Below are 72089 nucleotides of genomic sequence, written 5' to 3' on the forward strand. Positions count from 1 at the left end.
AGGAATATAGAAAATCAAACCAAAAATTCATTTGCAAGCCCAAAAGAGTTTGAAGACCAAAGCAACTCTAGGCAGAAAGAATAATACTGAACTTACCACAACTTATTTCAAATTATGTCACCAGAGATTCATAGTAATAAAATCCATAAGCTATGTAAAACAAACAGTTTGATCAAGAGTATAGAGGGCCAGAACATGAAGCAGCAAGGCTATAGCTACCTAATTTTGATAAAAATATAAACAGAGAAAATGCCTCTTCACCAAATTGTCATTAAACACTGGATATTCACACAGAAAAGGAAACTACACTTCTGTCTTTCACCTGACCTCAAAAAGAAATAAAGTTCCTCATGTGGGGCCTAAGACACTAAAACGTACAGAAAAACACAAAAAAAATATTTAACATACCATTATAGACAATACATTTCTGAAAAGCACACTTGTAAATGATTGCATGTGCTGAAAACTGTTGCATTTGCTAAAAAGGCTTCTGCACAACAAATTGACTATCAGCAGCATAAAGGCAAACTAAACATCAGGTGTGGGTTAACATCTAACATCCGAAGATATTAAACATTCACAAAGCATTCATCTTCTTAAGACATGGGCTAATGTATTGAATAATTACTGTATAGATACTTCTCAGCTAAAAATGTGAAATTCAACAATACAGGCATGAAAAACATGTTCATCACCATTAGTCATCAGGCAAATGCAAATCAAAGCTATGTAGAACTTCCATCTCACCTGAATCAAATGACTATTATTAGAAAACAAACAACAAATACTAGTAAAGCTGAAGACTTCTATATGGCTCAAGGGAATGTAAATTGATGCAGTCACCATGAAAATAAGTATGAATATTACTCAGCAAATTCAAAACTACAACATGATCCAGCTCTTCAACTTCTGAATATATACTCAAGTGTGTCTAGGTCAGCATGCCACAGATACACCTCTACATCCATGTTTATTACAGCATTATTTACTAGTCTGAGCTGTAAAACCAGTCTAAATGGCAAATAGATAAAGTAAATGTATTATATTTACAAAGTGGAGATTTATTAGCCATGAGGATAAGTCATGTCATTTGCAGGAAAATTGATGTAGATGAAGATACACATGCTAAATAAGAAATACTCAAAAAGATAAATACTGCATATTCATTCACTCCATGCCCATGGTCTGTTTAATTGTGGCATAAAAAAGTAACCTGGGGGCTTTGTGTTGGGAAGAGAGTGCAGAGATGGTAAGACGGGTCGAAGAAAGACAACAAAGTAAATGCTTTCCTTCATACGTGCATCTAGATGTTGTGTAACATGTGTGTACATGTGGACGCAGAATAGATATTCTTATTCCGTTGAAGGAAAGAGCAAGGAAGAGCTATAAGTAGAGTGAGGGAATAATATGAATCACATGTAATAAAATGCACATAAAATATAATGAAAGCCAGTAGTTTTACACCAGCTAAAAATTTTATAAAGGTATATGATGATCATAGTCACAGCATCAGGGATGCAGTGAGTAAGCAATGTAACATGATGATGTCATGAAAATACTAAAATTAAACTAAATGTAATTCCCTACTTAACTCAAGGGAATGATTCTAGGTTCAATACGCAGAGATTCCTTATACATAATGGCATGGCATTTGTGCATAGTGGCCTACATATATTAAGTCACCCCTGAATATTTATAACATCTAGCATAATGTAAGTACTTTGTAAACAGTCGATATCTCAGGGTGTAATGACAGAAAGACTGCACAGAAAAAATTTTAATATTTACACTGAGCATTTAGTTGAATTTGATGATAGAGAAACTGTACATATAAAATTAGCTGTTCAATACACACACATACTTCAAATGTCAGGCAGGATTTAGAACAGATAGAACTCAGGTATGCTTTTTTGGTGAGTTTCCTACAACATTATAAAGAATTATTTTCTTCCTGCTCCTTCATGTTCTCCTCTCCCAACTCCATCTCCCCTCCCACTATGCTTCCCAATTATCTCAAGATACCCTGTCCCTTTCCCCTTCTCTGGGGGACCATAGATGACCCTTTTAGGGTCCTCCTAGCTTCTCTGGCATTGTGGATTGTAGGCTAGTAATCCTTTGTCTATGTCTAAAATCCATATATTTTAGACATAGTGAGTACATACCATGTTTGTCTTTTTGTGACTGGGCTAGGTAGGTTGGTTTCTTCTAGTTCCATCCATTTGCCTTTGAATTTCAAGATTTCATTGTTTTCTTCTGTTTTGTTTTCCACTGAGTAGTACTCCAATGTGTAAATGAAGCAGGAAGATTGATTCATGGGAAGAACAGAGGAGAGCAAGAAAAGAGATATCATAAGAGAGGGAGCCATTATAGATTTAAACAGAAATCTGGCACTAAGGAAATATCCAGAGATCTGCAAGGATGACCCCAATTAACAATCTAAGCAATAGTGGAGAAGTTACCTATATGTCCTTCCCCGATGAGATTGATGACTACCTTATATGCCATTCTAGATCATTCATCCAATAGCTGATGGAAGCAGAAGCAGACACCCACAGATAAAAACTTAGCTGAACTCCTGGAATTCCATTGCAGAGAGGGAGAAGTGATGAGCAAAGGGGTCAAGACCAAGTTGAAGAAACACATAGAAATAACTTACCTAAACAAGGAGGAGCTCATGAACCCCAGACTGATAGTTGGGAGACCAGCATAGGACTGATCCACAACCCCTGAACATGGGTTTCAGTTAGGAGGCCTGTGCAATCTATGGGACCTCTGGTAGTGGATCAATATTCAACCCTAGTATACCAATGGATTTTGAGAGCCCATACCACATAGAGGGCTACTCTCTCATGCTAGACACATGTAGGAGGGTCTAGGCCCTGCTCCAAATGATATGACAGACTTTGAAGATTCCCCATGGAAGGCCTTATCCTCCTTAGGGAGCAGAAAGGGGATGGGATAGGAAGTCAGTGGGGGGTAGGAAAATAGGGAAGGGAGAGGGAAATGGGATTGACATATAAAACAAGCTTGTTTCTAATTTAAATTCAAAACGAATTATTTTCTTAAAAACTTAATCATATTAAAGTTTCCTGCCTGTGCATTTACCTAAGAGAAGTTTCATTTCTACAGAGTCAAGTATTAGAATATCTGTAACAACTGTAAAATTCTTATCCCTTCTTCCTTTATTATCATTGCCATTCTGTCTCTATGTTTCTCTGTCTGGATGTGTGTGATATCACTGTGTGTGTGTGTGTGTGTGTGTGTGTGTGTGTGTGTGTGTGTGTGTGTGTGTGTGTGGTGTTTGTGTAGGTCAAAAGAGAAATGCAGGCATAGGTTCTTCCCTTCCTTCATAATGGTAACTACGGTCAAACTCAGACTACCTTACTTGCAATCAAGAACATTCACCTGATGAGCCATCTCACTTATCTACAACTTTATTCATAATTGTCACAATCTAATACTAGACATAACCAATGAATATTTACAATAGAATATATAAGTAATAGAGATGATAATGTTATCTTACTCAGAAATTATGTAAAAATGTCAAATAAATGAGATGGATCTTAAGAACTGAACAATGATAAAAAAATATTTTGGTTACATTTGGGTAAGATTTAGGTTAGACTTAGGGTTAGTGTTATGTTAGGACTAGGATTAGGCTAGAGTTAGGGTTAGGTTGATGTTAGGTGTGAGGGCAGGGTTAGACTGAACAAAAAAAAGTATTGCTTGCTTTTCTTATTGCCATGACAAAATAGCTATAAAAAGCAATGTGCAGAAATAAACATTCATTTTGGTTCACAATTTGTGGGCACATTCATCTTACCCTGTTTTCCATATTCTGAAGACAGTGGTCACAATGCATCCTCCATTGGAAGCAAAGACACTAATGCTGGCATTCAGCTTTCTTTTCCTTTCTTCCACTTTTACTTGGCCAGTAAAATGCTTTCTCCTACATTCATAGTGTGTCTTCCCTGATCAGTGAAAACTCTTTATCATAGACATACCCAGTGGTGTGGTCCCTAGTTTCTTCTAAATCCAGTTAGGTTAACAGTGATTAACCATCATATTGTATATAATATATTTTCCATTTGTATACAAATCTATATCAAAGGTGAGTCATGGTGGTAGAAATCAGAACACTGGTTGTACATTGTTGGAATGGTTAAAACAATTTGGAGGGACTTTTTATGTTGGGGAATGCCTTCTATCTTGACTAATATAGTGATTACAAGTTGGATATCTTTTTTAAAAATCACCATATTATATTCATAAAATATGTGCATTTTATGGTACTTTGTAGTGATATCTTGTTTGTATAACAAAGCTTGCCTGATGAATAGAGGTAGAGCTAGCCACTAGATAACCATAGAGGTCTGTACAGACAGATAGGAAGTGAGATGGCTGGGCAGAGAAGAGAAATATAGCTGGGAGGAGACAGAAGCTCAATCTGTTTTCAGTCTGAAGATTTTGTAGAGGTAAGAACTCTAGTGGATAGCTGCTCTGCTTCTCTGATATTTATTTCTGCTTTCACCCCCTAATATCTGACTCTAGGCATTTATTATTAAGACCCAAAGAACTCATGTTACAACTTTTTTTCTACCTCCACTTTACAGACTGAATCACGTGAAGTTGGTTGCGATGCCATCAGAAACTTAAGCAAATCTGCTTTTCCCCAGAAATCCCAAGGCAATTTTCTTCCCAAGCACAGAGAGCTTTAAAAATAAATGTACATTTCATCTTAGAATACAATTTGAGGTGAGCATCATTAATGTGTGACATAAAGGATGAAGCAGGGTGGATTACCAGGAAAACCAAAGTGTTCTGAGCACTGATTTGTTTGGCATTGTTCACTATATTTAAACAGAACAGTTAGTAACCTCACATGGCCAATGATTCATTCTTTGTCACTCACTGATGTCCTGCTAGGGACTTAGGCTGCAGAGATGAATCATACTTCTCTTCTGCCCTCAAACAGAATGATCAGAGTGACTTAGCTCATTATACAGGAACATTTGCATTCAAGCATCATTCAGACTTCAAGGTATCATTTTATACACTATGATTTGTAATTTATACATCTTCACTGATATGTATTCCATCAAAATGTAGTCATTATGAGTCAATAAGAAAGATTGGGACCAGCAAGAGAGCTCAGGGGTATCTTTCTGCTCAGCTGATGACCTGACTTTAATCTCTGGATCCCTGAAGTAGGTAGAAGGAGAGAATCAAATCCTGAAAGTTGTCTTCTGGTGTCCACATGCATGCCTTGGCATTCTCCCTTCCTTCCTCCTTCCTCCCTCCCTCTGTGTGTGTGTGTGTGCCTGCATGTGTGTGTGTGTGTGTGTGTGTGTGTGTGTGTGTGTGTGTGTATACATGCACACACACGCCTGCACGCCCACGTGTGCACATGCATGGGCATGAGTGCATTTCTGTCAATCTCTCTAATCAAATAAGTGTAGAAAATAAAAATAATTCTGTTCATTAAAGGATTTCAGAGCCGGGCGTTGGTGGCACAAGTCTTTAATCCCAACAACTCAGGAGGCAGAGGCAGGCAGATCTCTGTGAGTTCAAGGCCAGCCTGGTCTCCAGAACGAGTGCCAGGATAGGCTCCAAAGCTATACAGAGAAACCCTGTCTCGGAAAAAAAAATTCAGACTTCTAATTCACCACTCATGCAACCCTTTAGTACTTAAATGGTTCTTGGTATTCCAACTCCCCAACCCATTAAATTCATCTCTTCTTCTCAGACCCAGAAAGGAAGCATTAGGTTTGGCCTTTATTTAGCTGTGCAAATTGAGATTATAAATTTAGTTATGACAAATGAGAATCCTATTACATTTCCAACAGACTTGATGCCACAGAACAGTGTGTTCCTTTTGTTGTTTTTACCATACTCGATGTTGAAGGTACTGACAAGAGCAGGGCTCATCAGTATAGATCTGGAAAAGTCACCTTAGAATAACAAGAAGTTTGCTTCTCTGGAATATTTTTATCTCATAAAATAAATTGTTCACATTTCACTGTGAATATTGAAGCAATTTGAATTATATTGAAATGGAGGCATTACCAAGAATATGATTTATTTGCAAAATCTATTTTCAATTGTCTTCTAAAGTTGAAATTGGCATGCTTAAGTCTAAGTTTTGAAGTTAACAGAAAAGATAAACTTTCTCCAAGCAGCCTTTTAATCTTAGCTTAACATACCACAATTCACAAGTTTAACCTGGGTAAAGTAAGATATTGGTATTTTACAGGCAGTGTTGGTAAAATTTCAGATATTAAAAGTTACTACAGAAATAATAACAGATAGAGACTGAGAGCAGCAGGCTGACGACATTCGGGAGCAAAACTTACTAAGAATTGCGAGGTGAGTAATACTTTAATTTTGTCCATTTTTATATAAAATGTGATGTATAAATAGCCTCCAAATTGAAAAGATGAAAGACTATAAAATCTATCCTAAGGTCACAAAAATGAAAATAGTATTAAGGAAAGATTTAAATAATATTCAATAAAAACTAGTAGGTATCCCTATTATAAAACTTAATAAAATGATTATGCATTCAATTACTTATAAATATTTTAAGCTGGACTGAAAGAAAAACTGAGCAAAAGACAAGTTACTTTGCAGCCCTAATTTCTCCACTAATTAGATATATTTTCTTGGAAACCAGCACTTTGAATGAGATGAGCAGACCGTAACAATTGGAACAGTCTTTGTACTCACAGGGAGCAAGACTCATTGCCTCATGAAGCAGTTATTACTTCTATTTCTGATAAATTGCTTGAAGTTCCTTCAGGGTAAAGTGATAAACACATGTGCTGTATTTAATCATTCCCTGGTGACAAATAGTTAACTTGAAGGAACCTAACAGACATTACATATCCTGGGAATAGTGCACTGTGACTTTGAACGTAAGATTCATCAGAATCCCACCCTACATAATGATTGTTACAGCCAATTTAATTGCCTTAAATCTTTATCCTGGACCAGTGTTGGATAATAAGCTAGCTTTCCCAAAGGACTCTCTCTCTCCCTCTTCTCTCTCTCTCTCTCTCTCTCTCTCTCTCTCTGTGTGTGTGTGTGGGGGGGGGTTGTTAATTCTTAGATGATCTATAGTTATCACTTTTGCTTCTGCTTATAAGATATTCAATTTTTGGTTGGATGGACCCTTCAATATGATGATTGGCACTGAGGATTTAAGATCTCCATGCTGAGAAGCAAAATAACATAATTGTGCCGCTGGCATAATGTAGCATTTACCTCATGGAATTTCCTCATTTTAGTTCACTGTAGAGTGCCAAAAAGAACAAAGAAACATCAGTGAGTTTGCAGGTTGAATGCCTGATCTGTGTGAACTTGATATTAAACATTTCTTGGTAATATTTGCAGGCAATGTCCTTTATTTAACATACTACATACTACAAGTTTCTGGAAGCTATAGATGTCTATAGCTTCTGAACTATGTTTAGGTAAGTTTGCAACAACAACTCTCTCTGGTTCTGTTTTTATGAAATTTACAAATAGCATGTATTAATTTGTAAGGAAGATACACAATTTTAAGTAGACCTGAGCATGTATTATGCCTTCTGATGAACACATGACCCTGCTGGATCCCCACTTCCCTTGGGAAATCTTCTTTATAGTGAGCTGACAGCAGCTTCTTAAAAGTTCCATACATTTCTCACAGCATTTGCCCTCAAGGCCAAATGTATAAGCTGCCTGCCTACAACCTAATCCCTCATAGACAAGGCTAAGTTTTTAATATAAACTTAAAGTGGGAGAGCTAGGACATGACTCCATCTCTCCATTTGGTCTGTGTTTCACTTACAAGAACACTGTAATTCAGTCCCATTCACTTCACATGCCTCCACCTCTAAGTTGTGCGAAAACCCTGGAGGCTAAGTAAAAGTTAGACCATTCAGATTTTCCTTTCTGGTCGTCAGTTAATATTTGTCCCTTTGAGCTACTCATTATTCAATTCCAACTGATCTCTTGCATTATGACACTCTAGCACCAAATGAGGACCCTGGAGTTTGTAATGGGGTCCACAGACTTAGCATGTAATAAGAAAGGGTGTCTAGCTGTACCATATTGCTACTCAAACATCATACTTCTAGACAGCATTAGGAATCCCTATAATCAACAGGGTCAAATCAAGGGGTTTTCTCTACTGCCAGGGAAATACCCTCCACTCAAGAAATTTCTGCCTTCCCTACAAAAAAAAAATTAGCCTTAGATACAGTCATGTAATTTGTGATCTTCACTGTAAATTATTGATCATGTGGCTTCCAACAGTCTCCACAAATGTTTACCACAATCCTGTCTTTATTTTTGTAAACACAGATTAGTTTTACTGTTTCAATATTTGCTTAACTAGAACTGAACAATATGTGTCACTTGCTCATTTAAACGTCCTCATCTCAGTAATGTAATATTGGGACTCAACTCTGTTATTTGCATCAGGTATTGATTTTAATGCACCTACAATGATATTTGAATATATGCACATCATCCTTTTGGAAATTCCATATTAATGGACAATTAGATTATTACATCCTCACTTAAATTGAGTTACACACTACAATGCCACTTGTAGCTGCCATTGTCAACCTGTCTAACCATTCTATTTAGTATATATAGTAACACTCAGTTATGTTTAATGTCCTAATTGATATGTAAACCTTTGTGTTTTATATTATTATGTTTCTAATAACTCTAATAACTCTTATAAGAGCCATATAAACACAATAAATTTGTTAAAAGCAAAGTTAAAAACCACAAACAGAGGGATTCATACATATCAAAATAAGAAATTAGGATAACTATACCATCCAAATGGTTACAAAATGTAAACTTAACTAAAGAGAAGAAATAGATCTACATAAAAACTTCATCACATTGAAACAGGCGAGTTCGGCGGTGGCGGGTTCTGAACACCGAACACCTAGAGGCAGCCCAGCCTCCATCCGCCGGCCCAGGTGGGCCAGGAACTGTTTCTGGTTCATGGAAAAGAACTAGTAGAAGTCATGGCGCAATTGGACTTAACAGCTATCTATACAACATTCCACCAAAATACAAAACAATTTACTTCTTCTCAGCGCCACATGGAACCTTCTCTAAAATCGACCACATACTTGGCAACATAGCAAACCTCAACAAATACAAAAAAATTGAAATAACCCCCTGTGTTTTATCAGATCATGATGCTTTAAAATTAGAATTCAACAACAACAAGAACTACAGAAAACTACAAACTCATGGATATTAAGTAAAACCGAATTGCACAATTCATGGGTCCAGGAAGAAATAAAAAAAGAAATTAAAGATTTCCTAGAATTCGATGAGAATGCGGACACAACATAGTATCCAAACCTATGGGATACTCTGAAAGCAGTGCTAAGAGGAATGTTCATAGCGCTAAATGCCCACATGAAGAAACAGGAGAATATCACACTAGAGAATTAACAGCACAACTGAAAGCTTTAGAAAACAAAGAAGCCAATACACCGTGGAGGAGCAGATGCTAGGAAATAATCAAATTGAGGGCTGAAATCAATAAAATGGAAACTAGGAGAACAATACAAAGAATCAATATAACAAAAAGGTTGTTCTTCGAGAAAAATCAACATGATAGACAAACCTTTACCCATACTTACCAAACAACAAAGAATGAACATGCAAATTAATAAAATCAGGAATGAAAAGGGGGTCATAACAACAGACACAGAGGAAATCCAGAGAATCATCAGGTCATACTTTGAAAACCTATATTCCTCAAAATTTGAAAATCTAAAGGAAATGGACAATTTTCTGGACAAATTTCACTTTCCAAAATTAAATCAAGAACAGATAAGCAAGTTAAATAGACCTAAAACCTCTAATGAAATTGAAGCAGTCATTAGAAGGCCCCCAACCCAAAAAAGCCCAGGGCCAGAAGGCTTCAGTGCAGAATTTTACCAGGAATTTAAAGTATAGCTAATACTAATTCTGCTCAAAGTATTCCACACAATAGCAGCAGAAGGGTCATTACCAAACTCTTTTAATGAGGCCACAATAACCTTGATTGCCAAGCCACACAAAGAAACAACTAAGAAAGAGAACTACAGACCAATATCCCTCATGAACATTGATGCAAAAATTCTAAATAAAATATTGGCAAATCTAATCTAAGAACACATCAGAGAAATCATCCAACCCAATCAAGTAGGCTTCATCCCAGGGATGCAAGGACGGTTCAACATACGAAAATCCATCAATGTAATCCACCATATAAACAGACTGAGGAAAAAAAATCACATGATCATCTCACTAGATACAAAAAAAGCCTTTGACAAAATCCAACATCCCTTCATGATAAAGGTCTTGGAGAAATCAGGGATAACAGGAACATACCTCAACATAATAAAAGCAATATACAGCAAGCCAACAGCCAACAGCCAACATCAAATTAAATGGAGAGAAACTCAATGCAATTCCTCTAAAATCAGGTATAAGACAAGGCTGTCCACTCTCTCCATACTCCTTCAATATTGTCCTTGAAGTTCTAACTAGAGCAATAAGACAACAAAAGGAGATCAAGGAAATACAAATCAGAAAGGAAGGAGTCAAACTCTCACTATTTGCATTATATGATAGTCTACATTAGTGACCCAGAAAACTAAACCAGGGAAATCCTACAGCTGATAAACACCTTCAGCAAAGTGGCAGGATACAAGATTAACTCAAAAAAATCAGTAGCCCTACTATGCACCGATGACACATTAGTAGAGAAAGAAATCAGGGAAGCATCACCCTTTACAATTGCCACAAACAACATAAAATACCTTGGAGTAACACTAACCAAAAAAGTGAAAGACCTGTACCGTAAGAATTTTGAGTCTCTAAAGAAAGAAATTAAAGAAGATACCCATAAATGGAAAGATCTCCCATGCTCTTGGATAGGCAGGATCAACATAGTAAAAATGGCAATCTTGCCAAAAGCAATCTACAAATTCAATGCAATCCCCATCAAAATCCCAACACATTTCTTCACTGACCTTGAAAGAACAATTCTCATCTTTATATGGAGAAACAAAAGACCCAGGATAGCCAAAACATCCCTATACAATAGAGGAACTTCTGGAGGCATCATCATTCCTAACTTTAAGCTCTATTACAGAGTTGTAGTCCTGAAAACATCTTGTTCTTGGCACAAAAATAGACAGGTAGACAAATGGAATAGAGTTGAAAACCCCGAAATTAACCCACAAACCTATGAACACCTGATTTTTGACAAACAATCCAAATATATATACTGGAACAAAGAGAACATCTTCAAAAGATGGTGCTGGCATAACTGGATGAAAACATGTAGAAGACTACAGATAGACCCAAGCCTTTTGCCCTGCACAAAACTTAAGTCAAAATGGATCAAAGACCTCAACATAAACCCAGCCACACTGAACCTACTAGAAGATAAAGTGGGAAATATCCTTGAATTAATCGGTACAGGAGATCACTTCTTGAACATAACACAAGTAGCACAGGCATTGAGATCAACAATTGATAAAATGGGACTTTCTGAAACTGAGAAACGTCTGTAAGGCAAAGGAGACAGTCAGCAAGACAAAACGACAGCCCACAGACTGGGAAAAGATATTCACCAACCCCACATATGACAAAGGCTGGTCTCCAAAATATACAAAGAACTCAAGAAACTGTTCTCGAAAACACCAAACAATCCAATTAAAAAATGGGGTACAGAACTAAATAGACAATTCTCAATAGAGGAATCTAAAATGGCTGAAAGACACATAAGAAAGTGTTCAACATCCTTATCCATCAGGGAAATACAAATCAAAACAACTCTGAGATACCATCTTATTCCTGTTCAGAATGGCTAAAATCAAACATACCGATGACAGTTTATGCTGGAGAGGATGCAGAGAAAGAGGAACACTCCTCCACTGCTGGTGGGAGTGCCAACTTGTACAGCAACTTTGGAAATCAGTATGGTGACTCCTCCATAAAATGGGAATGAGTCTACCATAAGATCCAACAATTCCACTCCTAGGCATATGCCCAAAAGAAGCACATTCATATAACAAGGACATCTGTTCAACCATGTTCATAGCAGCATTATTTGTAATAGCCAGAAATTGGAAGCAGCCTAGATGCCCCTCAACTGAAGAATGCATACAGAAAATGTGGTAATTTACACAATGTAGTACTACTCAGCAGAAAAAAAACAATGGAATCTTGAAATTTGCAGGAAAATGGATGGAACTCGAAGAAACCATTCTGAGCAAGGTAACCCAATCACAAAAAGACAAACATGATATGTAGTCACTCATATGTGGACCTGCTTTATGATACATAGTAGTGACCATGCTTTATCAGAGCTGTTTTTAATGATGTTGCTCAGAATGGTTTCCTTCCAGATGATGGTTGAGAAGCTAATTTAAAAAAAAAATGGTGCCAGGTACCACAAGAGTAACAGAACTGTGCTGTTTTTCTGGGATTTTGTTTTTTACTTTTTTTTTAAATGGAGAGTGCTGGATGTCTCTACAATTTTGTTCAAATGACTGCAGAACATGGAAAAGCTGTTGCTGCTATTGATGCATAACATACTGCCATTATTGGTCTTTTTATATAAATATAAATATATAAACATATCTATATCTATATCTATATCTATATATTTATAGATATATAATTTGAACTTTTGGAAACTTCAGATGTGCTGTTAACTTTGGAAAAAAGTATCCCAGTTTACCGTGTTGAGTTGGCATTGTACAAAAAATTAACAACCATATTGGTCTAGAAATGTTGAACTTAATTTTTTCCATTTGTACAGGGGTAATGCACTGTATTAACTATGTAAGTTCTTTTTTTAAAAAAAGAAGGGATTTTGAGAGCCCATCCCTTGTGAAGGGATGCTCTCTTGACCTGGACACATGGGGAAGGGCCTCGGCCTGGCCTAGGATGATGTGGTAGACTTAGGGGAGCCCATTTTGAGGGCCTTACTCTGCTTGGGGAATGGAGGAGGCATGGCTATGGGCAGGTGGGATGTTTGGGGGAGGGGAGGGAGAGAGAGAAGTGATTGACATCTGAAGCAAGCTTGTTCCTAATTTGAACTAATAAAAGAAAAGCAAAAAGAAAAGAAAAAAAAGAAAAGAAAAGAAAAAGGCAATTAAAGAAGGTACTTCATAGGAAAGATCCCCCCATGCATATGAATTCTTGGATTGTTTTTTCTGGACCTATGAGATGTTACATCAGAAATTTTATAGGTATTACAATAAAATGTAATTAATTTTAATAGTTAACCCATTTTAATAATATTAATTCTGCCAATCCAGGATCTTGGAAGATCCTTCCACTATCTATCTTGACATATCACTTCACCTCAGTCAGAACTGCTACCAAGAAAACTTCAAATATTGGAGAGGGTGTGGAGAGAAAGGAACCCTTTATTCACTGTTGGTGGTGGCAGAGATCTGAATGAGAAAGACTCCTATAAGTTAATAGGTTTGAATGTTTTGTCTTCAGTTGGTAAAATTGCTTGGGAAGGATTAGGAGGTGTGGTCTTGGATCAGGTTTGTCAATAAGAGAGAGTTTGAGATTTCATAAAACCAGGCTACTCCCACTTATCTCTTTATACTTTTTGCTTTGAATCAAGATGTGAACTCACACCTATATAGGGACAGCCAGCCTGAGTGTTCTGATACCCAATATCATCCAAGTACTAGCTTCAACTCAGTTGCCAGAAGGTTGCCTCATACACATCTGTGTAGAGAGCTGAACCAACCATCCATCAAGCCTTATTACTGCATTTGACTTCTGATTCATACTCTCTATGTAAAGAAGTAAACATGCTGTACAAACCAGGGTCAAACAGGTGGTATGAAGAGTTCTAGGAATATAAGTATGGCCTAGAGCAGGAAATGTGGAGTTCACATATATGTCTTTTGAGTTTCATCCAGTCTACTCTTGGAGACATGTAGCGGTTCAGTTGGACAATTCTTTTATTAATCTAAGGACACTATGTTTGTGAGCTGAGGCACACCATTTCGTGTGCTACAGCAGCTTCATCTCACCACCTGTCTCAATGATACCAATTTCTTGCTGGACCAGCAATGGTGCAGTACAGTCAGTACCTAAGGAAAGCATTCATTTTTTAGCCACCTCAGCCTTCCCCCAATATGTAGCTGAGATTAGGGTAATGTTTCCACAAGGAAGTAAGGAAGGGATTTACTAAATTAGTAGTAACTCTAAAAGAATAGAAATGAATGTTGTCTTATCTGAGAGAACATTTTATGGCTAATCTCTAACAATGTATTTTTACAATAAGAAAATAAAAAGAACAAAAGAAAAAGTCAATATACTGCATAAACATGCAAATACACATGGAATGGATGTACACACACACACATACACACACACACACACACACACACACACACACACACACACACCCTATGAAGGTATTTCTATTACCTAGAAAGTCTTTGTTAATAATAATTCATTTTACTGAACACCATTTAGGAGTTTTGCATGAGGCTCTCATTTCTTCTTCACATGCTAGCAACATCTCCATTAAACAGTTGTATAAAATGAGGCACAGAAAGGCTATGTTAAAATGATGTTTCGGTTCACTTGCTCAGAAAGTGCCCAGGCAGTGTTCAGATCCAGAGTGTCTGGCCAAGGAGTCTACAGTGGGTTGATCCGGCAACAGTGGGTAGGTCTACTATGTGTTAGGCAGTTTATGGGGTGTTTTATATAGATTAGCTAATTCAGGCTGTGACATAGGTATAATTATCTCTGCTTGACAGATGAGAAAACAGAGGCTAACTAATTTGCCAAAATTATAAAGCTAGTAAGTGGTTGAGCTGGATTTTAGTAACTTGCCAAAGTCAAATAACTAGTAAGTGAGAAAGCTCAGTTTCAAACTTGATTAAATTGTGTTCGGGACACATTGCCTAGAAAAGCAATATGCAATATTTTAAGTATGCTTAATTTTTTATAATTTTAACTTATGCAGGAGGTATAAGGATTCAAGTATCTGGACATTTCTCTTCCATGGCATGCCTCAGCCTTTAACAATGCCTGATAAATGAGGCATCACTATACCCCACTATACACTGGGGACACGTGATTGGATTTCCAGTGCTGCAGCTGAAACCGAACCAGGGGTTTGAAAGGTGGCTTACAATTGGTGTTGGCTGCATTCAGTTTTTTCCTAGGATGAAAAAGTTTCTTAGACAAAGAGGGCAATCTTTCCACTAAGTAGAAAACACTTCATTTCTGAATAAATCTGTGGATAAGATAACTTAGTGATTTCATATTTCCCTGTGAATGCAATAAAATCTGAAGAAAATTGAAGAAAAAAAGTATCCACAGCAAATCATTTGACAGGCATTCCTCAGAACATTCCAGAGCTGGAGCACACACAGAGAAGTATGGAAAAATGACTGCCTGGGCACTCCAACTTAAAAAAATTGGATTTTCCTTTTGAGCCTTTAGTGTGAGCATAGATGCTATGTTCATCATGGGTTTTCAACATACCAGGGAATGAAGCATGTGCTTTTTAATGTAAGGGTGATTAATACTAGAAGAGGTTCTGAAGGGAAGCAACCAATCTCTGTCCCTGGTTAGAGACATATCTGCACATGAGTGTAAATCAGAGTAAGTTTTTACACGCATGCTCACAGTGCAGCACTTTCGTGCATTTTACACTATTGCAATAAACACTGTTACTTATTTATTCTGATTAAATTATGCTACTTTATGTTCACAAATTAATAAAAAAATACTAGAAGGTTTGAGGAAACATTCCCTCCACAAATGGAGTCCCCAGTAGATTTTATGACATAGTTGTTACAAAAAGAAAGTGGATAGAACCTTGGATTTGTTTGTTGTGTTTGTTTTGTTTCAGTTTTGTTTTGGTACTTTTAAAATACTACTTCATGAGCTAAAGAGATAGCCCAGTCAGTAAGATGTTTGCCCTGCAGATCTGCCAATCTGAGTTCAATCTTCAACATGCACATAGTAAGTGAATCATGGTAGTCCATGCTTATAATCCCAGTGCTAAGGAGGGGGACATAGGCAGATCCCTGGATGTTGATGACTATCCATCCTAATCCATTTTACAAGGTCAAAGCTAGTGAAAATCCATGTCTCTAAATTAAGATATGTGGCACCTATGTAAATTGAAATTGTCCTCTGACCTCTACATGCACATACACCGGCAAGCACATAAACATGCCATCTGTACACAAATGTATCCCTGCATATAGAAGAACATGCAAAATTGCACACAAAAAATCATGTCAATTTGAGTCTGTGCTCAACCTAATGGCATTTGTTGTAGGCGCTGTGTAACCATTAGCAAGTACACTCTACTTTCCCCAATTCTCCTCATGAGCTTGCAAATATATGTTGTAAGGGAATGTATCTATGCTGTTTACTAGCTTTTGAAGGCTTTCCATGACTTTCCAAGAACATTTTCAGCAATGAGATGGGATGCCTAGTTCCTTGACCATGGACCCCCATACAGCCTATTCTGGCACCTGTGCCACCTGGCCATAGCCCACACCTAGTAGGAAGTTACTCTTACATATTTGGCAGTTCTGCAGAGGCACAAAGCCATGGGCAACCTGGCTGCCCCAAATTCTTTCTTCAAAGAGAGGGTCTCCTTGAAGAAATTGGAGACAGCAATGACTGGTGGCAAGACTGAGAAAAGACACGTGGAGCGGAAAGAGAGGAAAAGAAAAACAAGCAGGCTAGGATCTCCTTGCCAGCACCAACAGTGGGTGGGAAAATCTGTGGTTTGGAAGGAGTGACCTTCAAGGTGAAGAATATTTTCCTTTAGTTCAGTGTTTGAACTCTGTGCTGTTTTGATTTGTGATTTATAATTCACTGTGGGTTTTTTATTGTTGTTGTTTGTGCCTTTTTCTTAAATATATGAAGTCAAATCTAATAATAGAAAGTAACAAGTGGTTATTCTCCCGATCATAATAAAGCTGTGCACAACAGTGCTTTTGCAATCAACTTTGAAAAGTTTTATAGGACAAAATAAAGGTCTAAGCATCAGCTTTATGTTGCATGGGGTATTGAGTCCTTCACACACAGTTGTTCATTTGGAAGCTCATAATTGTGTTTATAGAGAAATTATATTCTCTGCTCTGTTGATGTGGAATTTATGGTGCTGTAAAGTGAACTGACTTGTCTGGGATTATGCAATGCAAACCTGCTGTGTGGCTCTACCTTTGTGCAACATAGATGTCTTTGGTTTGTCACTGCAAAGGGATGTAAATGCATTTGTCCTTGTTAATCTCTTTTATACAATTATGTCACTAATAATATTTATACCATATACAAATTTATATATTTTCAGACATTTCAAATCAATTTCTTTTTTTATTTCTTTACCTTTAACTTTTAAATACATTTATGCAACTTCTAATGATTTTTACATTTTGACCCAGTCTTGGTTCAAATATTCAATTTTAGCAACAATTATATGGGACTATGTTTCCAACATCAATGGTTACAGAAAAATCAAATATTATTAGACAGAATAAAAAACTAAATATAAATTTATCTCAAAATATATACTCCTTCATTGTCCATTATATTCATTGGCTTCATGCAACATTTTAAATTTAATAAAATTGACTTTAAGTTTCAGTTTTCACATGTAAGGTAACTGGAATTATCATTTGCCATATTAAGTGGACTACAGATTTAAAAATCAACAAATTAGCCCAACTATGGAAAGAACATAGAAGAAACTGTGGCCCAAGTATAGAAAGACAGAGAAACACAAGAAATTACAGCTTACCATAGCAAATGTCATAGGAAAAGTCACCACAGGACCAATGCTGTGGTCAGGAAATAAACTATAATTAAATTGCTGGAAGTTCAGTGTGCACAACTATGAGAAATAAATGCTTAAGGGGACCCAGTCATAACACATTACCATCACTTTGTAAGATTTAACAGCAGCATCTCAACCAGACTGCTAATGTTAGCATCAGAGAAAAGCCTTTCAGGTTTCCTGTAGGAAGAACCAAAAGCCACCACTCAAGTATATGGCAGAGGACTCTGACAAGGATGCTGAGGACAAAGACTCTAGCTCACTTCTGAAGAAGCACTAGTGGTAAAGTCACTTAGGAAGACAGTATGAACATCCCCTCACTTTGTAACATGTGGCCTGATACATACAACCTGTGCTACTTTCCATGTGGTCCAGCACTCATACCCTTTGGTACATATCATATTAACCACTTTCCACACAGTTCGATATTAACCATGTTATCCAGTATTCATACTCCTTGGTGTTTGCCTTATGATCCCAAACTCTGACCCCTGGCAACACACTATATACATATACATATATACATACATGGTGTGTGTGTGTGTGTGTGTGTGTGTGTGTGTGTGTGTGTGTGTGTGTACTCTCACCAATTGGGACTTACCATGTGATCCAATTCTCACACTGTCTGTTCTTTATCATGCTATCCAGTACTCAATCTCTTCAGTTTTTACCACATGTTAGTATTTTCTGAATGATCTAATACTTTAAAAGGAGGTTTCTCTGTCCTGGCCCATCCCACAGCCACTATTAAATAATCACTCAGAGTCTTAATATTAATTTAAAAATGTTTGGTAAACAGTTCAGGCTTATTACTAACTAGCTCTTTTTTTTTTTTTTTTAATTTAGGACAAGGTTTCTCTGTGGCTTTGAAGGCTGTCCTGGAACTAGCTCTTATAGACTAGGCTGGTCTCAAACTCACAGAGATCTGCCTGCCTCTGCCTCCTGAGTGCTGGGATTAAATACGTGCACCACCACCGCCCAGCTAGCTCTTACTTTTAAATTAACCCATTTTTATTAATCTACGTTTTGCCACATGTCTCATGACTTTCCTAAGCTCTAATACATCTTCCTGTGTGGTTGGTTGGCATCTCCTTCAGCTCCACCTTCTTTCTCGATGTATTCAATTTGGCTCTCCATGTAGCTTCATTCTGCCTTGCTATAGGCCCCAGCATCGTCTGTATTAACCAATGAGAGGAATACATATTCATAACTTACAGGAGGATTATCCCACAACAAATACTCATATCCCTTTTTTTAGCTTGTGTTCTGATACTCCCACTCCTTGCTATTCTCTGTGTGATCCAGCACTTATGCCTCTTATTGTTTACTATATGATTCAGGACTCATAGGTCTTGTTACTTACTGTAGACTCATAGGTGTTGGTACTTACCCAAAGGAGTCAAAACCTACTACCCACAGAAATGTCTGTACATATATGCTGATAGCAGCTTTATGAATAGCCTCCTAGACTTTAAAATTAATATGATATTCCATGGTTAATAAATGGTTAACTGAGGTATATCAGACAATTGAATATTATTACTCAATGCTAAAAAGACATTATCTATGAAGGTATGAAAAGTTATGTAGGAAGCTTAATCAGAAAATGTTATGCTATCCTTCATTATATTTCTGTAGTATCCTGAAACATATATATATATATATATAAATATACATATATTTATATATATATATATATATATATATATATATATATATATATATAAGATCAGTGGTTCCATGGGTTGCTGCATGAAGGAATGGAGAACAATGAATAGAATTTCTAGGGCAGTGAACTTACTTTGCATGGTGTTATAATAATGTCATTGCACAACTTCCCAATCACATAGAATGCCCAACTCTAAGAATGGATCCTAAAAGTATGGGTTTTAGTTAATTATGGTATGCGAGCGTTGGGGTGTCATATGTACAAAATGTGGCTCTCCCATAGATGTTGTCAATAGGATAAACAATGCTTGCACAGTAACAGGAAGTATATGCTAATTTTCTGCACTTCTATTTCAATTTTACTGTGAATCTAAAACTTCTCTAAAAACAAAATCCTTCAAAAATTAATTCAAATGAAGTGAACCGAGAAAAAGAAAATTTCATAGATAGTTCATGTTACTTGTGGCACACTGCTTCTGACATGGATGAGAGTAATCAACTACTTTAGTCATTGCAAAAAGTTCCACCTGATTGTGCTGCACTGGTAGCCACTGCTCACATTCCAGGTTAAAGAAGCAGATACTTGGAGAGTACCTGACTACACTGCAGATAAGTCTGCTGTTAAACTTATCTGTATATTTATGGAGGGCCATATTAGATACATGTGCATATGACCTAATTTTTAAAGCAGATGAAGAATGTCTATCTCATCAAACATTTGTCATTCCTTTAAAAGTAAGATAGTCTAGATCCTTTCTGCTATCTATCTTATGAAAACACTATGATTCACATAGTTGATCTACTGTGCAAGCAAACTCATCTGTCCTGTGCAAATGATGCTACCTATTTGTTTTGTGTGATTAAAAAAAAATCCTGAAAGCAGATATTTAATTAAATAACAGGCTTTTGGAAATTAATTTCTTTATGACAAAGTCATCAGGAATTGATTCTTTCTGTTATAGAATCTTATTTATTTATTTATTTTTTTGAGACAAGGTTTGTCTGTGTAGCTTTGTAGACCAGGCTGGCCTCAAAATCAGAGATGTGTTTGCCTCTTCCTCCCGAGTGCTGTGATTAAAGGCAGGCAACACCACCACCCAGCTTTCTGTTGCAGAATCTTAATGTAAGCTATAAGAATGACACTTAAAAGACTATTCCTCTCTGTAAATAGCATGTTTCTGATTAAGCCTATTCATAACATTGACAGGACAAAATGTTACTATGAAACTCTGATGAACAACTGCATTTTTCAATTATTTTAAAAGTCACACCATTTAATATGGATCTGTTAGTTAAGACTTTCTGTCACTGCTATCATTATCTCTTCAGAGCAGTTTGAAGGAGAAAAGGTTTGTTTGGCTCGTGGTTTCAGAGATTTCAGCCCATAGACATTTGGATCTCTCGTTTCTGGGCCAGTAGTGAGGCAGAGCGTCAGAGGAAGCATGTGGGAAAACAAAGGTCCTCATCTCAGGGCAGCTCTCAAGAAGAGAGAAATAGAGGGGCCCAGGTGGGAAAGAGCTTCCAAAGGCACGATCCAGTGACCTATTTCCTGCAACCAGGCCCCATTTCCTAATAGCTCCACCAGACTGTGGATGCTTCAGAGTCTGGAACACTTGAGTAGGTCAGAGTCCTCCACAAGCTGGAGCCCAAGTCTCCACCCACTAGAACTTGGGAAACACTTTATGTTCAAACCGTAATATGATTCATTTCTTGACAAAACAGTAATCCACTTACTTATACTGAATATTAAAAACAGTACATTTGTTTAGGAAATATCTTTTAAATGTTTTAAACTTCAATTTTCATATTATTTGGAAGTTGTAATTTCTTCATACTTTCATAAGTATAGCATAGAATATATAATTTTAGCATATAAATTATGAGAGTATAAACATAACCAAATAGTTATTTTTCTCAGTCCTAGTTTAATGCATGGGATCATGTGACTTCCTATCTTCCCCACAGTAAAGCTGTTGATGGAAAATATTCTGCTTGGTCGCTGTAAATGTGCAGTACTATTGCATTAGACTTTATACTGTTCTATCACTAATGTTTCCACACACCTTTCTTGGTGTAGGGTTCTTGATTATATAAGAGTGGAGAAAGCTAGCTGAATGGTAAGCACACATATATTCATTTCTCTCTGGTTTACTTTTGGGTTGATGTGAGTAACTATTATGAGTGGCTGACACTTTGACTTCTTTGAAATAATGTACTACTATAACCTGAAATTTTGAGATAAAGTACTTTCCCCCTGGTTGCTTTTGTTTAGGGTAGTTTATTACAGCAACAGAAAGGAAGATAGAATACTGACCTTAGGTCAGATTCTCTGTAGAATTCATTCCTCAAGAGGCATTTCTTCTTTTATCTATATTTGAGACATCAATTCTCTTGAGAACACATCACTACTAAGATAAAATTAATGCTAAATTCCAGGTCCATATGCTTCTACTAACATCAGGATATATGGGATACTTACCATAAAATACTGGAGTTTTGTCCAATTATTATAAAAAATAACTATTTCTATTGTTTAGAAATGCCTCAACGTATTTTTTGTGGATAAAAGTTCTGAGTTCTCTTTGTGCTCTGCTCAGCAACAGAGGGGTATAATAAAAGTTCTTTCGTGGTCAAACACAACATTGTACTTCAGCTACTGACTCCTCACACCCTCCATAAAAAGTTTATGTAACACAGATCATAAAGAATACAACTGAAGACAGGGACTGGCAGATCACTGTTGACGTAATCTGTGCTCTGCAAACACACTTCCTATGCAATGTCTGTGGAAAAGCACATGACTTCACAGACATCTGTTTCTGAGGTTACAGAACTTTATCATCTACAGATTTCCAATAGCTTAAACAAAATCTATTGTATTGTAAACTAACATCAGTCAGGATACATTATGATTAATCAACCTCTCTTTCCATATTTTATGAATCATAACAACTCTACTATTAATTAGTCCAAAACCAAGTTATTTACTGCATTTGATAGTAACTTTTAAAGTTAATATACCATTATATATCCAACTGGATTGCATATTTTTACCCCTCACAATTCTGAGCTTTGATAACAATCAGGATAAAAGCTTTTGAAGATGGTCCAGGGTCCTACCTCAGAATAGACTGAGCTGGGAAACTGGTTCTCTGGGTGAGGAAGCTCCTGCTTACACTGTGGCCTGCTCACAGATGGGTCAATGGACAAGACAGGTAAGTGATCAATTACAAAACACACAATAAGCTGGATTTTGATCTTGAACCAAGAAACTAATTTGTACCTGCTCAGTGATCTTTCAGACAATTACTATCTTCCATCCCATGTGATTTGCTTGAGGTACTCAACCACAGAGCTCTGTGAATCACTGGAACAGAGCTGGAATATGTCAAATAACTAGGCCATCTAAATACTCCTTGCTTTGACTCAAGTGTCTATAAGTCTTGACAGACATGCTGGCCAAAGTCCTTTCTCAAGAATCAAGAGCTACAAGGTTGGGCTATCAGTTGGTGTTCTTCTGGGGAAGCTGTCCTGGAAGACAAGCCAAACAAAAGTAAAAGATGGGAGAGACAAAGTTCTAACAGCCAAGTCTGGAGCTCTAAATTCAGCTTTGGCCAGTTACAGAGGATAATGGGTCCTTTGCCTTGGGCTCAACTGGTTAAAATTGAGTTTGTGTCACTTGGCATAGAAAGTGGCATGGCCATCAGCTTTTTATTCTGAAAGAAACAATTCCATCTGATCTCCATCAAGTCCACCCATATGTCTTAAAGACATATTTTTTCAAAGCTAAACATGTATTATATGCCCCCTTGTCTGTTGGAAAACAACAACAACAACAAACCTACCATTTCCTCTGATAGGCCACTTCCTTGAATACTGCCATCCTTTCTCACAAGCATTCTTGAACTGATCTGTGTCTCTGTTCTTCTAGTGTGACTGCTCCATAATCTCAATAGTTTGAGGCTAAATCATGACAATAAATGGAGTGTTCTCCCTTCCCTCCACATTTGTCCTCTGACAAATCATACTTTTTTTTTAATTTTATTTTATTTTATTAGTTCTAGTTAGGGAACAAGCTTATTTCAGGTCCCTTCTCCCTCTCCCTCCCCTCACCCCCAAACTTTCTCCCCCACCCCCAGCCCATCCCCCCAACCCCATCCACCCACTACTCCCCAGGCAGGGTAGGGCCCTCAACGGGAGCTCAGCAAAGTCCACCAAGTCTTCCTATGCTGATCCTGGGCCCTTCCCCATGTGTCCAGGGCCAGAGTGTAACCCTTCATATGGGATGGGCTCTCAAAGTCCCTTTTTGCACCAGGGAAAAATACTAATCCACTACCAGAGGCTCCCTGGAGTGCAGAGGCCTCCTTATTGACATCTATGTTCTGGGGTCTGGATCAGTCTTGTACAGGCCTCCTGGACAGCATCTGGGGTCGATGTGCTCTCCCTTGTTCAGGCCAACAGTTCCTGTGGGTTTCTCCATCCTAGTACAGACCCCTTCGTTCTTCATTCCTCCCTCTCTTCAACTAAATTCCCGATTTCGGCTCATTGTATATCTGTGGATGTCTGTCTCTGTTTCCATCAGCCACTGGGTGAGGGCTCTAGGATGGCATAAAGAGAAGTCATCAATCTCATTTTAGGGGGAGGGTTTTTAGGTTATCCTCTCCACCATTGCCTGGATTGTCAAATCGTGTCATCCTTGTAGGTCTCTGGAGATCTCCCTGGTTCCTGATCCCTTCTCGGGCCTACAGTGGCTCCCTCTGATATCGTTTCTCTCATCTTGCTCTCTTTCCTCTATTCTTCCCCCAACTCAATGTTTCTGCCCCTCCATTTCCTCTCCTCTTCTCCTCTTCTCTTGCTCTTATTGTAGCAGCTCCTTCCCCCCCCCACCCTCATGCCCCCAATTAGTTCGGGAGTTCATGCCATTTCCATTCCTGGGGACCATTTAACCCTTAGAGTCCTTCATGTTTCCTAGTTTCTTTGGTGAAGAGCATTATATACTGGTAGTCTTTTGTTCTATGTCTAAAATTCATATATCAGTGAGTACATACCTTGCTTGTCTTTTTGTGACTGGGTTACCTCACTCAGGATGGTTTCCTCTAGTTCCATCCATTTGCCTGCGAATTTCAAGATTCCATTGCTTTTTTCTGCTGAGTAGTACTCCATTGTATAAATGTACCACATTTTCTCAATCCATTCTTCAATAGAGGGGCATCTAGGTTGTTTCCAGGTTCTGGCTATTACAAACAATGCTGCTATGAACATGGTTGAACATATGTCCTTGTTGTAAGTACATGCCCTATTTGGGTATATACCCAAGAGAGGAATGGCTGGATCTTGAGGTACACTGATTCCCATTTTTCTGAGCAACCACCATACTGATTTCCAGAGTGGTCTTACAAGATCGTACTCCCACCAGCAATGGAGGAGTGTTCCTTTTTCTCCACATCCTCTCCAGCATAGATTGTCATTGGTGTTTTTTATTTTAGCCATTCTGACAGGCGTGAGATGGTATCTCAGAGTTGTTTTGAGTTGCATTTCTCTGATGGCCAATGATTTTGAGCACTTTTTTAAGTGTCTTTCAGCCATTTCAGATTCCTCTGTTGAGAATTCCCTATTTAGTTCTGCACCCCACTTTTTAATTTCGTTGTTTGGTGTTTTGGTGGCTAGCTTCTTGAGCTCCTTATATATTTTGGAAATCAGTCCTCTGTCAGATGTGGGATCGGTGAAGATCTTTTCCCATTCTGTGGGTGGTCGTTTTATCCTACTGACTGTTTCCTTTGCCTTGCAGAAGCTTCTCAGTTTCAGTAGGTCCCATTTATTAATTGCAGACCTCAATGTCTGTGCTTCTGGCGTAATGTTCAGGAAGTGGTCTCCTGTGCCAATTTGTTCAAGGGTTGTTCCCACTTTCTCTTCTAGAAGATTCAGTGTGGTTGGATTTATGCTGAGATCTTTGATCCATTTGCACTTAAGTTTTGTGCATGGTGACAGGTATGGATCTATCTGTAATTTTCTGCATGTCCGAATCCAATTGTACCAGCACCATTTGTTGAAGATGCTGTCTTTTTTCCATTGTATAGATTTAGCACCTTTGTCAAAAATAAGGTATCCATAGGTGCGTGGGTCGATATCAGGGTTTTCAATTCGATTCCATTGGTCTATCAGTCTATTTTTGTGCCAATACCAAGCTGTTTTCAGAACTATGGCTCTATAGTAGAGCTTGAAGTCGGGGATGGTGATGCCTCCAGAAGATCCTTTATTGTAAAGAGTTGTTTTGGCTATCCTGGGCTTTTTATTTTTCCATATAAAGTTGAGTATTGTTCTTTCAATGTCTGTGAAAAACTGTGTTGGGATTTTGATGGGGATTGCATTGAATCTGTAGATTGCTTTTGGCAGGATTGCCATTTTTACTATGTTAATTCTACCTATCCATGAGCATGGGAGATCTTTCCATTTTCTGGTATCTTCTTTAATTTCTTTCTTTAAAGTCTCAAAGTTCTTATTGTACAGGTCTTTCACTTTTTTGGTTAGTGTTACCCCCAGGTATTTTATGTTGCTTGTGGATATTGTGAAAGGTGATGTTTCCCTGATTTCTTTCTCATTGGATTTATCATCTGTGTATAGTAGGGCTACTGATTTTTTTGAGTTAATTTTGTATCCTGCTACCTTGCTGAAGGTGTTTATCAGCCGTAGGAGTTCCCTGGTAGAGTTTTTCGGGTCACTAATGTAGACTATCATGTCGTCTGCAAATAGTGAAAGTTTTACTTCATCCTTTCCAATTTGTATCCCTTTGATCCCCTTTTCTTGTCTTATTGCTATAGCCAGAACTTCAAGTACAATATTGAAGAGATATGGAGAGAGTGGACAGCCTTGTCTTGTTCCTGATTTTAGAGGAAACGCTTTGAGTTTCTCTCCATTTACTTTGATGTTGGCTATTGGTTTGGTATATATTGCCTTGATCATGTTTAGATATGTTCCTGTTATTCCTGTTCTCTCCAAGATCTTTATCATGAAGGGATGTTGGATTTTGTCAAAGGCTTTTTCAGCATCTAGTGAGATGATCATGTGGTTTTTCTTTTTAAGTTTGTTTATATAGTGGATTACATTGATGGATTTTCGTATGTTGAACCATCCTTGCATCCCTGGGATAAAGCCTACTTGATCATGGTGGATGATTTTTCTGATATGTTCTTGTATTCGGTTGGCCAATATTTTGTTGAGTATTTTAGCATCGATGTTCATGAGGGATATCGGTCTGTAGTTCTCTTTCTTAGTCATATCTTTGTGAGGCTTGGGTATCAAAGTGATTGTAGCCTCATAGAAAGAGTTTGGCAATATCCCATCTGCTTCTATTGTGTGGAACAGTTTGAGGAGTACTGGAATTAGCTCTTGTTTGAATTTCTGGTAGAATTCTGCAGTGAAGCCATCTGGCCCTGGGCTTTTTTTGGTTGGGAGGCTTTTGATTACTGCTTCTATCTCATTAGGGGTTATAGTTCGATTTAAACTGTCTATCTGATCTTGATTTAATTTTGGTAAGTGATATTTATCCAGAAAGTTGTCCATTTCCTTTAGGTTTTCCAATTTTGTGGAATACAGGTTTTCAAAGTATGACCTAAAGATTCTCTGGATTTCCTCAGTGTCCGTTGTTATGTCTCCCTTTTCATTTCTGATTTTGTTAATTAGCATGCTCTCTCTCTGCCTTTTGGTTAGTTTGGCTAGAGGCTTGTCTATCTTGTTGATCTTCTCAAAGAACCAACTCTTTGTTTCATTGATTCTTTGTACTGTTTTCCTAGTTTCTACTTTGTTGATTTCGGCTCTCAGGTTGATTATTTCCTGGCGTCTACTCCTCCTTGGTGAGTTTGCTTCCTCTTGCTCTAAAGCTTTCAGTTGTTCTGTCAATTCTCTAATGTGACTTTCCTCCAGTTTCTTCATGTGAGCACTTAGTGCTATGAACTTCCCTCTTAGCACTGCTTTCAGGGTGTCCCATAAGTTCGGGTATGTTGTGTCTACATTCTCATTAAATTCTAGAAAGTCTTTGATTTCTTTTTTTATTTCTTCCTCAACCAAGGAATGGTGCAATTGGGAGTTATTCATTTTCCACGTAAATGTAGGTTTTCTGCAATTCGTATTGCTGTTGAATTCTAGCTTTAATGCATGGTGGTCTGATAAGATACAGGGGGTTATTTCAATACTTTTGTACCTGTGGAGGTTTGCTTTGCTGCCAACTATGTGGTCAATTTTTGAGAAGGTTCCATGTGGCGCTGAGAAGAAGGTATATTCTTTTGTGTTTGGATGGAATGTTCTATAGATATCTGTTAAACCCAGTTGTGTCATAACTTCTTTCAGATCCTTTGTTTCTTTGTTAAGTTTCTGTCTAGTAGTTCTGTCCAGTGGTATAAGGGGGGTGTTGAAGTCTCCTACTATAAGTGTGTGTGGTTTTATGTGTGGTTTGAGCTTTAGTAATGTTTCTTTTACAAAAGTGGATGCTTTTGTATTAGGGGCATAGATGTTCAGGATTGAGACTTCGTCTTGATGGACTTTTCCTGTGATGAGTATGAAATGCCCTTCTTTATCTCTTTTGATTGCTTTCAGTTTAAAGTCTAATTTGTTAGATATTAGTATTGCTACCCCAGCTTGTTTCTTGAGCCCATTTGATTGGAAAATCTTTTCCCATCCTTTTACTCTGAGGTATCGCCTGTCTTTGAATTTGAGGTGTGTTTCTTGTAAACAGCAGAAGGATGGATTCTGTCTTCGTATCCATTCTGTTAGCCTGTATCTTTTTATGGGTAAGTTAAGACCATTGACATTCAGGGATATTAACGTCCATTGTTCATTGGTTCTTCTTAGTTTTGGATTTATTGTTGGTGGTATCATTGCGTGTGGATTTTGCCCTTCTGTTTCTTTTTGTGTTTGGTGAAATTCGATTAACTACTGACAGTGTTTTTGTGAGTGTAGTTATGTTCGTTGGGTTGGAGTTTTCCTTCCAGAGCCTTCTGTAGTGCTGGATTTGTTGATATGTATTGTTTAAATCTGTTTTTGTCGTGGAATATCTTGTTTTCTCCATCTATAGTGATTGAAAGTTTTGCTGGGTACAGTAGTCTGGGTTGACATCCATGCTCCCTTAGTGCTTGTAGGGTATCTATCCAAGACCTTCTGGCTTTCAGAGTTTCCATTGAGAAGTCGGGTGTGATTCTGATTGGTTTGCCTTTATATGTTACTTGGCCTTTTTCCTTTGCTGCTCTTAATATTTTCTCTTTATTCTGTAGATTTGGTGTTTTGATTATTATGTGTCGGGGGACTTCTTTTTGTGGTCCAGTCTGTTTGGTGTCCTGTAAGCTTCTTGTACTTTCATAGGCATATCCTTCTGTAGGTTGGGGAAGTTTTCTTCTATGATTTTGTTGAATATGTTTTCTGTACCTTTGAGCAGTATTTCTTCACCTTCTTCTACACCTATTATTCTTAGGTTTGGCCTTTTTACGGTGTCCCATATTTCCTGGATATTTTGTGTTAGGGTTTTGTTGGACTTGAGGTTCTCTTTGGTGGATGAATGTATATCCTCTAGCGAGTCTTCAGTGGCTGAGATTCTCTCTTCCATCTCTTGAATCCTGTTGGATACACTTACATCTTTAGTTCCTGATCGTTTATCCAACCTTTCCATTTCCAACATGGTCTCATTCTGTGTTTTCTTTATTGTGTGTATTTCAGCTTTCATGTTTTGAACTATTTCAAGAGCTTCCTTCACTTGCTTGGATGTTTTTTCTTGGCTTTCTTTGGATTCTTTAAGAGATTTATTTATTTCTTGAATTTTTTGGTTTGTCTTTTCCTCCAATTCATTTAATTTTTTGTTTGTTTTCTCTTCTATTTCTTTAAGGGATTTTCTTGTTTCCTCTTTAAAGGTCTCTATCAACTTGCTGAGATAATTTTTGAGGTCCATCTCATCTTCATGCTCTGTGTTGGGCTTTTCAGCTCTTGCCGGAGTGGAGTCCCTAGGTTCTGGTGGTGTCATGTTGGTCTTTGTGTTGTTGAGTGAAATCTTATTCTGTCTTCTCCCCATATCCTTTTAGTGGGTGCGGGTGGGTTCTCTCTATCTCCTCTTGTGGCCCAGTGGTGTGTGGGGGCTAGGAATTCGATGTCCACAACTCTAGATGATCTCGACGCTCCTGGTGGTCTCCTCGCTAGTTCCTAGTTTCTTGGTCGTTCGGCGGAATGGAAGAGTGGGGTGCTACCAGATTTGGGGCACAGGGAGCTCCTCCCTGCCTGGGCTTGTCTGGCCCAAGCCGGCAGGCTCAGGAGGGGGTGGTGGGATGGGGGTGGTGGGGTGTTCTGGCCTGGAGTCGGGAGCGGGCAGGAGCTCACTCACCTAGTTCCAGGTCAGTCTTCGGCGGCGGAATGTAAGAATGGAGTGCTAGCAGATTGGTGGGGCAGAGGGCTCCTCCCTCTCTGGGCGTGTCTGGCCCAAGCCGGCAGGCTCAGGAGGGGGTGGTGGGATGGGGGTGGTGGGGTGTTCTGGCCTGGAGTCGGGAGCGGGCAGGAGCTCACTCACCTAGTTCCAGGTCAGTCTGCGGCGGCGAATGTAAGAATGGGGTGCTAGCAGATTGGTGGGGCAGGGGGCTCCTCCCTCTCTGGGCGTGTCTGGCCCAAGCCGGCAGGCTCAGGAGGGGGTGGTGGGATGGGGGTGGTGGGGTGTTCTGGCCTGGGGTCGGGAGCGGGCAGGAGCTCACTCACCTAGTTCCAGGTCAGTCTGCGGCGGCGGAATGTAAGAATGGAGTGCTAGCAGATTGGTGGGGCAGAGGGCTCCTCCCTCTCTGGGCGTGTCTGGCCCAAGCCGGCAGGCTCAGGAGGGGGTGGTGGGATGGGGGTGGTGGGGTGTTCTGGCCTGGAGTCGGGAGCGGGCAGGAGCTCACTCACCTAGTTCCAGGTCAGTCTTCGGCGGCGGAATGTAAGAATGGAGTGCTAGCAGATTGGTGGGGCAGAGGGCTCCTCCCTCTCTGGGCGTGTCTGGCCCAAGCCGGCAGGCTCAGGAGGGGGTGGTGGGATGGGGGTGGTGGGGTGTTCTGGTCTGGGGTCGGGAGCGGGCAGGAGCTCACTCACCTAGTTCCAGGCCAGTCTGCGGCGGCGGAATGTAAGAATGGAGTGCTAGCAGATTGGTGGGGCAGAGGGCTCCTCCCTCTCTGGGCGTGTCCGGCCCAAGCCGGCAGGCTCAGGAAGGGGTGGTGGGATGGGGGTGGTGGGGTGTTCTGGCCTGGAGTCGGGAGCGGGCAGGAGCTCACTCACCTAGTTCCAGGTCAGTCTTCGGCGGCCCAAATCATACTTTTTGTTTTACCAAAGTGCACCTTCCCAATTCATCCATGTGTATCCATGTAATTCAGTTGTCATCATGCAAAGCTGAAGTTCTAAAGCATGAATTTATTAGCTCCTATGTAATCTGGCCTAAGACTCAGCATTTTGTCAATATCTCCTATCACTACCCTGCATATGGTCTGTGTCCACCACTGGTAAAGTTCTTATGATTCTTGGATATAATAACCTCTTTATGCAAATATTTATTCATTATCAGTGGTACTGCGGTCAACATTTGCCCCCGTCTGAGCATGACTATGTAGCTCTAGAGAACCAGTCAAGTCCTCCTGCCTTCTTTAGATTTGGATTTTCAAAGTTTTTATATAATACAGAAATCCCAAATCCTTTTACTTCTTAAACTCAAAGCTTTGTGTTCTTCATTCTTAGTTTTTACAAAAGAGCAGGCCATGGTAGAATTAACACCCAAGACCCTTGCTACAAAGAGACCACATTTATCATTTCTTATTGTGGAAGCCAAGGTAAGATTTATACCACTTGATCCTGTGGTATTCATCTTCACTAATATATTAGTTGTGATTTGCTTCAGATTTCTTCTTGAATTTAATGAAATCAAAGGCTTTGTGCTATATTGGTCCTCTCTGCTTTCCTTGAAGCCAGCAGTAGCTTTAGCCATAAACTTATGATTTCTTTTTTTTATTTTATTTTATTAGTTCAAGTTGGGAATTAGCTTGCTTCACATGTTAATCCCTTCTCCTTCTCCCTGCCTTCCCCCCAACCTCTTATTAGCCTCCCACCCTTTCCCCCTTGCTCCCCAGAGAGGGTAGAAGGGGGAAGAATAGAGGAGAGCAGGATGAGAGATACCATAACAGAGGGAGCCATTATAGGTCCAAGGAGAGATCTGACACTAGAGAGATTTCCAGAGATCTACAAGGATGACACCAACTGACAATCTAGGCAATGCTGGAGAGGCTCCCCTAAATGCCCTTCCCCTATAATGAGACTGATGGATACTTCATCTGGCATCCTAGAGCCCTCATCTAGTGGCTGATGGAAGCAGAGGCAGACACCTACAGCTATACACTGAACTGATCTCTGGAACCCAGTTGCAGAGACAGAGGAATGAAGATCAAAGGGTCTGGACCAGGCTGGTGAATCCCACAGAAACAGCTGGCCTGAACAAGGGAGGCGGCACATGGATCCCAGACTGCTGTCTGGGAGGCCAGTACGGGACTGATACAGACCCCTCAACATGAATGTCAATGAGGAGACCTCTGCACTCTAGGGGGCCCCTGGTAGTGTTTCAGTATTTTTCCCTGGTGTAAGAAGGGACTTTGAGAGCCCATCCCATGTGAAAGGATGCTCTCTCAGCCTGGATAAATGGGCAAGGGCCTAAGTGGTGGACTTTGGGGAACCCCGTGGAGGAAACTTATAATTTCTAATTTTCTGATTTCCATCAAATTCTCGATTTAGGCCTTTACTGAGGGTCAATTACCTGCATTGCTTTTGTTGCTCTCCCTTCTCATGCTTTATATTTCTTTATTAAAACAAAGAAAATTTCTAATCGTATTTATTAATATTATGGTCTACTATACTCATTTCTTCCTTATACATATAATATATATCCACATACTTTCAATTTCACACTGCATTCAAAATTTTCCTATATAACTGATGTGACCAATCATAGTACTCTGGGCAGCATTGATGATTACACCGTATTATACCACAATACCACATCTTAATACTGACTAGAGTGTGGTGATGTCTTTATTGCACAAATAAAGCCTGTCTAGGGGTCAGAGAATGGAGCTTGCCACTAGCTAACCAGCTCACATTACAGTAGAGCCTCATTCTAAGTTCATTTAGCAGGAAATGGGATGTTGGCTTAGCCAAGAACACAATTTAAAGGCCCAACAGTAACCAAGAAACTCAGTCAGATTGTTTTCTTCAGTTACTTAGCATTCCTCCCTAAGTCTTGTGTTTTTAGGTTGTAAATGGAAGGAAGCAAAAGTTCCTGTTTATTTCTCTAAAGTGCCTGCCTGCAACACTAATTCATTCATTTTTGGATCAGGAACTAGCTGAAGCTAGCAATACTGTGACTCTTTCATTTGCAATGAAAATTACAGTTTATATTCTCAACCTTGCCCAAGGAAGCTTCCCAAGGCAGTAGAGTCTGGGTAAAGGGAGTTTAGTATTAATTCTTAAATCACAGAATGTTAAGTGCTGGAATTATTGGAGTGGTAGGTGTGCTAAGAAATCCTCAAAGCCCAGACAAGACATGCTGGGTATAGTGTATGCATTCTGGTAAATACATTAAGGTAATAATTACTTCCATATTTGCCCCCTTTAAATACACAGTTTTTACTCAGGGCCAGGTTGCCCTAACACACGCAATGTATTTTAGATTTCTGGATAATTTAAAGAAAAAGTGTTGCTGAGGTGAGCCAATTTCACATATGAGCTCTTTGTGTAAGCTATTTTGGAGCTACAAAGCCTGCGTCTCCTTGCTTATACGCAGTTTGTTTCCTCAGGATGGCTTTCTGCCATCAATTGGAGCTGCATTCTTACAGTGCCCCAGATCCCAATATGAAAAGAGTTTACCATTTTATTATATTTTTAAAGAAAGTGTTTTTATGTAAGTTCTTAAGACTAGAGGACTGGTTTGCATTTTCAATACCCTCGATCTGGACACAGTAAAAGAGGTGATACATTGGGGGAAGTAGTGAATTGTAATGCCAGCGGAAAGAATGAGCTCGTTCTCTTTGGAAGCAACAGAGAACATACACGATGCTTTTGCTCCTTGGAAAAAGAGACCAAGAATATTATGACACACTTCCAGAAGACAAAGCAAATGGAACAAAATCTTCTTTGTGAAGCAAAACTAATTTCTATTATTTATGAATGGAGTAGGTCCTATTGTGTTGGTTTTTATTCTGACATACAATAGAATTCATAAATGTAGATATTATCATAGCACCTCCCAATCGTCCTTATGTCTATGGACTTTATCACCAATTATACTGCTTTCCCATTAATCTGATGATGTCATTTCAGATTGGCAAGGTCTGTCCTCGAGAATTAACATCTGAGAATGACCTTTTAAAAACTTCTCATTTTTTAGTGCTGTTTTGAGAAAGGATGTTGCAATGTCTGCTAGACTGACCATACTCCACCATTTAATCCTCTTACCTTAGCCTTCCAACTGTGGGGACTTTAGGCATCTGTTCCCACACTATGCAAGAATGGCTTTGATATTCCTTTAGTAATACCCATTCCATAGAGAATTCATTTCCCCAGCTGTAACAGTTTCTTTCAATAATATTTGATTTAAAATTGTTTTGGAGTTGAGTTTCTTAAAGGTGAGTTTTCTTTGTGTATTATTTTCAGAATATCCAAAGCCAGTCAACAGTGTATTGAGGAATCATTAAATTCTCCTGGGCTTTTTAACTTTTGTCTATGCTTTCTATTCAAATACTACTTTAAAGTGGAACAATGTTTTATCTATGACTTTGAAACCAACAAAGGTAATGTGCATCCTTTAAATGAAATATGTGTCTATTCAGAAACAATCAAAGAGAAAAGGCAATTGAAAACTCAAGACCAATGTTGTTATGTTTTATTGAAGAGTATTTAAAATAATAAAAAAACACAGAAATTATTGTGCCAAATATATCACTGTTATGGTTAACTCCTTGGCATGCTGTCATTATGAAGATCATGCATCTGGAATAGAATGATGGATAAAATAAAGGTCACAGTTTTGATCTTACAACTTCAGCCTGTGCAAAAGGTCTGCTCCAGCTCTACCTGGTCTACCCAGTGAAGAGCTGTCTGCTCAAAAGCATCCTTCTAGAATGTGGAGTAGCTTCTCCCCAGGGAACCAAAGAGGATTTTTTTAAAAGCAGTTTGAATCAAGTTTTAAACTATAAGTGAAAAGACTTATATGTGCTCAACTAGCTCCCACCAAACTGCAGTCTCAGACCTGCCTGCACCCATCTTGAGACTCATCAGAGTATCAGACCCTATTGCACCCACTGGAAGATAACCTTGGACCCAGACACACCAGGAAAGGAAGAAACACCACCTGAACTCACTGGAAGAAGAGATGGGAACATGACAATATAAGAACACATCCAACAATAGAAAAACCAATATGATGCCACCAGAGACTAGGGAAACAATGCTAGAAAGACCTGAACATCCAAACACAAATGAAGCAGAAGAGAGGAACCATAGATAAAACAACTTCATGCAGATGACAGAGACCCTAAGAGAGGAAATGAGAAAATCCTTTAGAGAAATGGAAGGAAAGACAAACTAAAAGATGCAAGAAATCAACAAATCTTTTAAGGAAAGCCAAAAAATACAATCAAACAACTAAAGGAAACAATTAAGACAGTTTAAGAACTGAAAACTGAAATAGAGACAATAAAGAAAACACAAACTTAGGGAATGCTGTAAATGGAAAAGATGAGGAAACAATCAGGAACCACAGATGCAAGAATAACCAACAGAATACAAGAGATGGAAGACAGAATCTCAGATGCTAAAGATAAACTAGAGGAAATAGATTCATCACCCAAAGAAAATCTTAAGTCCAAAAAATCCTTAACACAAAATCTCCAGGAAATATGTGACACCATGAAAAGACCAAACCTAAGGATAATAGGTATAGAAGAAGGTGAAAAAAACCAACTCAAAGGTGCAGAAACCATATTCAACAAAATCATAGAAGAAAAGTTTACCAACAAAAAGAAAGACATGCCAATGAAAGTACAAGAAGCCCACAGAACAACAAATAGAGTAGACCACAAAAAAGTCCCCTTGTCACATAATAATTAAAACAACAAACATACAGAATAAAGAAAGAATATTAAGAACAACAAAGGAAAAAGTCCAAGTAACATATAAAGGCAAACCTATCAGAATTACACCAGACTTCTCCATGGAAACTCTGAAAGCCAGAAGGACCTGGATAGATATTGTAATAACTCTAAGAGAACACAGATGCCAGCCCAGACTACCATAACCAGGACAGCTTTATATCACTATAGATAGAGAAAACAAGATATTCCACAATAAACCAGATTTAAACACTACATAACCATTAATCCAAACCTATAGAAAGTACTGGCAGGAAAACTTCAAACTAAGGAAGTTAACTATAGTCACAAAAACATAGGTAATATATAATTCCACTTTACCAAAAGCCAAAAGAAAAAGCAGGGTAAATCCACACGCAATAACACTACCAACAGCAAGTCAAAAACAAACAAGAATGAGCACTCAATAGTCCTTAATTTTCCTCAATATTAATGGTCTTATCTCACCTATAAAAAGAAACAGGCTAACAGAATGGATATGAAGACAGAATCCATCCTTCTGCTGCATACAAGAAACACACCTCAAATTCAAAGACAGACATTACCTCAGAGTAAATGGTTGGGATAAGATATTCCAATCAAATGGACCCAAGAAAGGAGCTGGGGTTGCTATCCTAGTATCTAACAAATTAGACTTCAAACCAAAATCAATCAAAAGAGATGAAGAAGGTCATTTCATATTCATCAAAAGAAAAATCCATCAGGAAGAAGTCTCAATTCTAAAATCTATGCCCTGAATATAAAGGCACCAACATTTGTAAAAAGATACGTTATTAAAACTCCAATCACAAATAAGACCTCACACAGTTATAGTGGGAGACTTCAAAATCCTATTCTCACCACTGCACATGAACACCAGACAGAAACTTAACAAAGAGACAAAGGAGCTAACAGAAGTTATGACCCAATTGGGATTAACAGACATCTATAGAACATTCCATACAAATACAGAAGAATATACCTTCTTTTCAGCACCACATGGAACCTATTCTAAAATCGACCACATACTTGGCAACATAGCTAACCTCAACAGGTACCAAATAACTGTAATAACCCCTATGACTTATGAGACCACTATGCTTTAAAGTTGGAATTAAAGAACAACACAAATTGCAGAAAACCTACCAACTCATGGAAACAGAACAACACACAATTGCACCATTCCTGGGTCAATGAAGAAATAAAGCAAGAAACTAAAGACTTCATAGAATTCAATGAAAATAAAGACACAACATACCCAAACTTATGGGATACGTTGAAAGTAGTACTAAGAGTAAAGTTCATAACTCTAAGTGCTCACACAAAGAAACTAGAGAAGAGTCAAACCAGAGAGTTGACATCACAGCTGAAAGCTCTAGAACAAATAGAAGCAAATTCACCCAGAAGGAATAGACACCAGGAAATAATCAAACTGAGGACAAAAAACAATAAAGTCGAAAAAAGGAAACCAATTCAAAGAATCAATGTAACAAAGAGTTCTTTCTTCCAGAAAATCAATAAGATAGACAAATCTTCATCCAAACTAACCAAAAGGCAGAGAGAGAGCATGCAAATTAACAAAATCAGAAATGCAAAGGGGGACATAACAACACACACTGAGGAAATCCAGAGAATCTTCAGGTCATATTTTGAAAACCTGTACTCCACAAAATTGGAAAATGTAAAGGAAATAGACAATTTTTGGACAGATATCACTTAGAAAAGTTTAATCAAGAACAGATAAGCAACCTAAACAGATCTATAACCCCTAAGAAATAGAAGCAGACATCAAAAGTCTCCCAACCACCAATGCCCAGGGCCAGATGGCTTTATTGCAGAATTCTACCAGAAATTCAGAGAAGAGATAATACCAGTATTCCTCAAATTGTTCCAAACAATAGCAGAAGAAGGGACATTGCCCAAGCCACACATAAACAAAACTAAGAAAGTAAACTACAGAACAATATCCCTCATTAACATTGATGCAAAAATACTCAATAAAATACTGGCAAACCAAATCCAAGAACATATCTGAAAAATCATCCACCATGATCAAGTAGGCTTCATCCCCAAGATGCAGGGTTGGTTCAACATATGAAAATCCATCAATGTGATCCACCATATAAACAAACTGAAAAAGAAAAACTACATGATCATCTCACTAGAAGCAGAAAAAACCTTTGACAAAATCCAACATCCCTTCATGATAAAGGTCCTGGAGAGATCAGGGATAACAGGAAGATACCTGAACATGATAAAAACAATATACAGTAAACCATCAGCCAAAATCAAACTAAATGTAGAGAAATTCTTCGTGATTCCAACTAAAATCAGGAACAAGTCAAGGCTATCCACTCTCTCCATATCTCTTCAATATTCTGCTTAAAATGCTAGCTATAGCAATAAGACAACAAAAGGAGATCAAGGGGATACAAATTGGAAAGGAAGAAGTCAAACTTTCACTATTTGCAGATGATATTATAATCTACATAAGTGGCCCAAAAAAACTCTACCAAGGAGCACCTACAGCTGATAAACACATTTAGCAATGTGGCAGGATACAAGATTAACTCAATAAAATATATAATAAAATATAGTAGCCCTACTATAGACAGACTATAAGAGGCATGAGAAAATAATCAGAGAAACATCACCCTTTAAAACAGTCTCAAAAACCATAAAATATCTTGGGGTAACACTAACTAAACAAGTGAAAGACCTGTATGACAAGAACTTTGAGTCTTTAAAGAAAGAAATTAAAGAAGATAACAGAAAATGGAAAGATCTCCCATGCTCTTGGATAGGTAGGATCAACATAGTAAAAAAATGGCAATTTTTTACCAGAAGCAATCTACAGATTCAATGCAATCCCCATCAAAATACTGGCACAATTCTTCACAAACCTTCAAAGAACAATACTCAAATTTATATGGAGAAACAAAAGACCCAGGATAGCTATAACAACCCTGTACAATAAAGGAACTTCCAGAGGCATCACCATTCCTGACTTCAAGCTCTATTATAGAGCTATAGTCCTGAAAACAGCTTGGTACTGGAACAAAAACAGAGAGGTAGACCAATGGAATCAAATTGAAAACCCTGATATTAACCCACACACTAAAGAATAGCTGATTTTTGGCAAATAAGCTAAAGATATACAATGGAATAAAGAAAGAATCTCCAACAAATGGTGCTGGCATAACTGGAGGCAGACACGTAGAAGACTGCATATAGATCCATGTCTATCACCACACACAAAACTTAAGTCCAAATGGATCAAAGATCTTAACATAAATGCAGCCATACTGAACCTCTTAGAAGAGAAAGTGGGAATTACCCTTGAAGGAATTGACACAGGAGAGAGCTTTCTGATCATTACACCTGTAACAAAGATACTGAAATCGACAATTAATAAATGGGACCTCCTGAAACTGAGAAGTTTCTGTAAGGCAATGGACACAGTCAGCAAGACAAAAACAGCAGCCCACAGAATGGGAAAAATATTCACAAACCCCATGTCTGACAAAGGGCTGATCTCTAAAATTAACAGAGAACTCAAGAAGATAGTTTCCAAAACACCAAATAATCCAATTAAAAAGTGGTGCACAGAACTAAATAGAGAATTCTCATTACAGGAATCTAAAATGACTGAAAGACACATAAGAAAGTGCTCAACATATTAGCCATCAGGGAAATGTAAATCAAAACAACTCTGAGATACCATCTTACTCCAGTCAGAATTGCTAAAATCAAAAACATTAATGATAACTTATGCTGGAGAGGATGTGGAGAAAGGGGAACACTCCTCCACTGCTGGTGGGAGTGCCAACTCTTACAGCAACTTTTGAAATCAGTATAGCGATTCCTTAGGAAAATGGGAATCAATCTACCACAAGAACCAGCAATTCCACTCTTAGGCATATACCCAAAAGAATCACATTCATATAACAAGGGCATCTGTTCAATCATGTTAATAGCAGCATTATTTGTAATAGCCAGAACCTGGAAGCAACCTAGATGACCCTCAACTGAAGAACAGATAAAGAAAATGTGGTACATTTATACAATGGAGCAATACTCAGAGGAAAAACACAATGGAATATTGAAATTCACAGACAAATGGATGCAAATAGAAGAAACCTTTTTGAGCAAAGTAACCCAGTCACAATAACACAAACATGGTATGCACTCACTCATATATGGATTTTACACTTAGAGCAAAGGATTAACAGCCTACAATCCACACCACAAGAGATGCTAAGCAACAAGGAAGACTCTAAGAGAGACATACCTGGTCCCCTGGAAAAGAGGAAAGGGGCAAGATCTCCTGAGCAAATTGGGAACATGGCAGGGAGGAGAGAGGGAGCTAGGAAAATGAGAAGGAGAGAAGAGGAGGGGTAAGGCAGACATAAGGGAGCAGGAAGGCTGTGTAGTGGGAAGAATAGAGGAGAGTGAAATAAGAGATACCATAAGAGAGGGAGCCAGTATAGGTTTAATGAGAAATAAGGCAGTAGGAAAATGTCCAGAAATCTACAAGGATGACAGCAACTATCCATATAAGCAATAGTGGAGAGGCTACCTTAAATGCCCTCCCCTGATAATGAGATTGATGACAATTTATATACCATCCTAGAGCCTTCATCCAGCAGGTGACAGAAGTAGAAGCAGATTCCCACAGCTAAACACTGAAATGAACTAGAGTCCAGCTGCAGAAAAGGAGGAGTGATGAGCAAAGGGGTAAAGACCAGACTGGTGCAACCCACAGAAACAGCTGACCTGAACAAGGGGGAGGTCTTGGTCCCCAGACTGATGACTGGGAAACCAGCATGGAACTGATCCAGACCCCCTGAATGTTGGAGTCAGTGAGGAGGCCTTGGAAATCTATGGGGCCACTTGTAGTTAATCAGTACTTATCCCTAGCATAGGAATGGACTTTGGGAGCTCCTTTCACATAGAGGGATACTCCCTCAGTCTAGATACAAATGGGAGGGCCTAGGCCCTATCTCAAAGTATATGACAGACTCTGAAGAGGCCCCTTGGAAGGCTTCACTCTCCCAGGGGAGCAGAAGGGGCATGGGATAGTTAGGGTGTTAGTGAGGGGCAAGGGAAGAGAGGAGGAAGAGGTAACTAGGATTGACATGTAAAACAATCTTGTTTCTAATTTAAATAAAAATTGGGGAGAAAAACAAAAAAGAAAAAAGAGTACAAAATGAAATGAAATGCAAAGTCAAAAGCAGTGGGAATGGAAATAATTTGAAGTAAGACACTGAACTATCAGAATTAGCTATGGTGATATTTTAGGAGAGTAAGCAAGACAGGGAATGTGGCAGTTGCTGTAATCTAGGTATGTGTAGTATGCTTGATGGTAAAGAGGTTGAGCCACTGTGGGTCACCTTGACATTTATTGTCCTAGCATACATTAAGTTTGCATTCCTTACCAAGCAATCATATAAAATAAATAATATACTTTAATGGGTCCCTTTTCTTAATATAAAATAATGACTACAGATTATGAATTAAATATAAAATATGGCTTAGTTTTATCATATACCAATTCATACACATGCATATATGTACATATATATATATATATGTAAAAGATAAATTGAATGTTTACACAATGGGTTGGATTGATTGGTAAGTGATTATGTAAATGTTTCTTTTTGTGAAATATTCCTGTAAATTTTTGTTATATGGATTTCTTTTATAATAAGAAAATTGTATATCTCTAGTACATCTTTCTATTTGAAGAATGACTCTGTAAAATACATAGGCACTCTGTCATTAAAGTCACATGAGACTAAATATAGCAAAAAAAAACCTTATACACTGATATTGGGGTTCAAATTTCAAGCTGAAGATCAGAAAAGCAAAGCAGCCAGCCACTAGCTCTTACAACTACTTCAGATTGAAGGTGATCCTGGCTCCTCAGACTGCAAGCCCAGTTATAATCTCCTCAATGAGGCTGGAGAATCCTGCTACTGACTCCTGAAGTCCCTGCTCTTATCCTGTATATCTCTCTAGTGCTAGGATTAAAGGCGTGAGCTTTGGTAGTCTTTTAGACTGATTCAATCTCCTGTAGCGCTGGGTGGCCTTGAACTCAGAGATCCATCTGCCTTTGTCTCCTGAGACCTAGGATTAAAGGTATGTACCACCACTGCCTGATCTCTATATATTGAGGCTGACTTTGTTTTCTGAATCCTCAGGCAAACTTTAATAAATCATAAATAATATATCACCACAACTGAGTTATAACAAAAACAAAATATACCAAAAGCACTGTGCAGTATGTACCTTGATGTCCTTCCTGAACAACATGTGAAGGGGTATCTTGCTGTGTATCAAATGCCTCTTAGAGCCTTTTATGACTTTTCTCCCCCATTGTATTCCTTAGAATTGGCAACATCTTTGTCCTTCTTTCAACCAGTGCCACCAAGACTGACATGGAATGAGAAACTGACATTGCTTATAAAAATAAATTCTTTTCCATCTGCACACATGCTACTACCGAGGCACTGTCAGCAATGCACGCACTTAGAATGATGTTCTCGCAAGTGTGTGTCAGGGGTTGAGTCACCCACTCGGTCACCTGATCCCCTTTTGATTAGCAGCAAGCATATGCATGACAGCTGGCTGGAATCATAGTTGGCTACAGCATAGGCATAACACTGGGTTTTGTTTTCATGTATGAAACTGAGGAAATAAATACCACCACCTTGGCATCATTAGCAGGTAGCCTATGTAACCAGGACACTGCATGTACATATCTGCATTCACACTGGCATACTAATCTCAATGGAAATTCACATGTGATGAAAAACTAAAATGAGAATTTCTTGGTGTACTACATATCCAAGATCTATGGGGACTAGAACTAATGACAAAGCAAAGACATGGAAGCTCTAGGCTTACATGAGCCATCTTTCATTGGATTTAAAATCTCCTTTGTCCTTTATTTAGGTATCTTCAAAATCAAAGACTGAGGTAGTATCTCTCTGTAGTCTAGACTTACTCATTTCTGGCAAGCTCACAAGTTTCATGTAGTGAAGCAGTTCTCCTTTTCTGTACCTTGATATCCAGGTGTCACTGAGGCGGCAAATCCTCCAAACACTGGATCCAATAAGAAAAATTTGTTAAGGATCAATTGGGCACATTTGTCTTCCCCTCTCTCCACTTCAGAATGTTGGGCTATCATATTATTATTGACACATTTACCTGTGTGTCTATTGAGGATTTACCAAATGCATGAACCTGAGATATGTGTTTAATTCCTTAAAGTTAACATGATTTTACTTTAATTGCATAACTAAATCAATAAATGTAGATTTTGTAAGAAACATTGCACACAGAAACTAACAAATAGAACATATAAGTCTTTATTTTTTAAAGGCATGTTCCATAAAGCTAAATAAATAAAACTAGCTAACTGGAAAAGTTCTATTTCACTGCTTCATAGTCTTAACCTACAATAACTACTGGAAGATCCAGAGCAGTGAAGAGTGCAGATACCATGCACACTTAGGCTTCAAGTGACCTTGACTGTGAATATTGCTATCTAAGAACCATGTTTAAAAAGTAAATGGAATAAATATAAAAGAATAATATAACACATATGTACACACACCTTTGCTCATGCTCAAGAACCCACATGTGCAAGCACACGTTTCTACTAATGGGAACACGTGCACCCCCTTCTCTGAACACATGCCCTGTCACACTCTTAACTCTGGATTGAGTTTTCAGTTGATTAAACGCATGAAACTGAAACTATCCAAATAAACTCTTTTGGCAGTTATTGAAAGTCTTTTGAAGTAAGCCAGAATGCCTTTCTAGTCAATGTTTCCATACTGAATCAGTCCGTGTCACAGTGAGATTGTGTTTATTTTTATGTTGGAACATAGATTTCTTCTTTCACTGTAGCAGCTCTGCTACAATAAAAATGAGGGGGAATGAAGCAGCATTCTGTGGGTTTAGTAACCTTGTCATTGGTGAAAGCTTATTCCTTAATGCTCTTTGCAATCTTTTGTGACACTATTGGACTGTTGTTTTGCAGTAGTAATTTTGGCTTTCTCCTATCTCCCCCAAAAGGACAACCATTTTTTGTCTCTGAACTAGCAATGCTCCTGAGTATCTGACAATCTCCCATATTCCTTTATCTTTCCAGAATCATGAAGGCTATTGTAGTTTGTCATCTCTGATGAAAATGGATTTATGGAAACTTATGTGGGAAATTTTAAAGTTAATAAAGACTTTTTCCAAAAGCCTTCATTCAGAATCTTTTACTGCTCAGTAATAGCAGAAAACAAATGGATGCCACATATTACAAAATTAAGCATTCCAAAAGAGAACCTACAAATTTACATATACTACAAACAAAACTACACCCTTTCTCCCAAAGTCCTTAGTTTGAATTATGACATAAAGCTAAGTGCTTAAGTCAGTCCTAGAGTCATCCTAACATGACATATACTCTACTCTACCTTGAAACCTCTCTGATTCTCCATCTCCATACATATATCCCACCCTGAAGTCTCAGAGTAGTCTCTTTGAAGACAGTAAGTCTTCCTAACATTGATCTCAGCATCATAACTAACAAATCTAAGCTCATCTTCAAGAGACTTGAGCAATTATGTCAAAACTCTCCCTGTAACCTGGCCATTGCTGAACAGTTCAGATGTATATGCTAGTGTTTCTATCAGTTATTATGAGCTTTTCCTCTCAGGAACATTACTCCACTTACTATCCTCTAATCTTTCCTGTCTGATGCCTAGTTCTATTCTTTTGGGTAAAATGTTGTCCTATATTTGTCAAGAGAGTTGCTTTAGATGTCATTTAGATAGCTTCATAAAGTTTCTAGCATTTAACTTTGGGTGTGGTTTATTTGTAATAACTTTAGTGGATTCAGAAAATTCATCATAAAATTTCATAGTAGGTAATTTCAGTCATATTCAATTACATTATCTATCATACCTCACAAATAGGAAACATTATCCTCTCCCCCATTTAAGACTATCATGAAATAAACTAGAGATTCATATTCCATCTGGTATTGTGCATAAGCAAATAAATCATTTCCTTCTGGAATAATGAAAAAAATTGTCCTTGAAATTCCCCCCCAAAAGATATTGGGCAAGAAAAAAAAACACAAAGATTTTGTTCACAATGTATAAAAGTTGACAGTACATGGAATCCTGTGGCACATTTACTCAAGCTATGATTATATTGTCTTACTTCGTATTAATAATTGTATTTCTAGATGTACACAAAACTAAAAAAAGAAACAAATGAAGGAGGGGGACAAGTAAAAGAAAAAGAAAAAAACTCAACTTCTGTTTTTCCAGAAAACACACATAGCATAAACACAGCATCTTAGCTGCCAGCAACTCCTTCTTCTCCCTCCAATTCCATCTTCCTCCAATTTCTCCAACTTTACTTTCCTGACTTTGCATTCTTCTTTCTTCTCTTTGTTGATAAAATTTCTACACATTTATCTATCCTCTTTTGAAAGGGAAATTTTGAAACTTTCCTTGCTCTCAGCTTGCTAGAAATCATGGAAGTGTTGAAATCCCTTTGATAACCTCTATTATTTTGTTGATATTTTTCTGCCTGCAGCAAGGCTGTGCTGGGTTGGTTGTTTTTATGCTTCTTTGATTTTTTTCTTTTTTGCAAGATGCTTTGACATTTGACAAATAAAAATGTTTGCTTCTTTTCTTAGTCATATTATGTCAAGTGATTCATTTCTCCTCTGCTTTATTTTTAATCTCAGGCATTCCTGCTGGTGCTTCTAAATTTATCATGAAGCTGTTTTGTTTTTCTTAAGACACTAAAATTCTAACATGTGCATGTTGAAAGTATTATAAAGCATGCCTGTTTTGAATATTTAACATTTTAATATATATGATATACATATAAGAATCTATCAACACACTGTCTTTTCTAGGAGTTAGAGAGGCTCTACCAGTCTCTACTGGTTCCAGAATCTTCTAATAGCTTGAGGCACAAAGTGTTATACTCTACTTTTAATGGTATTATAATATGTGCTGTATTTAAACATCAATTGACCATAACTTATCTTTTAGGGAATAGTCTAACCAATAGCACTGCAACTTGAATGAACTCTACATTCAAGTATCTCACCCACCCCAAAGAACAACTTGGTTCAAGAAAAGGAAATGTGTTAATCCTAAGAACAGTGGGAGTCACAAATCACTCTCTGTGACATGAGCCTAATTGAAAAAATTTAAAACGTCAAAGAGACAGCTCTTCATAAAAAAGAAAATTTATGAAATATTTTAAATTAGAATAAAGAATCTGGATTAAAGCACAAGACTTTTGACCAAAGTTAGCAACCCTTAAAGAAAAAAAAACACTCTCATCAAATGAGCTACTAAGAAATTTTCTGCAATGTAATAAAGGTTAAATATGAAGAACCTATTACTACTAAACAGAGTTCTAGAAATCCTAGACAGATTGTTGAGGTAAGGAAAAAATCCAAATTGTAAAGAAAGAAATAAAAGCAACCATTTACAGATGCTATGTATATTTCATGTATAAAACTACAAAACCTAAATACTCTCTCTGTGTCTCTGTCTCTGTCTCTGTCTCTCTCTCTCTCTCTCCCCCTCTCTCTCTGTCTCTGTCTCTCTCTCTCTCTCTCTCTCTCTCTCTCTCTCTCTCTCTCTCTCTCTCTCTCTCTCACACACACACACACAAACCCCTACTTGAACTAATTAAGTAATTCATTAAAATTACAAGATAGAAATTGACATAGAAAATCATTTACATTTGTGAACACTAAAAACTATCCATTATATTAAAAGCATTCCCCCTTACAATAACCTCTACAAGAATAAAAATTTAGTAACAAATATAGCCAAAAAAGTGAAAAGCTTGAACATTGAACACTGTAAATTTATTCATAAAAGATTCTAGAATACACATAAAATTGCATCTCATTTTCAAATATTAGAAATCAATATTATGAAAGTGCTCATGCATCAAGTACAATGTATTCAGAATGATCTCTTTGAGAGTCCTACTGACATATTTTATACAAGGAGAAAAAGATATCTTCAAGCACATATGGCATTGCCAAAGATCCTGAGTAGACAAATAGTCTTGAAATTGAACAGAGGCTGAAGCATCATATTTCCTGACTTAACATTCATTGCAAAGCTACAGTGATTAGAATGATGTAGTACTAACATAAACAAGTTTATAGACCATTGGAAGAGCATTGGGGGCTCAGAAGTAAACCCCTTCAATGCATTCAACTTATCTTTGATAAGGGAGCCAAGACTCCTCAGTTTAAAAAAAAAACTTCAGTAACATAGGAAATTTAAAAAGAAAAGAATGAAACAAAAATAATGCTGGGGAATTTGGATTTCCAAGTGTAAAAGAATGAAATCGAGCCCTTAAGTTAAAATGTGGAAAGTGATAAAAATCAAAATCAATGAAGGTTTTACATTTTGACCAAAGATACAAAACCTTGAGAAGAAAGCACAGGTGACCATTTCAAGAAAGTGGCACAAAAACACATTGAACCAAAATCCAGTCGGGCAACTACAATTACATGAAACAAAAAGTCTTATGGATGTCTAAAAAAACAAAGCAGAGGGAAAAGACAACCTGCTTGCAAAAATTAGAACCAATTAGGGGTTAGGGTTTAAATATATAAAGAACTGCTAAACTCAATGGTGAAAACTAAATAAGCCCTCCTACCAAGTAGAAAAAAAGACTTGAATAACTTTTGTCAAGACTTTATACAGGTGACAAACATTGTATGAAAAGATAGCCAAATCACACTAATCAATGTAGAAAAACAACTTAAAACTATAGTGACATCCTATTCACATTTGTTTGTATGAATAACCAACAAAACAACAAAAGTGCCAAAAACATAGAGAAATTAAAAAAGACCCTTTGGGAGGGAACTAGGAGAAAGAGAAGGAGAGAAGGGGAGGGGTCAGGAGGACATGATGGGGCAGGGAGGTTGAGTTGGGGGAAGAAGAGAAGAGAGCAAGGTAGGAGATAATATAATAGAGGGAGACATTGTAAGCTTAAAGAGAAATCTGGCACTAGGGAAATGTCTGGAGAGCTATAAAAATGACACCAACTAACAATCTAAGCAACATGGAGAGTCTACCTTATATGCACTCTCCTGATAATGAGATTGAACACTAATTCATATGCCATCGCATAGCCCTCATCCAGCAGCTGGTGGAAGTAGAAACAGACACCCACAGCTAATCCTTGAATTCAACTGAAATCCAGATGCAGAGAAGGAGGACTGTTGAGCAAAGGAGTCCAGACCCCCTGAATGTGGGTGTCAGTGAGGAGACCTTGGAAATCTATGGGGCCTCTTGTAGTGGATCAGTACTTAACGCTACCATAGGAATGGACTTTAAGCACCCATCCCACATGGAGGGATACTCCCTGAGCCTAGACACAAGGGGGTTGGCCTAGGACCTATCTCAAAGAATATGACAGATTTTGAAGACACCTTAGGGAAAGCCTCACCCTCCCTGGGGAGCAGAAAGTTAATGTGATAGGTATGGTGTTAGTTGGGGGGGAGAGGGCAGGGAGGAGAGGAGGGATAGGGACCTGGGATTGACATGTAAAATAATTTTCTTGCCAATAAATAAATAAACTACTGATGAAAATATGAAGTGCTAAACACAATCTGTGCAAGGACAAAACAATTGAAATACTAAAGTCAAGAGGGAAAGACCATAAGATTTCAAGCATAAAAAACCAACTCCAAACAACAAAGGAATGCGGAGAGTGGAAGTTTTCCCCAGAGAAGAGCACACCAATTGACTTCCAAATAACCAATAGGCAAATAGTATATACCAGAAACATTACACAGTTGAGCAGCTTGTATGCATATTAAGAAATATGTGTGCAGATATATAAAAAAGTATGTATGTAAAACAGCACTTAATGAAAAAGACATGAATTTGAAAGAGCAAGGGAGGATATATGGGAAAGTTTAGAAGGAGGAAATGCAAGGGGGAAATAATTAAATTATTCTCATTATATTATATTATATTATATTATATTATATATAATCTCAGAAATTAAGAGAAAGATTTTTTTATTTTATTTATTTTTTTATTAGTTCAAGTTAGGGAACAAGTTTGTTTCACATGTAAGTCCCTTCTCCCTCACTCCCCTCACCCCATCCCTCCTCCCTTCTACTTCTACTTGGTGAGTTTGTTTCTTTTTGCTCTAAAGCTTTCAGTTGTTCTGTCAATTTCCTAGTGTGACTTTTCTCCAGTTTCTGCATGTGGGCACTTAGTGCTATGAACTTTCCTTTTAGCACTGCTTTCAGAGTGTCCCATAAGTTTGGGTATGTTGTGTCTACATTCACATTAAATTCTAGCAAGTCTTTAATTCCTTTTTTTATTTCTTCCTCAACCCAGGAATGGTGCAATTGTGTGTTAGTCAATTTCACGAGTTTGTAGGTTTTCTACAATTTGTATTGCTATTGAATTCTAGCTTTAAAGCGTGGTGATCTTATAATATACAGGGTGTCATTTCAGTTCTTTTATATCTGTGGAGGTTTGCTTTGTTGCCAACTATGTGGTCAACTTTTTAGAAGGTGCCATGTGGTGCTGAGAAGAAGATATATTCTTTTGTGTTTGCATGGAATGTTCTATAGATATCTGTTAAACCCAGTTGGGTCATAATTTCTGTTAGATCCTTTGTTTCCTTATTAAGTTTCTGTCTGGTGTTCCTGTCTAGTGGTGAAAACCGGGTGTAAAAGTCTCCTACTATAAGTGTGTGTGGTGTTATGTGTGGTTTTAGCATTAGTAATATTTCTTTTACTAATATGGGTGCCTTCATATTTGGGGCATAGATATTCAGGATTGAGATTTCATCTTGATAGACTTTTCCTGTGATGAGTATGAAATGCCCTTCTTCATCTCTTTTGATTGATTTTAGTTTGAAGTCTAATGTGTTAGATATTAGGATTGCTACACCAGCTTGTTTCTTGGGCCCATTTGATTGGAAAATCTTTTCCCAACCCTTTACTCTGAGGTAATGTCTGTCTCTAAAGTTGATGGATTCTGTCTTTGTATCCATTCTGTTAGCCTGTATCTTTTTATAGGCAGGTTAAGACCATTGACATTGAGGGATATTAATGCCCATTGATTGTTTGGTCTTGTTTGTTTTGGATTTATTGTTGGTGGTGACACTGTGTGTGTATTTTGCCCTACTGTTTCTTTTCATTTTTGGTAAAAGTAGATTATCTATTGCCTATGATTTTGTGACTGTAGTTACCTTCCTTGGATTGGAGTTTTCCTTCCAGTACTTTCTGTAGTGCTGGATTTGTGGATATGTGTTGTTTAAGTCTGGTTTTGTCATGGAATATCTTGTTTTCTGCATCTCTAGTGATTGAAAGTTTTGCTAGGTTGGCATCCATGCTCACTTAGTGTTTGTAGGATGTCTATCCAGGACCTTCTGGCTTTCAAAGTTTCCATTGAGAAGTTGGGTGTGATTCTGATAGGTCTGCCTGTATATGTTACTTGGACTTCTTCCTTCACTGCTCTTAATATTTTCTCTTTATTCTGTAGGTTTGGTGTTTTGATTGTTATATGTCAAGGGGACTTCTTTTTGTGGTCCAGTCTGCTTGGTGTTCTGTAAGCTTCTTATACTTTCATAGGCATATCCTTCTGTAGGTTGGGGAAGTTTTCTTCTATGATTTTGTTGAATATGTTTTCTGTACCTTTGATCTCTATTTATTCACCTTCTTCTATACCTACTATTCTTAGGTTTGGCCTTTTCATGGTGTCCCATATTTCTTGGATATTTTGTGTTAGGGATTTGTTAGACTTGAGATTTTCTTTGATCAATGACTGTATATCCTCCAGTGAGTCTTCACCAACTGAGATTCTCTCTTCCATCTCTTGAATTCTGTAGTTGTACTCACATCTTTAGTTCCTGATCATTTATCCAGCCTTTCTATTTCCAGGATCCCCTCATTCTGTGTTTTCTTTGTTGTGTCTATTTCAGCTTTCATGCCTTTGAACTGTTTCCAGTGCTTCCTTCACTTATTTTGTTGATTTTACTTGGATTTCTTTAGATTTTAAGAGATTTGTTTACTTCTTGAATTTCTTGGTTTGTCTTTTCCTCCATTTCATTTAATTTTTTGCCTGTTTTTTCTTCTATTACTTTAAGGGATGTTCTCGTTTCCTATTTAAAGGAGTCTATCATCTTCCTAAGATAATTTTTGAGGTCCATCTCTTCTTTGTGCTCTATGCTGGGCTTTTCAGATCTTGCTGGTGTGGAGTCCCTAAATTCTGGTGGTGTCATATTGGTTTTCCTGTTTTTGAGTGTGTTCTTACTCTGTCTTCTTCCCATCCCTTCCTCCAGTAAGTGCAGGTGGGGTCTCTCCCTCTCTCCAGTGGCAGGCTGAGGGCTCCTCCTCTGGTGGCAGCCGGATGGCAGAGGGTGGTGGGTGGGCAAGTGTGGGGTGTGTCTGGACTCAGGGTGGGCCTTCCCAGTCTGGGCAGGTCCATTCTTGCCCACGTGGGTTCAGGCAGAAGCAAGCAGGGTTTGTTGGGGGAGGTTGGGGAGCAGAGCAGCATCCAGACTCACCTGAGGCTTGGGCACCCACGGCAAGACAGAGGGTAGAGTGTAGGCAGGGGCGAGGTGTGTCCTGGTATTGAGACTCTTATAAAAGCATTATTTATATTTACAAACAGAGTAACAGAACAGTCGTAACTAGAATTGATATATTGTCCAATCCTTTCAAGTTTCTAAACTGCAATGAGGCATAATATAATAATAAACATTTTTAACCAAATAAGATAAATTTACTGAAAAATAATCTTGGAAACAATCCTCTGTGAAGTTGATGATCAAAGATAAATCATGTCTGTAATAAAAGAAAATGCAAAAATAATGCCCACAAAATTTTGTACAATTGTAAATATAATTGAGAATTACATTCAAAATTATGGAAAAGACATTTGTGGTGATTGGAGATGGGTTTGTAAGATGTGCATACTTTTAGAACATTTCATTCTCAACATGTTATTCATCTGAAATTTTGTTATAAGGACTTGTGGTATATTGATATATTGTTTATGATATTTGAAAGCCACTGGATATCAAAATAGCAAAGCAGCCATACTAATTAACTATAGAAGGTAGGCCGTGGTGCTACACACCTTTCATCCTACCAGTTGGAAGACTTAGATGGATCTCTGTTAATTCAAGCACATAGTGAGCTACACAAAATATATCCAGTCCTAAAGAGAAACAGCTCACACAATGTTGATCTCAGCACTTGGGATCACATTCCTTTAGTCCCAGCACCAGGGAGGTATAAAAAGCAAAGGGCCTCATGTGGAGATTGATTCTCCAGCCACTCTGAGGAGAAGCATCAGTCAGCGACTTGATGGAGAGCTCCTGGAAACAGGATCAGTACATTCAGCCTGAGGTGGAGGTAAGAGCTAGTGGCTAGCTGCTTTGCTTCAATGATCTTCAAATTAAAGCTTGAACCCCAATATTGGTCTCTGGATATTTTATTTATTGTATTAAAGAAATAAATGTTGTTTGTAAATAGGAAAAAAAAGAAATGAAATCAATTTACCAAAGATGTTTTTAGCTTCAAGTTTCATTGCTACATTGTTCACCATATCCAGGCCATATGGAAACAGACAGAACTTTGCAGGAAAAGATAGATATTCAGAAATGTGATAGGCAAATAGATGATAGATAGATAGATAGATAGATAGATAGATAGATAGACAGATAGATATACTAGATAGACAGAAGAATAAATATAGATGAATCTAGATATACACCAGGAATGCATAATAGTATATATTTATATATAGTATATATTTATTACATGAAAATATATTACACATATTAACACATACACCAAAAAGAATATACACATACTGAAATATTTCTGCCTTTACAAAAGGAAACTTTGCCTTATATGTCAAGCTGATTGAACCTGGAAAAATGCAGAACCTTTGCCTTATATGTCAAGCTGAGTGAACCTGGAAAACATGATATGGAGTGCTGCACTGCTGTTGCAGGACAAATAGAGTGAGTCAACTTAGATAAGGTCTCTGCAATAGTCAAATTCAGGGAAGCATGAAATAGAATGATGGTTGCCATGGTCATGAAGAGGAGTGAGTAAGCATCTGCTGTTCATCTGGATGAACATTTCAGTTAACATGACAAGAGTCTTGAGATGATCTGTACACCATGTACCAGTAGTGCTACCTTGAACACTTAACAAAATTAGTAGTATAGATTTCATGTTAAATGCTCTTATAGATTGAATAAGCAGGCAAACAAAAAACTCAAAAGAGTTGGAAATGATGTATATTTTTGCTATCTTGTTTGTGGCAATAATTTTAGATCTGTGAACATGTGTGAAAACTCATAAAGATGTATACCTTAATGAAGATGGGGGTTTCTGTCTTGCTAGGTCTCAGCCCCAAATTAACACAGAGATATAAAATTGTTGGCTGATGACTAAGGCTTCATGCCGGCTACTTCTCTCTTAATTATTAACCCATAACTATTAATCTATGTAATTTCACGTGGTTTTGGCTTCCAGAGATTGTCTGAGACCTGTTACTCCTTTGACAGCTACATCAAATCTCTCCATGGCCTCCCTGTCTCTCCTCTTGTAACGCTACCTATCCTACCTACCTGGATATTGGCCAAATAGTGTTTTATTCATCAACCAATAAGAGAAACATATATACAGAATGACATCCCACATCACTTTAAACATGTGCCACTTTTGTACATCCACAAAAGATGAATTTTTGGTTGTGAGCCTAGCCTTTATAGTAGCAGACTTCAACACCCCGCTCTCACCACTACATAGCACCATCAGACAGAAACTTAACAAAGAAACAAAAGAACTAACAGATGTTACTACCCAACTAGGTTTAACTGATATCTATAGAACATTCCACCCGAACACAAAAGAACATACCTTCTTCTCAGCGCCACATAGAACCTTCTGAAAAATGGACCACATACACATCAATGTAGCAAATGTACACAGAAACAAACAATTGGAATAACCTCCTGTATCTTATCAGACCACCACGCATTAAAATTACAAATCAAGAACAACACAAATTGCAGAAATCCTACAAACTCATGGAAATTAAATAATGTGCAATTGAACCATTCGTGGGTCAAGGAAGAAATAAAAAAAGAAATTAAAGACTTCCTAGAATTCAATGAGAATGAAGACACAACATACCCAAACCTATGGGACACTTTGAAAGCAGTGCTAAGAGAAAAGTTCATAGCACTAAATGCCCACATGAAGAAAATGGAGAATAGTCACACTAGAAAATTAACAATGCAACTGAAAGCTCTAGAACAAAAGGAAGCAAACACTCCCCGGAAGAATAGACACCAGGAAATGATCAAACTGAGGGCTGAAATCAATAAAGTAAAAACTAGGAAAGCACTACAAAGATTCAATGAAACAAAGAATTGTTTCTTTGAGATCAACAAGATAGACAAACCTCTATCCAAACTAACTAAAAGGCAGAGAGAGAGCATGTTAGTTAACAATATCAGAAATGAAAAGTGGTACATAACAACAGACACTGAAGAAATCCAGAGAATCATCAGGTTATACTTTGAAAACATGTACTCAACAATATTCGAAAATCTAAAGGAAATGGATAATTTTCTGGATAGATATCACTTACCAAAATTAAATCAAGAACAGATGAGCAAGTTAAACAGACATATAACCCCTAATGAAATAGAAGAAGTCATCAAAAATCTACCAACCCAAAACAGCCCAGGACCAGATGGCTTCACTGAAGAATTCTACCAGAAATTCAAACAAGAAATAATACCAATACTCCTCAAATTGTTCCACACAATAGCAAAAGAACAGACATTGCAAAGCTCTTTTTATGAGGCTACAATCACTTTGATACCCAAGCCATACAAAGATACAACTAAAAATGAGAACTACAGACCAATATCCCTCATGAACATCAATGCAAAAATATTCAAAAAAAATACTGGCAATCGAATCCAAAACACATCAGAGAAATCTTCCATCATGATCAAGTTGGCTTCATGCCAGGAATGCAGGGATGGTTCAACATATGGAAATCCCTCAAGGTAATCCACCATATAAACAGACTGAAAAAGGAAAACCACATGGTCATCTCGGTAGATGCTGAAAAAGCCTTTGACAAAATCCAATACCCCTTCATGATAAAGGATCTGGAGAGATCAGGGATAACAGGAACATAACTAAACATGATAAAAGCAATATACAGCAAACCAACAGCCAACATCAAACTAAATGGAGAGAAATTCAAGTGATTCCTTTAAAATCAGTAACAAGACAAGGCTGTCCACTCTCTCCATATCTCTTCAATATTGTACTTTAAGTCCTAGCTAGAGCAATAAGGCAACAAAAGCAGATCAAGGGGACACAAATTGGAAAGGAAGAAGTCAAACTTTCTTTATCTGCAGATGATATGATAGTTTACATAAGTGACCCGAAAAACTCTACCAGCGAACTACTACAGCTGATAAACACATTTAGCAATGTGGCAGGATACAAGATTAACTCAATAAAATCAGTAGCCCTACTATAGACAGACAAAAAGAGGGCTGAGAAAAAAATTAGAGAAACATCACCCTTTACAATAGCAACTAACAAAATAAAATATCTTGGGGTAACACTAACCAAAAATGAAAAAGACCTGTACAGTAAGAACTTTTAGTCTTTAAAGAAAGAAATTAAAGAAGATACCAGAAAATGGAAAGATCTCTCATGCTCTTGGATAGGTAGAATCAACATGGTAAAAATGGCAATCTTGCAAAAGTAATCTACAGATTCAATGAAATTCCCATCAAAATCCCAACACAATTCTTCACAGACCTTGAAAGAATGTACTCAACTTCATATGGAAAAATGAAAAACCAGGATAGCCAAAAAAAAAAAAGAAAACCTGTACAACAGAGAAACTTCAGGAGGCATCACCATCCCTGACTTCAAGCTCTATTATAGAACTATAGTCCTGAAAACAGCTTGGCATTGCCACAAAAATAGACAGATTGACCAATGGAATCGAATCGGAAACCCAGATATTAACCCACACACCTATGAACACCTGATTTTTGACAAAGAAGCTAAATTTATACAATGAAAAAAGAAAGTATCTTCAACAAATGGTGCTGGCATAACTGGATTCGGACGTGTATAAGATTGCAGATTGATCAATATCTATCGCCAAGCACTAAATTTAAATCCAAATGGATCAAAGACCTCAACATAAATTCAGCCACACTGAAACTCCTAGAAGAGAAGGTTGGTGGCACCCTTGAACAAATTGGTAGAGGAGACCGATTTCTGAACATAACACCAGTAGCTCAAACATTGAGATCGACAAATAATAAATGGGACCTCCTGAAACTGAGAAGTTTCTGTAAAGCTAAGGACACAGTCAGGAAGACAAAATGCCAGCCCACAGAATGGGAAAAGATACTCACCAACCCCACATCTGACAGAGGGCTGATCACCAAAATATACAATGAACTCTAGAAGCTAGCCACCAAAACACCAAACAATGCAATTAAAAGATGGAGTGCAGAACTAAATAGAGAATTCTCAACAGAGGAATCCTAAATGTCTGAAAGACACTTGAGAAAGTGCTCAACATCCTTAGCCATCAGGGAAATGCAACACAAAACCACTCTGAGATACCATCTTACTCCAGTCAGAATGGCTAAAATCAATAACACCAATGACAATCTATGCTGGAGAGGATGTGGAGAAAGAGGAACTCTTCTCCATTGCTTGTAGGAGTGCCAACTTGTACAGCCACTTTGGAAATCAGTATGGTGGTTTCTCAGGAAAATGGGAATCAGTCTACCTCAAGATCCAGCAATTCCTCTCTTGGGCATATACCCAAATAATGCACACTAATACAATAAAGACATATGTTCAACTATGTTCATAGAAGCATTATTTGTAATATTCAGAACCTGGAAACAACCTACATGCCCCTCAACTGAAGAATGGATAGAGAAAATGTGGTATATTTACACAATGGAGTATTACTCAGCAGAAAATAAATGGAATCTTGAAATTTGCAGGCAAATGTATTTAACTAGAAGAAACCATCCTCAATGAGGTAACCCAAACACAAAAAGATAAACATGGTATGTACTCACTCATTTTTGATTTTTAGACATAGAGCAAAGGATCACTAGCCTACATTCCACACTGCCAGAGGAGCTAGGAAACAAGGAGGATTCCAAGATAAGATTGCATAGTCGCTCAAAGAAGGGGATGGGCACAAGAACCCCTGAACAAATCAGAGGCCAGGGGCAGGGAGAAGAAGGAGAGTCTTCATCCAGTAGCTGTTTGAAGCAGAAACAGACACCCATAGCTAAGCACTGAACCATACTACTGGAATTCAGTTGTGGAGAGGGAGGAGTGTTGAGCAAAGGAGACAAGATGGAGATGGAGAAACCTGCAGAAACATTGGACCTGACCTACTGATAGAATGGAGACCCTAGTTATAAAGCTGGGGAAACATTATTGGACTAAATCAAACCCTCTGAATGTGGGTACCAGCTAGGAGCCCAAGACAGTCTATGACTCCTCTGACAGTGAAGCCAGTCTTCATCCCTAGAGCACAAATGGACTTTGCAAGCCCATTCCCTATGGACGGATACTATTGCAGCCCAGATACAGTGAGGAGGATCTAGACCCTCCCCCAAACAATATGACAGATTTTGAAGGTCCTTGGTAGAGGGCCTCACTATCCCTAGAGTGGAGTCAGGGGGTGGGTTGGGGTGGGTGGGTTGGGGAACATGAGAGAAGGGGAGGGTGAGGGAATGGGGGGATGGACATGTAAATATGAGGAATTAAAATAATAAAAAATAAAAAAAAAATTAAAAGATTAATAAATCTATCAAAAATAAAATAAAAAAGTATCTAGAATCCATCCAAATTGAATAGCAAATGTTTCTAATGAAATCCCTGTAATTTGCAATACCCAACCACCAAAGAATGACAGGGTTATGTGCTTATCTAGAAGTGTATATGAGAAGTAGAAAGAAGAAATAAAAAGTATGAAACAGGAAGTGGAGGGTCTCAATCATTATTTAGAAATGAGGTGCTTAGGAAATCTTATATTTTCATGCCTCTTAACTTGGACTCATATTCTCACTTAGCATTTTCTTTATACTTAACCTCTTTCTTGGTTTTAAATGTAGCCTTTACCTACTGACTACCAAATTTGCCCTTGAGTCTCCTAATATTATTTATGTATTCACTCTCCTGAGTCATGTAGCCTGGGTTCTGATACTACTGAATGCAGATGCTGACTGCTACAGCTTCCTCTGGACCTCCAGTCTGCAGAAACACCAGCATCCTCCAACACAACACAGATCCTCAGAGTTCCAAAAGGCTCTTTTGGTGTGTCTTCCTTCTTCCCCTTCCCCTTCAGAATTTATGAAAATCTTCCACAAGTCCTGTGCATTTTGACTTTTTTATGACTCTTCTATCTTCATTTTGCCATTATTATTGTTAATGTTGAAGATGATTTTTACTGTTCTATTCAAAGAGCGCTTGTAAGACTTTGCTTATGCTCTGATTTTTTTCTAAATTATTCTCAGTATTGCTGCCAGAGAGATTTTAAAATCAGATTAAATGATGTCATTTAAACCATATAAACTTATTTACTCTTGATTTTTCAAAGGCTTTTCATGATGCACCAATACTCCAAACCTTTAACTGAATGGATGGAAGGATCCTACACACTGTAGCATCTTCCTATCTCTCCAGACTCATCTTGAGCTACTGTCTTCCTTGTTCCCTCCACCTCCCAAGATACTTCTTTAAACTAAATCTCAATTTTATCTTCTTTCAAGGCTGAAATTACTGGATTAAAGACCCCCATGGTGATTTGGATGTGGTTTGACTTTGTCCCACAAAGCCACATTCTCAATGGTGATAGCCTTCTTCAAGCCCTTTGTACTGGAGTTGTGAAACAGTAACTCCAAGTATTTTACATGAATATGTGTTGTACAACACAATGTGCCTCACCTCTCCTTGTGGGGTTTATGTAACAGTCAAGTATTTGCAGTTTTGAGACAAGTATTATACATCCCTTTACAGTCAGTTCGTTTCTTCCTGAGCTCCAAAACAATGAATCAGTTTCTCATCATTTTATATAGTTCATATGTTGGAGGATTGGATTTCATCAGTAGTGGTACTACTGATATAAAAGGATGCAGAAGAGCTGGGGCATCTTGGGAGTTGTTGGATCATTTGAGCAGTACCTTTAGAAGGGAATAGCATTCTTCCCACAGGACCCCATCAGTAACTTCATATCAAATACTCAAATAATTGTAGGAACACCTGTAACCCATTTTGCTTGCCTTTGAATACTCATATCTTATTGGTCCTTTATTGTTTGTTTTATTTGTTGTTTTTGTGTGTATTGGGTTTTGTTTTTTTTTAATTTTTGTGCTTTGAAAGAGATGGAAAAAGAAAGGTAGTGTGGGTAATGAGGTGAGGAAGATCTTGGAGGAGTTTGGGAGAAGAAAATCACGGTCAAAATACAGTGCACACAAAAATTTTAAATGAAATAAATTTAAAACATGAGTGCTTTACATATAAGACATGATTAGTGTTTACTATTCCTATTATTCTTTCTATGGATAATCAATCTAGATAAATTGATCGATTTTCTCATCCCATTAGTCCCTCAATAGTTATTTAGTCACCAGTACACACACACAAAATCTCCCAGCAGGGATAGATAGAGTTCCATGCCTAACACAAGGACATATTTACACCATCTAGAAAAAGTTTTAATGATTTGTAGTTCAGGGTAGAAGTAGCCTTAACTTGTTCTTCTACACTGCTTCCTGATATCCTGGACAGCCGCCTTATATGTATGTATAAAAATAAGCAAACACACAAAAAAAACTCGGCTTTATATGAGTTCCTCCAGATTCTTGTCAATAAATATATTGGCAAAGCATGTATATTCTACATCTATAACTACAATACCCCTCTGACTGACACAACTCGTTTTCCAGAGCTGAGCTTACAGAGTTTTCACATTTGTTATTTCTGCTCAACTTCAGAGCCCCTGTTTAGGCACCTTCAATTGGACTTGGGGACTCCATCACACCGCTGCATTCCTTCATGGTGTCAGCCATCCATCTCAATGTTAATACATCTAACTGAATCTTCTCTATCCTCAGATTACAAGCCTTTCTTAAGATTATGGAATATTTATCCTGAGATCTGAAGTGGTCTCTCTCATGGCTTTTGTGATACCTGCTAGTTCTGTCTTTTTCAATCACTGCTCAAAATTGTTACTGAGCAGATTCACTGAATTCTTGTGTCTCCCATCTCCCCAAATTGTTTGAGGTTTTCTTATGTTCCTGGTTTCCTTCTCTGGATGTTTTATAATGATAAACGGGAAACACCATTCAGTTCCTTGACTCCATCCATATATCCTGTGAAAACCATCAGTGTCAAACTCTCCACTCCTTTCATCACAACACACATTTTCAAGACAAAGGTCATCATTGTACTTACTCAACCCTGCTACCCATGTAAGATTACCACACCAGCACAGCATCATCAACGAGGAACTACAGACTCATCTTCAAGGTTTCTTTTTTCTTTATTTGACAGTCCTCCTCTCAGAGCATCTCCATCATGTTTGCTGTCCTCAACACGAAGGCCTATTTTGATGGCAAAGCTCATGAAGACATTTATAGACTGGATTTCTAAACCATCAAAGTATTTGGTTGTTCTTTATCTTTCCTTAAAATGGTACTGGGACTCCCAAGTAACGTTGCCTAAATTTTACTCTTCTGCCTGTGCTGGGTGATAGACACGTTATGGGAATAGAATTGGACATAAAGTTGTCCATGGCCCATTTCTTTCAATACTAAAAGGAAGTAATAGCACTCATGTATCATGGTGAAATAGCATGATGTCAAACATTTAATATTCTACAATATTGTGTGGACAGCATGATCCACTCAGCAGATATTATCTATATTCTTTCTTTTGAATACTAGAAATAGTTGCTCACTCAAGATTTTAAATTTTGCCAGAGAACTGTCTGTGCTAGGCAGGTAGAAAAGAGTAATTGAGTTAGTTTTGCTCTCCATCATTAAACAAGTCATGGTATTAACATTAATTTAACTCCTGAAACTCACATACTGTGAATCTAAACATACTTCAAAAACTTCAGTGAATATGAACTGAAAGATTGCAGTGGAAAGAGAATGGTCAGAAACATAAATTAAAAGGGAAAATATGATCCTAGCAAGACACAATCGTTTCATAGGTAAAAGACTGAGAAATGAATATTCTCTAAAATATTGAAAGGCAAAGTGAAGAGCATTGTTATAAAGTGAATACATTGGGAGGAAAATAAAATTCTGCAAACTAAAGCTCAATCGAAATGATTTTGAGAGTATCTTATTTAAACCCCAGCTGAGACTGCAAACTCAACAACTCCAGTTATCAAAGACTGTAATCAATGCGGTAAAGCTCAGGAAAGATGGGAATGCACAAGCTGCTTCCCAGACGCTGAAGGTTATTAGAGTTTGATAGTCTTGGAGCCAACTGCACCATATGGCTGCTGAAAAATCCACTCATCAGAAAAAGCCATAAAACCTGAGGCATAAAACCTGTACCTATTAAGGATCAAAAATAACCAGTGACAGAGAATTTGCCAGAAAGGAAAATAAAAAAATTTAGACTTCTTCAAAACTGCCCTTAGGAAGGCATACTGTACATAACTCCATAACAGATGTGGAGGCACATCCTACAGACACAGAGTTAGGCACAAAAACACCCCGCCCATACCCACCCTTGACAGTAAGGAACCAAGGCCTTTCCCCAGTACGTGTCTATGGATTTTCTTCCTTCTACAAATATTCAAAATGAAGCAAGTACTATTTTTCATAAAGCACCAACACTGAAGTATAAAAAACAAACTAAGGTAAACTCTGAGTCACTTGTGAGAAATTCTCCCTCTCATATCCCTAGGCCCCATAGATTGTATATAATCCAGAATGTTTGCATGGACCACCTCCAATTTTTCATACATTTTTTGGATTGTGCTTTTTAATATACAATTACCAAGAGTGAATGGTCTCTTGAGGGAGAAAGTTACCACTGGTCTCTTGTTATCTGTGAGGGGAATGCATTCTGTACACATTCAGAGCATCTGTGTCCAGAATCTAGCATTCCTATAAACAATGAAGTTATGATTTTCTCAGGTCCTTAAACACCCACAGATTTTCAAAATTAGGAGTAACAAAATTAATAGGTTGTAACCAATCAAATTGTAAATTTATTTTTGTCTCTTTTAACTCTTGTAGATTTTAGTCCATAGGAGAATATTCCTCCAATATTTGATGAAAACTTAGGCTTCATGGTTTTTCTTATTCTTTGTGTAATTGACCCCCTTGAATTCCCAATGCTATTGCATTATGTCCAGAACAAAATCTTCCAGAACTGGAAGAACTAACTTGATCAACCATAGGCTTTATTCTTTCAATCATCTTTATTTTGGAGTCTCTAAGAAGAGCCAGGAACATTAACAGTCATTTTTGATGTTGTGGCTTTGCTTTATTTTTCTTTTATTGAAAATAGACATTTTCATACAATATATTATGATTATGGTTGTCCCTCCCCAAACTCTCCTCAATTCCTCCACCCTTCCTCTCCTATCCACACCCTCATCTCTACTTAGAAAGCATGAAATGGGAATTGAAGAAATAATAATAACATGAAGTAAAATAAAATCAGATAAAACAAAACCAAACAAATCAGTATAGGACACAGCAAACAAACAGATGAAAAAGAGCCAAAGAAAATGCACAAGAAATGCATACAGATCCAGAGAAACACAGGTTCATAATATAGTAATCCTATCAAAGCAAAAACTGGAACCCATAATATATACAGTCTTAAGCCATGTCTTAAGCCATTTGTAGACACTCGTCTCTCTGTTTGTTTCTCGGTATCTCTCTATATTTATCCCTGTTCCCTCCCTCTCTCCTCTTACCCACTTCCACAGAATTTTCCATTAGTCCCCCACCACTTGATAAGTAAGATCTTAATTCTTACCTTTCACTGTTCTAAGCCTGTATTCAGATTTTGTTAAAAACTGGCTTCCTCTGTAGAATGGCATATCATCAGGCCTCCAGATCATCTCCTTTTTTTTTTTTTTTTTGGTTTGTTTTTTTCAAGACAGGGTTTCCTTGTGTAGCTTTGGAGCCTATCCTGGCACTCACTCTGGAGACCAGGCTGGCCTCAAACTCACAGAGATCTGCCTGCCTCTGCCTCCCAAGTGCTTAAAGGCGTGAGCCACCAACGCCTGGCCAGATCATCTCCTTTTAAACATAACTTTATTTCAGCTCTATCCTAAGTTGCCACAAAGATCAGCAGGGTTTGTCTATCTATCCTGTGCTCAGACCAGCATCAGGATGAAAGGTGTTCTGGAGTTCTGCAGTGTTCTTCTGGTTCTGTCACCAAGCCACAGGGTTGACTTCCTCTTGCTCACTACTGCTTTAGATGTGACTTCCCAGATGCAAGAACATGTGGACCTGTGTTTTCAGTTTACCATGTGAAAATCTACTCATGAGTCTTGTAAAAGTTCTGCTGACTTGATAAAGCACCATAGTATAAGGCATTGACTGACTGATCTTAAATCCCACAAAGCCACATTCTCAGTGGTGATAGCCTTCTTCAAGCCCTTTGTACTTTCACCAGCAGTTACTGGAGTTGTGAAACAGTAACTCCAAGTATTTTACATGAATATGTGTTGTACAACACAATGTGCCTCACCTCTCACTCTCCTTGTGGGGTTTATGTAACAGTCAAATAGTTGTAGTTTTGAGGCAAGTATCATACATCCCTTTACAGTCAGTTCGTTTCTTCCTGAGCTCTAAAACTATGAATCAGTTTCTCATCATTTTACATAGTAGTGAGTTCAAAAGAAGCTAAGATGGACTATTCTTTTACATGAACAGGCTCCATCTGATAAACAAATGAAGGAACTTAAACAATTCATTGTCTAAAACTACATGTGTATATGGCACTGTAATTTATTATTTTAAAATCTCCATAGCAAATGATACATATGCACATGCTTGTACATGTGTGCTTTTATATCTTACTATTTTACATCTCACTATTCAGCTACTCGATGCATATGGAAACTCTGACAGATGTGTGATGGATAGAAATCTTTAGTTCTAATAAAAAATTCCTTGGACACAAGTGTACTCAAGAAGAAACTGTAAAACTTCCACTGAGGGTGAATATGACTAAATCAATAATCTTGATCAACAACCTGTGGCTGTTCCCAGAAATTCCTGACAAGTGACAGTCAAAATTATTGATTTTTAGTTTTTTCTCCTTTTGCTTTTGACTTCACTGAAAGAAATGAAGCTTAACTGTGTTTTAAGTATGAATAATGTAAGGAAGAATCACAAAGGAAGACCTTTAGCATCAGGGTTGAGCTCTTGTCTTCTATCAACCAGAGGAGAAAGACAACAGCCCTTTTGAAGTAATTGCATGAAGGTTAGTAGCTGAAGTACTGTATCTAAGTATGAATTTGAAACTAAAAATAAATTTAAAAAACATAGGAGTATATATAAAAATATGACTATGCTGTCAATTATTTAACAATTCAAAGCTCAAGAGGAAGCTCAAGAGGAAAAACAATTCTATTACAGATGGTATGGTTGTAGCTCCCCATGTAAATTACTGAACAGCTTCCCTACACGCAAAACAAGAACATCAAGCATCCACCTTGGTTAATTCTAAACTATTCTCTCTCTCTTGATTGTTTCAGATTACCATACTATTTTATGTTTTGCCTTGATTAACTTAATTTTAATGGGAACACAATAATTATTTTATAAAGAGAAATAAATGTTTTCCAAGAAATAAGTATATCTTAGATTTCAAAGAGCCAACAAGAATGTCATAGGCTAAGGAAGCAAAAGCTTTAGTTTTTAACAGCTAGTGCAACACGGCTATTTACCTACCAAGCTAGAAAATTGAAGATCATAGGCAGGGGGATTTTGTACAATTGATCAAACTTTTAAAATAGATTTAAATATTGTCTACTAAAATAAGTTTTGTAATCATTATGTGATTTAACAGGCATGTCCCCGAAGTAAGAATAATTTTTTACAAGTAATTCTTTTTAATACAATTTCTCCTACTGTGGAGGTGGTGGCCATCCCACTAAAGAAGGCTTTACTCCATTGCTAAACACACAGTCTTAGTATATTAACATTTGTATGAAATACAATCATTAAGTTTTAATCACTAAGTTTAAAGTTTATTTTATAAAATGATAAAATAGAATAGCTTTGTTCTCTGGGCCTTGTCTTTTTTAATTCTACTCAGCCATCAGTTTTAACTCAGGGTATTGAATTTTGACCTTAAGAATTTTTAATAACCTTTCATTGTAGCCAATTTAGTCATACCAGTGTCATTTCTTTTTTAAGTTTAAAGCTTTACAACCTTTTTATTGAAAATATCTTAATAATATTTTTATTATTTGAGAATCTTATGCAAATATGTGTGTAAACATAGAAAGACAAAGATATGAATGAGTAGCAACAATGAAGAACTTACTATAATTGTTGTAGGACACATAGTTTCTGAGCACAGATGAGTAAAGTTACAAGGACAGTTATATTTTTACTAGATTAGATCTACAATATCATGAAGGAAATTATCAAGCAAGTTTATAAAGGAAATGGAGCTATTTATACTTTAGTCATGGAGTGGTATATTATTTAGCGTTTCTATTGCTGTGAAAAGAACCATGACCACAGCAACTCTTTTATAAAGAAAAACATTTAATTAAGGTGGTAGCTAACATTTCAGAGGTTTAGTCCCTCATCATCATGGCAGAACATGGTGGCATGCAAGTAGACATGATACTAGAGAAGCAACTGAGAGTCCTATGTCTTGAAGGCAGCAGGAAGTGGTCTGAGACACTGGACAGTATCATGAACATATATGAGACCTCCACAGTGACACACTTCCTCCAATAAGACTACACCTACTCTAAGAAGGTTATACCTCCTAATAGTGGCATTCCCTTATGGCGGCCGTGTTCTTTCAAACTATCACAAATGGGAATGCAGGGAAAGACTCCCAAGTTTCTCCTCATCTTTTCCATAGCAGTGTAATAATTTCATAGAAAAAAAAGCCAGGAGATATGCATATGCTAATTTGTTAGAATTATGTGCAATCTTTGGCTAGGAGGCAAGTGCTTCCTCTAGTTGGAACAAGAGCTTCACCTGTCCTTCTGTATTTGATAGGTTTTAATTCTTGGGGTCTATTGTTTCAGTAACCTAAAAGCTGATAGGAGGGTTACAAGTGAGTCTCTTAAGATAGCTCTTTTTCTGTGAGGTGTTTTTAGGAAGAGAACAATAGTGTTCTAAGCCTAAAGGATAACTCACTCAAAGGTTTGATTTCTCTTGGGAAACGATTCTTAGTTACATATACACTAAGGAATGTGAGAACAATTTCCATGTGTTTGAATCAACCACCTGGAACAAGAGATAACCACATCTCTAGACATTGGAGAAAGGCAACCAAAAGATAGATGGAGTTGATACTCGTATCAAATGTCAAATGGGATGTCATAGAAAGAGGCAAGGTTCTTCTTCATCTGAGATGGACAGATAGGAAGCTGTTAACCACCTGAGGATGGAGTTTTATCTGATTCACTGTTCTGGGATCATTAGTGGTGTTATATCATTTCAGTACAACATCTGACACTTATGGTATATATCCAAATGAGTTAATGTAGTGAATGGACAGCATGCCTGTTGGCTCCCTGAGGTCAAGGGGCTGAACAGAGACACCCCCGACCCCGGCAACTGATGGCTTTGCATTGAATATTACAACTAATTCAAAGTTTCAAAATACTTTTGTGATACAGACTTTTTTAAATGGTTAGCTTCTCCAACTGGCTTTCAACTTAGTCTAAGAAACTATGAAATTCTTTGTTCAATTCCTCCATTGAGCTTCTTATTTTTTAAAAAAAATTTCAATCGTGAGACTGTACTTTACAGATTTCATAACTTTAAAACTTCATGTGATATACTGACAGGCCAAAAATATCACTTTCCTTTTTCATCATCTCTACTATTGCGATTTATGATTTCTTTTTATTTGGTTCTCATCTTAGATTTTTGAAGTAGTAGGTAGGATAGGAATCCATTCTTTGAAATGAATAATATATTAATATCAGAACTGGAGTACAATAAGTGGTCTGTTGTGCATCACATGGGAAAGCCAGTAAGATAAATAATGTAGCTGCATAAAAATACCTTATTATGCTTACTATAAACTTCTTTGATTTAATATAAACACAGACACATTGGTGTACTGCACAGCCTCCACAAAACAGATGAATTGGTAGATGCATTCAGTACTTTTAATCACTAAATGGGGGTTACAGTAAGTTCATCTTACTGTATTTGGAATATTATTCTATACATGCAGAGCAATAACCACTTTTTCCATATGTCTCATATTTATTTCCACAATGGAAAAGTGATGACAGAAATTTTTTAACAAAAAGTTCCAAAAAGTAAAACAACAGTAGATTTCCCATTAAGCAAAGAATTCAGTACCTCATTTTTCAGCCAGTCTGAAGGAGCTCTGAGAATGTTTCTGGCTTTGGAATAGATACTTCTTTCCAGCCAAAACTCTTCAGAGATGTTCAATAAGAAGAATTTCCATTCAGGAATTCCATCTTTCATAAGCCAGGTGTCAAGACTGTCAAGTCTTTGGACTGTTTAGTCTTATCAAACTTAATAAAACAATCCTATGTTACCACTAGGAAACATCATGTTGCTCTCTTCCTCACTTCTTTGTTCAACTCAGTTTACTAAAAACCAGTTTTGTATTCTTGAACATCTTGTTCAGATTTTGAAAAATTTCTCTTGAAACTATGTCAATGAAAAGAGTTATACACACATGAGTCAAGAGTGATATTCAGACAGATATATTCTCAATTCTCAATTTAAAATATAAGTCATGAAGTATGACAGATATGCTTTCTGAAGAAAAAAATCAGTAGTAGCTATTGATAGTTCATATGTCATGTGATAAGCTAGTTGGTTGTTACTTCATGCCAGATGTTTGAAATTCAGTATAGAAGTAGGGTTTTGCCACTATCTCTGCAACAAGGGTCAGAATTTGCATGGCTTCCCTTGCAAAGTTTTGTATGAAGCTATCCTCATTTTACAATTCACAGTTTGTAGTTCTATAAAAGAACACACTAGGATTTTTCAAATCAAGTAGTTTAAGTGTCACCTGTAATGGCTATTGTTCAGATGAGTTCTTGAATGCTACAATATTTAGCTAAAGTTTCCCTTAATACGCTACCATTTTATTAGTAGCTAAGAATGAACTTCATTTTCCTGGGTAGGCTGAGCTGATCATTAAAATGTTCCTACAGCAGAGAATAAAGCATTATGTGGGATGATTCTGAAAGTTTGTCTAGGTTTCATTTCCTGATGTGAGACAGAATGATAAAAATTACTCCTTCACAAAAACATCCTGTATGGATGCAGATGATCTTAGCAACCTTTTGATTGAAATATTCCTGGCCATTAAGGAGATAAATAGTTCTGTCAACCAAGTGCAATTCAGGATTGAAGAACTGCATATATTAAAAAATAAATGGTGATATTAACCAAGTTCCAGATTATGTAATAGGTGCTGCTGTGCATAGTGTTATATCTAAGGGTCTTAATTGTGCTCTGAGGTCATAGATAAGACCTGCCTTTACTTACAGAATGGTTAAATATGAGTCTTTCAAATCTCTGTGCCTATTTTGTGCTTTGGGATCATAAATTATAGCTTATAAATTATTCCATGAGGCTTAAGACTTGGACTTTGGGTTCCACAGCAGTCTTAGGTTGACAGGGTCTGCTCTTTTAGAGGTAGTCCATCTCTGGCTGAATTCTTTAGTTCCTTCAAGCATGTTTGGCCTTGTTTGCTTTATCTGCATTCCTCTAGAGCAGTGGTTCTCAACCTTATTAATGCTGCATGCCTTTAATACAGTTCTTCAGGTTGTGATAGCCCGCAACCACAAAATTATTTCATTAGCTGCATCATAACTGTCATTTTGCTACTGTTAAGAACTGTAATGTAAAATATTTTGGGGACAGAGGTTTCACAACTGGGTTGTAAGCCTAGAGAACTGTTCTAGAATCTGAAGTCCAGTCCTAATTCTTGCCAACAGTACTAAATCCTTTGTTGCTGACTGCTAGCATATTTCATGTCGAATAAACTCTTGGTCAGACCTTGGGCATTACAGGCAGCAGCTGCTGGATTCAGAATAATTTTCCATCAGATTGTACTATGGGCAAGACTTCAGTCCAATTTTTTGATTGACAATGACATGGTAGAATCCAGATCACAGTGGGAAGTACCATCTCAGGTCTAGTGGTCTTGGGTACTATAAGAAAGCATGCTTAGGAAGCCATGAAGACCAAGTCAGGAATCATCATTTCTCCCTGCTTCTGTAACAGTACCTGCCTCCAGATTCTAGTCAAGATCTCCAACCCTGACTCCTTTGATAAGGAACTACTACACAGAAATAAGCACATAAGCAAAATAAACCCTTTCCTCCCCAAGCTGTTTTGATCATTGTGTATCACAGTTACTTTTCAATTTCTGTGAAGAGACACCATTACCAAGGAAAATCATAAGAAAACATTTAAGTGAGGACTTGCTGAGTCCATGACCATCATCATGGTGTGCAATATGGCACTGAAACAGGAACTGAGAGCTTACATGTCAAAACAATAACAAAAAGGCAGAGAGAGTGAGACTGCACCCACCATGGGCTTTTGAAACCTCAAAGCTCATCCTCAGTGACAGACACAACTCTGTCATTAAGGTCTCACCTCCTAATCTTTCCCTAAACAGTTCCACCAATTATGAACCAAGCATTAAATATACCAGTGCCATTCTCATTCAAAACACCATGTGGTATTTACCACAGGAATAAAAACCCTCAGTAAGACATCGTGTCTCTCGGCTAATTATAATGGATGATTTTGTACATGTAGTTTTAAGTTTTATAATATAATTTAAAAGAAAATATCATCACTACATTTCATGGCAACTCATATTAATGACCAAAACATACTCATAACAAAAATACAGTATAAAAGGTAATTTACGAAACCAATAATGACTGTTGAATTATTAGAGTTTGAAATGATTTTTCTCCTAACATCTTATGTCATCTATATGATGTAGAGAATCATGTTTAAAGATTAAGAGAGACTTTATAAACCTCATTTGTATATGATACACATCTGTTATACATGAATCTGTTCACACATATACACATCTTGGAGAATTCTTCCCTGTTTGTATCTGTGTTTAACCTTAAGTTCCATTTCAAATTTTATGTTTTGTCTAAGATTATAGCATATTTAGTATATTATATTTGTTTAAATCTAATGGAATTCTCATTTCCCACATGTAACATCAGTATAGCAATAACATTTTTTAGATAACTTCTTGTCTATCAAGTAGCATTCAGGTTGACATTTCCATTGTTTTAAAAACTGATGCCACTCACCTACCTATAAAATATATTGTATATAATAGGAAATCTTGTAGGAGTTCATCTACAAGAAGAGAGAGGGATGTTGTTCAAGGAAAAATACTAAGTTCTGCAATTGAATTGTTCTATGAATTACTTCTGAAAACATGAATGCAAGTGGGTAAGTCTTCCAAATCTCTAAGAACCACTTTGCAACAGGAAGTATCTCAATAATTTTCTTAAAATATTTGCACTTCTTCAAACAGGAAGGAGTAATTATTATCTTTTTCACTGTACAGAAACTCAGTCTCAGTACTCAGTATTATATAATTATTTAGCTTGCACTCATGTGAAGAAATACTAAGACTCAACAAATATATATGGGAGTCTGTCTCTGTCTCTCTCCCTCCCCATCTCCCTCTTGCTCTGTCTCTCTCTCACACACACACACATGCACTCATTCATTTATATGTAATGAAATTTTCATATGTAATACATCAAACATAAATGTCACTGTCCTGGCTAGTTTTACGTCAACTTGATACAAGCTAGAGTCATCTGAAAAGAGGAAACCTCAATTGAGAAAATGCCCCCACAAGATCCAGCTATAAGGCATTCTCTCAATTAATGATTGATGGTAGAGTGCCTGGCTCATAGTGGGTTGTGCCATCCCTGGGCTGGTGGCCCTGGGTTCTAGGAGAAATAGTGCTGAGCAAGCCAGAAAGCAGCACCCCTCCATTGCCTCAGCATCAGCTCCTGCCTCCAGGATCCCTTCCTGTTTGAGTCCCTGCACTGACTTAATTCATTGATGACCAAGGAAGTCTAAGTTGAATAAACCCTTTCATCCCCAACTTGCTTTCTCTTCATGGTGTTTCATCACAGCAGTAGAAACCTTAAGTAAGATGCCAAGGAATGGCAGAAGCTGTAAGCAGTGACCAAAGGGCTGGAAAAGGCTAGAAAGAATATTCATCTTCCATCTTCAGAAAGGTAATTGAGCTACCGACACCTCATTTTATCTTTTTCTACCTCCTTCTCAGACATTCCATGGCACTATAGCAGAGTGGGAACTGCATTAGGTAAGGGCCGGGGATATTGGCCCTAGCTGCCAAGCTAATTGCTCAGTACATGAGGTATGCATTTGTATATGTATATGCTTATGTGCATGTAATGTTCATTTTTTCATTAAATGTAAGGCTCAGTATAAAAACTGGAACCCATGCACCTGGTGGTGGTGGCCTATGCCTTTAATCCCAGCACTCAGGAGGAACTCATGCCAGGTGGATCTCTGTGAGTTCGAGTTCGAGACCAGCCTGGTCTATAAGACATAGTTCCATGACAGCCTCCAAAGTCACAGAGAAACCCTGTCTTGAAAATCTCCCCCCAAAAAATTGAACCCATAACTGACACTACTAATAAAGCCAAGGATCTAAGAGGCCCTAGGACAAAACCTACTATTCTTCTACTAAATGAACATAGCAATAAATAAATTGCAATCACCATTTATGCAATCACCTTCTGATTGTGTTTTCACCATATCCAAGTTCAAGCAGATAGACAAGAGTAAGAAAACATAAAAATGATACACATCATTTTATAAGTCAGCTGGGATATCTGATTTTGTTTAGGGTTAATGACTGCACCAACCACAATTCTATACAATGGAAGGGAAGAAAACTTTTAGTAATTGTCTAACTTCAACCTAGTTGAAATTATCATTTTAGGAGACTTCAAATTTATCATTTGTTTATAATGTTAGTACATCGC

The sequence above is a fragment of the Cricetulus griseus genome, chromosome 5 (genome assembly GCF_003668045.3).
Source record: "Cricetulus griseus strain 17A/GY chromosome 5, alternate assembly CriGri-PICRH-1.0, whole genome shotgun sequence".
Lineage (NCBI taxonomy): Eukaryota > Metazoa > Chordata > Mammalia > Rodentia > Cricetidae > Cricetulus > Cricetulus griseus.